We start from the raw sequence: 72089 nt of genomic DNA, 5'->3' as shown, positions 1-72089 counted from the left end.
ATTTAGAGGGCTTCGGGGGGAGGAGAGGGGGACTCTTGAATTGTTCGGCCTTTATCATGGTGTTCTTGCAAACTTGTTTACAGAAATAAGGATGGATAGCTGAAGTCAAAAACAAAATTAGGTTATTAAATTTAAAGAGGGTCCATTAGTTTGATTGGCAAATAAGCTATGTTTTTAGATACAAATTTTTGTATATCAGCTTTAAAAAAAAAACTTTTACAAGCTACCAAAAATATTTTTTTTGTATTTTAAGATTATAGAGTAACTTTTTTATTTAATTGTCTACTTGGTTGGGTTAGGTTAAATATAGGTTAGAGACACCACAAGGGGCTATAAATAGTATTGTTTTTCATAAATGAGAGGGGTTGTCATAAGTTGCTAATTTCAAAAAATGTACATTTTTCTGAAATGTTGGAACATTCTTTTTTCATGTGTGCTTGGCAGTGGGGGAAAGGGGGAAATTTTGAAAGAAAGAAAGAAAGAGAATATGCGTACTTTGACTACTTCTGTAAAAAGGGGAAAGAGATCCTGTGTTGCATAAAGTTTATAATAAGAACACAGAGAGAGAGAGAGAGGGAGAGAGAGAGAGAGAGAGAGAGAGAGAGAGAGAGAGAGAGAGAGAGAGAGAGAGAGGGAGTGAGAGAGAGAGAGAGAGATAGAGAGAAACAAACAAAGAGAGAGGTGGGTTGGGACCTGCGGATAAAGGGTATGGGATTGTTGAATTGAGAAAGAGAGTGAATCAGAATTTATTTTCAGTCATTACTCTACAAGACTACGGATTGTGAACATACCTAATCCCACAAAAAATCACGTGAACTTCTAGTCTTTGTAGAGTAGACAATAACTTATATAATATAAATCAATAACATTAACTTAAAACAGTTATAAATACTACTATTTGCTGTTATATATATAGAAAAAAAACATTTAAAGTTATAAAAATAACACACAAGTAAAAAGTACCTTTTACCTCCTACAGTATATATACAATAATAATAAATTACAAGAATGGCGTTATTAGTAGCGGATAGCCGGAGTGAAAGTTTCGACAAGCCGCCGCCACCCAAAAAGAAATGGATCCAGAACTATCTTGTGGACCGGGACAGTGAACCTGATTCGGACGGCGGCAGCTCGAGTCCCAACCCTGTAGATGACAAGCTAGAGGCGCCTTCGGCGGCTGAAGCTGCTGTCCTAACCGCCGCCGCGGCCGTAGCCGCCGCTAGTGATAAACAAGCGGCCAGCGGCGCCATTGTTCAGTCTGTGATCAACCAATTCCAAGAGTATATTCATCAGCAAACCAATCGCAACCTGCATCACCAGACTGTGAGCCGCCCCTCCACCAATCAGCCACCGGCAGCTGCTGATGTTCACCAACAGCAACATGCGGCTTTGCTGCGGCCGCGGCCGTTGTTATCCGCCGGCCAGTTGGCCGCCCAGTTATTAGATCCTCTTAGCCGGGGTGGTGATAAATTTAATGATAGCTTACAAAAGATCTCTACCAAATCTTTGCTAGTAGTGCCAGTTTCTGCGCCAAGGCATTCTCTTTCATCAGCTGCTGCCGCTGCAAGCAGCAGCAGCCGTCTTGCAGCCAATGATTCTCCCAGCAGTGATGTTAATAGTCCTTCACCCAGTGATTCTTTGGGCGGGTTGTCCCAAAAAGAAATTGGCGGTGTTGTCCAGGGAGTGATCAGCCAATTTCTGACCGGCAGTTTGGCCGACGTGCAGTTTGGCAGCCGGTCTGGTTCATCCAGCTCGCGCAAGCGCTGCCGCCGCGGCCATGAAAAGTGTCCCAGCCGGTCACACCGGTCATCACGCGGCAGTGACAGTTCCCGCCATAATCATCACCATCATTCTAGTAGCGGTCATCATAGACATAGCGGTCATAGTGACCGAGGGGAAGGAGTACTGGTTGACAATACTAACACCAGTCACAATGTTGCTGAAGACTATTCCGGCCCCCAGGCCAAGTATCGCAAGAGCAGTCATGAAGAGTTTGAGACAGATGCTGGTGGTGTTCTGAACCTGAGCCTGCCCAAGACTGGAGCTAGAACAGCTCAGGAGGAATCCTTCAACTTTAATCCAAATTCTAGGGTCACCTTCGCGGCTGAGGACAGCTGCTACTCGGCTGAGGACAGCCAACGGTCCATGGAGATCAGCAAGTCGCAGCAGATGTACAATGCGGACGAGGCGTTGGATCTTGACATTAAGTCGACAACAGCAGCTGCCAGTGCAGCTGCCGCAATCACTACTGCATCATTGTCCATGTCAGCGGCGGCTATATCAACCTCAGCCGCTGCTCTGTTGCGCCGTCAGTCACAGAACAGCTACCATTCAGCATTTTATCCGCCGGGGGCGGCCGGTTTCCAGCGTCCCCAGAGCAGCAGTGTAGCTGGCGGTTACATCAAGCCTGTGCCACTATCCACACTGATCAAGGCTCCGGCCAGTCTTTCACCTCAAGGATCTCCCTCCCCCTCACCGCCAGCCGTTTCAATCTCCGCTGCCCCGGTCAACCTAATTGTCAAACCTGTTATTTCTGAGCCCACAGCTGTTATTCAAAACCCTCAGCCTAGCAGCAGCATCCGGTACAGCCAGCAGTTGGCAGTTGAAAAATATTCCACCAAATTCCTGACCACCCCAGCAGCAGTCAAACAGTATTCATCCCCCTCACCCCCAGAGCTGATTGCTTCTGTCGCCACCAAACGAGCATCCCCAGTCACAACCATCAGTCAGTCCACGGCAGCTGTCAAGAAAGAAACTTTCCCAGTAGCGAAAGCCAGCCCATCTGCTACCTCAAACCGCCGCGGCAGCAAAAACGCCGTCACTGACAAAACTCCCACTGATAAACCTGCAGAAAAATCCGACAAACCATCTGCCGATAATTCTAGCGGCAAAGTTGCCACCTCTACCCGGGAGCTGCACAACCAGCTGGAGAAGAACCGCCGTGCCCAGCTGAAGCTGTGCTTTGAGGAGCTCGCCGGCGAATGCCAGATCGACCCGAAGACCAAAGCCAGCAACCTGACGGTCATCCGCACCGCCTACAAGGTGGTGATGGGCCTGCGCCGGGACGAGCGCGAGAACGAGAAGGAGATCGCCAACCTGGCCGAGGAGAAGATCAAGCTGACCCAGCGGCTAGAGGAGCTACGCCGCCAGCTACCTGGTGTTAAATTGGCAGAGGATTAATTTTTTTCTCTGCGCCAAAAAAATATGAAAATTTTCACTGTGTGCAGATCAATCAAAAAAAAGTTTCTCTTAAAGACTTATAGAAAAAGACTGATCAATTAAAGAGTTATTCAAAAATAAATTCATGCTGTTCAAATGTTATAAACAAGAAGATAACTATAAAAAATTTATGTTTAATGTATTTTTTGTAGTAAAAAAAATTATGCATTAAAAAATATCTGTGTTCAATTTTAAAGTTGTTGTCAAACAAAAAATCTTTCATAAAAAACATGTCCGACTTCTAACTTAAAAAAGCATGTTTTATAAATTTTTAGAGAATATAAAAATATGCCATTTTTATTATTAAATTATTAATGTATTAATTGTAGAAATGATTGTGATACAAAATATGTTTAAATTGAGAAAAAAATCTATGTTGAAAATAAAGAAAATTAAAATTATTTTTTTTGTTTGATTGGAGCAATGCTTCTCTATAACTAGGTCTGAACGTCTAAATTCAACTATCTAAAAAATTTAAGTCCATTTAGGTTGCTAACATGGACATCACTTGTTGGTCAGTTCGTTCATGTAGAAGGGAATAGGTGGAGTGATATTTAGCTAGCTAAATGTTAGAGTAAATGATAATCTGGAGTAAGATGAAAGTAATGATAAATCCATTATACTTAAACTTAATTAACAGGATGTGTGTTTGTGTGTCTGTACCGAAGGATCTCGCTAACCGCTGAACCGATCGGCGTAGATTCTCATGGGTCCCGGGAAGGTTTATAACTATTTTTGGGAGGGTACCACCACCCTCCCAAGAGAAATGACAAAAAAATCAAATTTTTTTAAAAATATTTGAGAGACTTCAAAGTAACACACAAAATTATCGTAGAGACTTTAACAAACAAAAACATTTAAAGTGCCACTAGAGGCCTCTAGGGGCGTAGCCGCTAGTTTAGAATATCTTATCCGTATTAGAAAGCGTAGCAACTCTAATCGTTACAAAAAGTCTGTATGTCAATTTTTACATTTTAATGCCTGTTACAAAAACATATTTATTGAACATTTTGTGTAATGGTCTTAAGGTTCTCTAAAACAATGTTCTTCAAAAATTTTGCGTTGCTTAGCCGATTTCCATTGGACTTGAGATTGTTTTTGGTTGAAAATATCTTTTATAATACAAGGTAGAACGATGTTTGTCTGTTAGTTTGTAGCGAAGGATCTCGCTATCCGCTGAACCGATCGGGTTCTCCTTTACAGGGTGGCTTCTCATAGGTCCCGGGAAGGTTTATAACTATTTTCTTGGAGGTTTGATAAAACCTCTTGGGGCAAAGCCCCTAGAGGCGAAGCTGCTAGTTATAAATTATTGGATGGGACAATTTACCGGTAATTGTATGAGTCCCCAAAGTTTTAATGTAACGTTTTCTTATTCATTTGCATAGCAACTTGTGGACTTTCTTTTAGAATTTGATTGTTTCATTCATTAAGTTGTGTGTTCAAACGTTTCAACCACTAATTATAATCTACTGACAGGGTAATTTTGTCAGTCCATCCGTAATTCTGATTTGCCTGTTCTATCAGTCATGCTAAAAAAAGGAATAATATATTCTTATTAAAAGTTAAGCTTTTCTATATTTAGGGTCGGTTCGTCCGTCCGAGACGGATAGCTTTTTCCGTCAATTTAGGCATGTTAGAATTGTCCTATCGATTTCAAACTTTGCATGGTGATTCCTGTAGTAGTTTGGTTCGATTTAGATAGCGTAGCAACTCTATAATCATTACAAGAATTTCCGTGCATTCAAACATTTCTACTTTTTTAACATTAAATTTTTATGTGATCTAATTATCCGATTATCTGTTTTTTGGTATATTGATTCCTGGGACAACAAAGTATAATATTATACCCGAAGCAACTCTATAAAAAAGTCCTAAAAATGTATGTATCTCTATAAACATTATCCTGTATCAAGCAGTTTTTCTCAATTTTGCTTTGACTCATATTCATTTATATTCTGATTATTCAGTTGTTGTCATTATAAAGGTTTAGTGAAACTTTATTATATCTTTATCTTACTCTAGATACAGAATGCGCGGTTATATTGACAGGCAAAAATTTGTCAATTAATGTTGCCAATATTGATCTCTTTTATTAGTAAATTTGTTGATCCAGTAGGAGAATTTTGGGTAAATGAGGTGGGTATAGTTCTTTTACTTTTTTACATATTGTTAGGGGGACCAAGAAAATCTTGATTCATAATTTTTTATTGTCTTAGAAAGTACTCTTTTTAAGCTAAAACAATCTTATCCAAAGATCTTAAAAATATGAGCTTCTAGAGTAAAGTTAGCGATCTAAATGGATAAGACAATGGCCGATAAATTGATATACAAAATTACCCCTTCTGTAGACTACAATCAGTAGTTGAAACGTTTGGACACTCAACCAATCAAAATTAAATTAAGTTCCCCAAAGTTGTTGAGCCAACAAATAAGAAAATGTTATTATGAAACTTTAAGGACTGGTGTAATAAAAAACCAAATGTCCCTGCCTGAATAAAAATAACCTAAAACCTTAAGACACATATGAAAATTACACTGGTCCCCAAAGTTTTATAAACACGATAGCCCATTCGTCGGCTTAAAAACTTGTTGGGTTTTACAAACATCCAATGTCATAATTTTTCCACCAAATTTTTAAATTTAAAGGGTTAATTTTGTTTATTGTAATTGGAGCAATTTTTAAAATATTAGATTATGTAGTTTGCTTTATTGTTGAAATAAAAACGTATAGATCTAAATCAAAAAGTACCATTTTATTGTTTTCTAATTCAAACAGGGAGGGAGGGGTCATTGGATTCTAAATTACACTGGTACCCAAAGTTTTATAAATATTATTCTTTAAAACTTTGGGTACTTTAATGGAATTTAAATTGGTTGGTTGAATCTAGCAGTGTTTAAAACGTTTAACCAATAATATTAATCGGATATAGTCCCTTTCGTGACATCGCACCTTAAGGGGCGATTCTTCGTATTTTTCACAGTAGGCTTTCTCCTATTTCTAGCCCCTGCGAGGGGCTCTAACCCTGCGGGGCCAATTACTTAACCCTGTGGGTCAATCACCTAACTCAATATAACCCAACCTAACCTAAAATAATCTGTAAAAAAGCAATTTTAAAACTACGACAAATCGCCCCTTAAGGTGCTATGTCACGAAAGGGACTATTCCCTATTAATCTACAGTAGGGATAACTTACACTATCTCAATTCGGGTTGTTATTCAATTTACCATCCATTGTCTTATCCCCTAAGATCCCTGAATTAAAAGGCATTGAAAATTTGGAGGGTGCTTTCACCTCCACTGAATAATATTGTCGGATGTACTGAATTTTAGTTTCCGAAAGTGTACCTAACTTCCGCGTCCTATCTCAATATTTACTACTAGCTAAAAAAGCTTCAATGTGTAATGTATAAATCGTTTACACATTAAATCGCTTTTCCCTTTGACCGGAGTAGCTGAAAATAGCGTTTGCAATAATTGGGTTATCTGCTGTACAACTTTGGAAATTAGGGAAGAAAAAGGCAATCCATTTTCAGCACATCTTTTGTCGCATAGACCCGGGATCTTAAGGGATAAGACAATGGATGAAAAGTTGATATACATTATACATCTCCAATACTGATAATCAAAATTACCCGTTTTGTAGATAAGATCTATTTATTGAAATGTTAAGCCACTGCTAGTTGGGGAACCAACCAATAAAAATTCAATAAATGAATTAGGGTTGGGCCGGATACTTTTTTAACCAGATACCGGATATCCGGCTGATTTCTAATGCCAGATATCCGGTTCTGGACAGATATCTGGTTCCGGCCAGATATCTGGACAACGTTCGATATCCGGCAAATTACCGGATATACGTTCAGATAACCGGATATCCGGCATTAAAAAGCAGTCGGATATCCGGTATCCGGATAGTTTCAATATCCATAATCCGACCGGATATTTTCAATATCCGGTATCCGGCTAGATATTGAAAATTGCCGGATATCCGGCCTTACCCTAAAAAGAACCCAAAGCTTTTGAGCCAACAAATGTGAAAACATAGATATAAAACTTCGGGTACCAGTGTAACTTACAGTAATTCAATTTACTCCGGAAAATTTATTTGATATTACTCTTTTTGCATGTTTATTTCATTGTTTTACTAAATAAACAAATTACGTTGACAACATCTATTATAAAAGCGAAGCACTGAAACGGTAGGACAAACTAACATTATAACACTTGTATAGTGTCAGAACTAAATAATCAGAACATAAATGTATAAAAGTCAAACAAAATTGAAAGTAAATTTGTTGAAAAACTCAATAAATACAGAATAATGTTTAAGGACATACTTACATTTTTAGGACTTGATTGTAGAGATGCTTAGCTTATGATATTGTACTTTGTTGTCCTTGTAATCAGTATTCCAAAAATCAGATTAATCGGATAATTATATCATATAAAAATTTAATGTTTTGAAAAGTTAAAAATGGTCATGTTTAAAATGGACGTACGGACATTCTTATGATTATTTAAAAGAAACTACGTTTACTAAATCATACCTAACTACTACAGGAATCACCAAGCAAAGTTTTAAATCGACAGGACAATTCTAACATGTCTAAATTAACGAGAAAAGCGACTGACCGACCCTTATGATAGAAAAGCTTTGCTTTTAAAAATAGTTTAAAAGGTACTCTAATTATGTTGCTAGTACAAAATTCATTCTGTATTTTGATGACAAAGCTTCTATATATTCTTTTTTTTTGGGGGGGGGGGGATTTTTCATTTTTTTTGGGGGGGAGTGTCCCACTCCCCCAGGAAATTAGCTTATAACCATCACAGGACCAGTAGGTATATTCCCTGAAGAGTAGAGCCCAATCGGTTGTTGGTTACTGAGATCTTAAGCTTCAGACAGACAATCAGACAGACAGACATCGCACTACTTTGTATTATAGATTTGCACAAGATATCCAGGGAGGAAATTGCAGGATTGTAAATTATAATGTTACCCAAAGTTTTCTTAAAACTTTTGGGTACTTTGATTGCATCGTCAGTGGCTGGTATAAGTTATAAGTGTACGAACATTTCAACAAATAATTGTAAGGAAAGATATTTTTTTTAATTTTGTAAATGAACATAAATTTATTGTCTCATCACTTAATATTCCTGTATAATTTCATATGTTTGTTGATAGTTCAAAAACAAGGATGACAACATTTATAATTGAAAAGATTCCAAAATCAGAAGGAAGGACAAACGAACAATAACTCTTGTAGAGTGTCGGAACTTGATACTCAGAACATTATTTTGAAAATTTAAACATACTTTCATTTTTAGGGTTTATTTATAAAGATGATACGCACTCCAAATTGTACCTAACTGTTATGGAAATCAGCATGCAAAATTGATAGGACAATTCTAACAAGTCTAAACTAAACTAAAAGAGCTAACCATTACGGCCTACCCTGATTATAGAAAACTTCGCTTGTAATATCATATATGAATGCATGTTGATAGTACAAAATAAAACGTAGTATTGTTTGAGCAATTTTGCAACAAACTTATTTTATTTAAACTTATAAACTAATATTTTGTTTAATAAAGTTCTGACACTCTACAAATTTTATGTTCGCTTGACCTAACTTAATAATCTAGAGCTTTGCTTTCATGGATGTTGTCAACCCTTTAAAATCGAAGCTTTTCTATCTATAATAAGGGTCGGTTCGTACGTCTGTGCGTGACGGATAGCTCTTTTCGTTAATTTAGGCAAGTTATAATAGTCCTATTGATTTCAAACTTTTCATGGTGATTCCTGTAGTGGCTAGGTACGATTTAGAAAGCATAGCAACTATATAATCATTACCATAATGTCCGTACGTTCATTTTAAACATGCTCATTTTTTACTTTTTTGACAACACATTTTTTATCTTAGAATTATCCGATTTATCTGATTTTTGGTATACTGATTCCTATAACAAGGTACAGTTTTGTAAGCAAAGCATCTCTATAATCAAGTCCTAAAAAGTAAGTATGTCCTAAAAAGTATCATGTATTTAAGGTGTTTTGCAACAAATTTACTTACAATTTTGTTTAGACTTTTGCATTGATATCCTGCTTATTCAGTTCTGACACACTACAAGTCTTAATGTCTTTGTCCTTTCATTTCAGAGCTTCGCTTTTATGAATGTTGTCAACCTTATTTTAGTAGAATTCTTCATGAGTATACAACATATAAAATTTGATTACTTTAAACATAACAAGAATTTCAACATCCATAAAAGCGAAGCTTATCAAATTAGAAAGTCAAACAATCAATTATTCCCAATAAATTACAAGATGCTTTGAAATGGACATACTTACATTTAAGATTTTATTATAAATGATTCGCTTATAACATTATACCAAATGTTTGAAAACAACAGGACAATTCTAACATGCCGAAATATCTATTTAAGTTATCCGTTACGGACGGACAGACAGACGGACAGTTCCTAATTGTATATTAGCTTCGCTCTTAATGAAATTGTTATAATAAGGTTAAATTCACATGTAATTTCTCCATGTGTCTTTATTTAGAAATATTTTATATAATTCAAGAAATTAAGAAATTCAATTAAAATATCAAATATTTTATTTCATTAAGAAATTTGTACGAAGATCATATTAGGGTTTATTACATTATTATGCTTCCATAAGGATCTAAAGGGATAAGACCATGAAAAATAAACCAGTTTTGCTAGACCAGAGGGACCTTAGGCCCGGGCTAACAAAACTTGTATAGATCTAAGGATTTTTAATTTAATATTTGTGGAAAATTGTCTGTAAAAGATACTATGCATGATTTTTCAGTATGACCAAGAACCGGTTCTAATCCTGCGGATTTTAATTGCTTTCAAAGCCATACTTGAAATTCTATTTAAATATCAAATATTTTATTTTATTCAGGAATTTGTACGAAGAGCATAATAGGGTTTATTACATTATTATGCTTCCATTAAATACAGTAGTAAGTTTTTTTTGTCTGTAGCTTAAGATTTCGATAACTACTGAACCGATTAAATTCTCCATTTTCGGGAAGGTTCACTTAGATAGTTTTAGGCTATTTTAATTGAGCTTTAAGTCTTAGAGTGCAGTCAGGGGCGTCCAAGCATTTTATTTTGGGGGGGGTAAAATTTTTTTAAGGGGGGGATAATTCGGTTTTGGGGGGGGTAAAATGGAGCGCGAAGCGCGCCGCAAATTTCCCCCCCCCAAAAAAAAATTTTTACCCTGGGGGTAAAATTTGCTTGGGGGGGGGGGTAATTACCCCCCCCTGAAATCTGTAGGCAGGGGTAAAATTTGTTTACCCCCCCAAAAATTTACCCCTGGGGTAAATACCCCCTCCTAAATGGTTAGGGGTGCCTACGGCACCCCCAGGGTAGGGGTAAATTTTAAATGGGGGGGGGGGGTAATCGTCCCATTACTTCCCCCCCTTGGACGTCTATGAGTGCAGTATAGCATAATACACAGATATTACAAGCGGGGCTTTTCTATAATTAGGGTCGGTTTGTCCGTCCGTTGTCCGTCCGAGACAGATAGATTTTTTCGTTAATTTGGGCATGTTAGAATTGTCCTATCGATTTCAAATTTTGCATGATGATTCCTTTAATAGTTAAGTATGATTTAGAAAGCGTAGCAACTCTATAATTATAACAAGAATGTCCGTACGTCCATTTTAAACATGTTGATTTTTAACTTTTTTAACAACAAATTTTTATGTGATCTAATCATCCGATTGATCTGATTTTTGGTATATTAATTCCTGTCCATATGTCCATAAACATTATCCTGTATCAAGCAGTTTTTCAACAAATTTACTTACTTTAATTTTGGTTCGACTCTTATACATTTATATTCTGGTTATTCAGTTCTGACACTATATAAGTGTTAATGTCCGTTTCAGTGCTTCGCTTTTATGGATGTTGTCATCCTTGTTACCTAATATCTAACGTACTTTTGAAAAAGGGTTCGTTTCACAACTATTTAAAAGCGAAGCTTTTCTATAATTAAGATATGTCAGTCCATCCGTCCGTCCGTTCGTAATGGTTAGCACTTTTTGCAATTTTTAGACATTTCAGAATTGTCTATTTCAAACTTCGCTTGATGATTCCTATTATAGACAAGTACGATTTAAAACATACTGAGGTGGGTTCTTAAAAAAATTTTACCCCACTAAAATCAGTTTGGAACATTTTAACCAGTGCAGTGGGGAAAAGTACAAAATTTGGTAATATTGATTCTTAAAAAACTTTTACCCCACTTATTATAATGTTCCAAAATGAGTTTTTGAGTGGGGATAAGATATCCTCATTGGAACATTATTTTGAAATTTGGAAGATTTATTAGGTTTTTGTCTTTGTTGATTTTTTTAAACATGTTTTTTATGCTTAATTTAACCCTTAACGGTCGGGGGGGGGGGCGTTGAACGCCCCCCCATCCGGTTTTTTCTATCTCATTTTCTGTGTGTGAAAGATAAAGAGCCCAAACTGCTTGACTTTTTAAGTATGGGTATGACACATAACTGAGAGTTGGAATTTTTTGAATATCTCCATCTTGGCGGGCACAGGATGCCAGCAAACCTGGCAGGGTCATCCAGGTAAATAACAAAAATTTGTTTTTGACTTAAACAAAGCATTTTATCTTACCAAAATACTAAAATATCCTCTAGTAGTATATCCTCATATTAAATACAGGTGTTCAAGTCAATTTCAGGTTCCAGGTATGATCCTGCAGGTCCTGATCCTCCAGGTCTCCAGAAATCTTTAAAATGCTCCTGTGGCCGCAATTTTTGACTTAGAGACTTCAAATTTAAAACTTAAGCTTTTCTTACATGTCTACATAACATATTAAAATTTCATAAAGATCCGCCGCCGTTTTTCCGCCGACCGCCGACTGCGGCGGCTGGCAGCTGCCAAGTACAGCTGCGACCGCTGAAACGTATGTTTTGATATTTCAAATATAAATTTTAATAAAAATAAACATTTTTTGCAAAAAAATTTTTCTTCTAGCTTTAAAAATAAAAAAATTACAGCCGTTTAAAATTTTTAAGTAAAAAAGGACCTAAAAACAAAGGTTGTTGAATAAAAGGGTGAAGGAAGCGAAAATTGACCTTGACTTACTTAAGGTCGGAAATTCACCATAACACAGGGGACTTGCACAAAAAATTTTAGCCCTCTAGCTCTAATAGGAACTGAGATAATGAGGGGGGGCGTTGAACGCCCCCACCCCCGACTGATTAAGGTGCGGCAAGGGGCCCGACTGTTAAGGGTTAAATATTTGAAAAATCTCTGAATTAAAAAAAAAATATTCCAAATTTAATTGTGACTACCCCACTCGGTCTTTTGGAACATTATTTTGGTACACTATTTTTTTCAATTAAATTTTTTTTTAAGAATGACATTCGCATTTACCCCATTTAATGTTCCAAAAAAATGGGAAAACAAGGGAGAAATTGAGTGCTCCAAACGAGTGTTCCAAAGTTCAGTGGGGTAAGGTTTTTTAAGAACCCACCTCTGATTTGAATTTTTTACCAAAAAAATTTATATGATTAAACTATCATATTAACCCAATTTTTGTGATAATGATTCCTTGTATAACAAAGTACAATGTTATAAGCGAGGCATCTCTATATTTAAATCCTTAAAATGAAAGTATGTCCTTTTTCATTATCCTGTATAAAAGCAATTTTGCAACAAATTTATGCACAAATTAATGTGCTACGTATTAAGTTCTGACACTCTACAAGAGTTATTGTTCGTTTGTCCTTCCTTCTGATTGTAGAGCTTAGCTTTTATGGATGTTATCATCCTTGTTTGAAAGCTAAAAATAACGTTTTATCTTTATAGCAAGCTAATTTAATATATTTTTCCCTTTATAATACTTTTTTACGTAAGAAGGGAATAATCATGAATATAAAAGATACAAAATGTAAAAGCGGCTAAAAGCAGCCAATGAGATTTCTTGATGCCAATACAGCTTATAAAAAAATCAGACCTTTATCTTTAATAGAAACTGAGAAAATAAATTTTTTGTTTTCAATCAAGATTCCATAAAAATCCCCGAAATTATTAAGCCAACGAATAAGAAAAGTTTTTTGAATTGTGTAATAAACAGCCCAATGCTCCACACTATCTTAGTTTTAGATTAGCTTGCGCGAATTACTAACTCTATGCTTTTGCCATTTAAGAGATCTTTTTTTCTGTTGGGTGAAAATTTATTGACAAAGTCTCTATGAAAACTGATCATTTATGAGATCTTAGCAAACAGACAGACATTATGTTATTTTTATAATAATTTTTATAAATTTTCATAAATTTATTTGTATAAAAAGGACGTCCAAGGGGGGGGGGGTAAAGTAGTGATTTACCCCTACCATTTAGGAGGGTGTATTTTTGCGCGCCATTTTACCCATCAACCCCCCCCCCAAAAAAAAAAAAAAAATTACCTCCCCCATTAAAATTTTTTTACCCCCCCCCCCCCTCCCCAAATAAAAAAGCTTTGACGCCCCTGTTTATATATATATATCAGATCAGGAATCATAAAGGATAAGACAATCAAAATTGATATATGTACACCCTGAATGATAATAAACACAACTACCCCTTCTGTAGATTAAAATAATTGGTTGAATAGTTTGGACACTAGATTTATAAAAGTACCCAACGTTTCAAAGCCAACTAATGAGAGAACGTCATTATAAAACTTTGGAGACCCGTATGATTTTCAGTCCAATGTCCCCTCCCTCTCTCTTTAATAATTATTTATATCCCTTTTTTCAAAGCACTTGAAAAATCGACCAAACTAAAGTTCTCTGTTCTTGGAAGCGAAGCTTTCTACATTTGTGTTCGATTCAGTCCGTCCTTATGGACATCCGTTACAGTTAGCTCCTTAATTTAGGCATGTTAGAATTTTCCTATAAATAGATATCAAACTTGTTATGTTGATTCCTGTAACATTTAGGTAGTTACAATTTAGATAGAGCACCAATTCAAAATCATTACCAGTATGTCTGTATGTCCATTCTTAACATGATAATCTTTTAGATTAGATACAATGTTATATAAGCAAAGCATTTCTATATTCGAGTCTTAAATGTTTAAGTATATCTTTATTAAGCACTAGCGGCTTTACTGCTAGAGGCCTCTAGGGGCACTTGAGGAGGGGGGGGGGTGGAATTTGATAACCCAATTTCTTATTTTAGATTTTAAAAGAAAAAGTACCAAAAAAATTTTTAGGAGGTGGAAATTTTTTTTTAGTGGGGGGAGTGATTTTTATTTTTAGTTAAAAAAATTAATTTTTTTTGGGTAGGGAGTTATTTTTCATTTTTTGGGGGTTGGGGTGTCCCACCCCCCAAGAAAATAGTTATAACCTTCCCGGGACCTATGAAAAGCTACCCTGTTAAGGAGAACCCGAACGGTTGAGCGGTTAGCGAGATCCTTTGGTACAAACAAACAAACAAAGACCTTTTTACTTTATTATTAGGATTTAGTATTTAAGTAATTTCGGTATACATTTATACATAATTTTCGTCTTTTATGGATGTTGTCAACCTTGTAAAATTATATATTTACTGCAAGAATCAACCCTTATGAATATATAGAATTTTCCTTCTTTACTTTAGTAAATGGATTTATTATTACATCAGATTATCATGTACTCTAATAAAGTAAAACTTGTAGCTGGCTAAACTAACAATTAACAACCCCCATTACACCATCCTCTCCCCTCAAAGAATTGACCAATAAGTGATGTCCATTTTAGGAACCTAAATTGAAGACAATATTTCCCCTGTCATAATATCCACGTATATTCTATATCCAGTACAAGAATCAATCTGTATAAATATATAGAATTTCCCTTCTTATACTTTAGTATTACCTTATATTTCTAAGTGTTATATGAATGGCTTTAATGTGTTTCTGTTATGTCAATCATATGAATCGATATTTAAAAGTAACAGGATGTCTGTTTGTCTGTGTGTTTGTACCGAAGGATCTCGCTAACCACTGCACCGAGCGGGTTCTCCCTAACAGGCTAGCTTCTCATAGGTCCCGGGAAGGTTTATTTATAACTCTTTGGGGGGAGGGTACCACCACCCTCCCAAGAGAAATCGCCCCTAGAAAGAAATCCCCCCTCAAAATTTTTTTTAACTAAAATAAAAAAAGGGGGGAGGCGCCCCCCCCCCCAAAAAAAAATTCCCAATCCCAAATTTTTTTTACTTTTTCTTTTAAAATCTAAAATAATAAATTGGGTTATAAAGTTCGACTCTCCTCAAGTGCCCCTAGAGGCCTCTAGGGGCGTAGCCGCTAGTCAATATAAAAGTTACAGAATGTCTAAATGTCGTTCGGCTGACCGATATGATTCTAAATTTTTTTTATACATAAATATAGGCTTAACTTGTTTTCCAGTATGGCTTCAAAACCGATTAGTATTATCTGCTGGATTAGAACCGGTTCTCGGCCATACTGAAAAATTATGTATAGCATCGTATTACAGACAATTTTCCAAGAATACTAAAATAAAATTAACACCTGGTCTTAAGTCTATAACAAGATGCAATAAATAACTATTTCTCGTATTTATTCGAATCCGGTGGATAGGAACCGGTTCTCATCCATACGAAAAAACTATGTCTAGCATCGTATTATATCCAGCTTTCTACGAATATAAAAATGTACAATCATATCCTATATTCTATATCCGCGAAAAGCCGTTTATAATACGATGCGAGAAATAACTATTAATTTTTGAATAATCACCTAAAAAATAAGTAGTTCATCTTTTAAAAATATAATGAATGTTACTTATATAACAAGAACAGTAATACGTAGCGCAACCAAAAAAAAGTCAAATATTTATTCATTATTAAAATCAAACTAGATGAATAGTGTATCTTTTAAAATCAATCTATAAAGAAGGAACATTAAATTAGTTTCTAAATAACGTACGTACGTACATTGCATAGTAATAGACAGAGTAGCTTCGCTTCTAAATAAAAGTGCAAGTTTGCTTTCAAAAAAATATTTTTTTAACAATTTATAATATTTACAAGTGTTAAGTACAAAGCAAGCAGTTTTATAAATGTAGGGACATTTTTTCAACTAAATTATTTTTCCAGTATGGCTCCATAACCGATTAAAATCCGCTGGATTAGAACCGGTCTCATCCATACTAAAAAACCACGTCTAGTAACCCTCTACGGAAAGCTGTCTATAATACGACGCGATAAAAAAAATTATCATATGTGCTATCTGGTCCTCATACATACTTAAAAATCATGTATAGTATCGCATTTGTAAATAAAAATGCAAGCTGTATTTTTAACAATCTATGTATAATATTTACAAGTGTTAAGTACACAGTAAGCAGTTTAACATTTAAGCAATAAGAATAGGGACATTTTTTCAAAAATTTATTTTTAACATGGTATGATTATACTAGCGCTATGCCTCTAGAGACATCTCGTGAGGGAGGTCGGGGAGATTTCCCTCTCAAAAAAATTAGCAAACTATGAAAAGCTGAGACAGCATACAGTGGCACCAAAATAAATGATGTTATACACTAAAGTTGACCAATGAGAGGTCAGTATAAACTTTAGTTGACCAATTGTAAAATTTATACTGGCCTCTCATTGGTTATTTTATCGTATAAAGTCATTTTTTTGTTGCCACTTTACGGTGTCCCAAAAGGCTTAATTCTAAAGGTCCAGCGAGATCCTAAAAATCATACAAATATACTATTTTCGACATAATTTTTTTTTATAGATAATGTATCGCTGTGCAACTTTATTACCAGGCAGTATTATTTACGTAAATATTCAGGAAAAAACCGTTTGTTTGTTTGTAGAAAAAGGATCTAACTTTGGGGAGGGTATCTCCAACCTCCCAATGAAAAATTAATCCCACAAACCCCCCCCCCCATTTTTTAAAACTAAAAATTAAAAATTAAAAGTTTAAAGTTGTCTTTGTCAGATTATGTAATTTTTTCATTGTAGTATTTCTCTTTTGTCTTGTCTTTCCAGTATGGCCGTGAAATCATTTAAAACCAACCTATTTCCTCAGGATTAGAACCGGTTCATAGCTACACCGAAAAATCATGTATAGCATCGTATTACATACAATTTTCCACGAAAATGAAATTAAAAATCATAAAATCAATAACAGTTTTGTTAGTGCCTTTGTCCCTAAGGGTCTAACAAAACTGGTTTAGATCTTTTAATCATTTTAAAATCCGTGGAAAGCTGTCTGTTATACAATGCGATAAATAACTATTCACAACTTATGTAATTTTTTCCTTTTTCTTTGTAGTATTACTCTTTTGTTTCATTCTCTTTTTAAAACATTTTTTTTAATAGCGATGCTACATTGTACTTTATATGTTTATACGTCCACCAGTCCGTCCATTTTTTCGGCTGCTATTTAAGCTAGAGACTGCTGATAGTACGTTAGTCTGTCAGCCATTTTCTTTCTGTTTATTTTTAACCCATACAGATTGGACCCCAATTCCCACCTTAATAGATCGGGCTGGGGGGGGGGGGGGGGGGCTCAAAGAGCCCCCCCTTCTATCTCGGCTCCTGGTACAGATAAAGACGTAAAATTTTTTTCTGGTGGTTCATGTGTATTTTTAGAGAAAATTACTTTTTCTAGTCATAGCAGTCAGACCGCTCCTTAGCCGCTTTTTAGCGGCCAGCCGCTAAATTTTAAAACAGCTGTAGAGCGGCCAATTTTGCAGCTAGGATGACCAAATTTTAGGACGAATTTTTATTTTTCATAACAAAAAAATTACTTTTTCTGATCATCGCCGAAAAACGGCAAATAACGGAAACCGCCATTTTCGGCGGTTACGGCGGTAAAACGGCGGTTGGCGGCGCAAATTAATATTTTTATCTGTTTATTATCGCTCAAGGATTTACCAAAAAAAAATATAGGTCTCTAGCTGTAATAGAAGCCACGATATTCATGATATATGTCTGTAGTAAAAGCCGGACAAAAATCGGTCATAAAGTCGGTCAGGGAGCGGTCAAACGGTCATAACACCACTTTTCTCAGATGGTCATTAATATCTAAGTATTCACCAAGAAAAAAATAGGTTTCTACCTTAAAAGTCATAATGTAGAAATTAAGATTTATTTAGAATTTTTTCAAATTTTTTTTGCTACCCAACCGACTTTGACCGGACACCACGACCGACACAGACCAGATATCCTAATAAAATCAACTCTTGCCGACGTATAATTACTAAACTTAAAAAGTCATGAAGTTACAGCTCTCCATCTTACCTACAAAAAAAATGAGATTGAAAAAACTAGAGGGGGGGGGGCTCTTTGAGCCCCCCCCCCCCGATCTGTAAGGGTTAAACCACTGACCATTCATGATTAATATTTTTTGAGCTTTGCTACTTATGGATGTTACAATACATGTTTTATCCTTTATTAAAATTCTTTTTTTATAGATATGATAATATCCTTTTTTTATTTAATTATATAATCCTTAAATAATTCTTTATTGTCCTTGAATTTTAAAAAAAATATTTGATCAAATTTAAAGTGATGGGAAAAACCACTTATAAAACAACCTCACCCAACCTCATTCCAGGGACGTCTAAGCTTTTTATTTTAAGGGTGGCAAAGCTTTGGGTTTTTTAATTGAGGGGGTATAATTAGTGGTTTCTAGAGGCCTCTGGGGGGAGTATCTGCAAAGTAATCAATAAACCAATATATGATATTTTACTTTTAGAAAATCTAGATAATAATGGAGTACATAAACAAGGCATTGGTTAACCCCTCACCTCATTATAAAAGGTACAAATTTGCTGAAGACATACACCTAACATACCGAGAATGTACAGTGTACACAAGCTTTAATATAATGGAGTACATTAACAAGGCATTGGTTAACCCCTCTCCTCATTATAAAAGGTACAAATTTGCTAAAGATATCCACCTAATATACCGAGAATGTACACAAGTTTTAATATAATGGAGTACATTAACAAGGCATTGGTCATGGACAACCCCTCACCTCATTATAAAGGTATAAATTTGCTAATGACAGGCAACTAATATACAGAGAATGTAAGTTTTAAAAGTATAGGGTAAGTAATATGGTTGGCAATTAGGATGAATTTGAAATTCAGCGGCTAAGGCTTTGAGAAGCATATCATTTATTTTTAGTAAAAAATCTATTGATAAAACTTTATATATTCTTATGAATTTTGCAAGATAAGCGGATAAATGTGCTGTTTTTACCTTACTTTTTAAAAGCGAAGCTTTTCTATAATTAGGGTCGGTCCGTACGTCCGTAACGGATAGCTTTTTTCGTTAATTTAAACAGGTTAGAATGGTCCTATAGATTCCAAACTTTGCATGGTGATTCCTGTAGTAGTTAGGTACAATTTAGAAAGCGTAGCAACTCTATAATCAATACCAGAATGTCCGTATGTCCATTTTAAACATGTTGATTTTTTTACTTTTTTAATAACAATTTTTTATGTGATAAAATCATCCGATTGATCTGATTTTTTGATTATTACAATAAGATACAATATTATGAGCCAAGCATCTCTATAATCAAGTATTAAAATGTCAGTATGTCCTTAAACAGAATTCTGTATTTAAGAAGTTTTGCAACAAATTTACGTATAATTTTGTCAAACCTTATTTACTAAGAATATTTGCGATTACTTTTATATAATGAAATCTTCCAATTTTTAACATTTACAAAACAGCCTGCTTTATTGCATCAAGATCCATGACATATCTACATAGGAAATAATTTATATAAATGAGCTCGAGTCTTCCAATGGTAAAGTGTTTAAAACTCATTGTGCTCCAATAATCCTCATTAAACTCTCATTGACCAAAGCGATAAGACCTTTATCCTATTTGTTTATGGAATGAATTAAGTTTTTTACTTCATGTAGATATTTGAATTACTTTGAAGTATTTAATCCTTATTTCATAAATAAAAAATATACATTCGTAATAGAGTAAATCTAGCTAAGAAAACTGTATTTTAAACGAATTCGATTGTGGCGACACTTCCTTTGTGTTAAAATATTAAAACTAAAATTTTAATCATATTAACCCTTTGGTGATGGTAATGTGAAAAAAATATAATTGAAAAAATCTTTTTAAAATCATTTAAATTAATAAATATTTACTTCTTTCTTTTAGACTAGTGGCTACGCCCCTAGAAACCTCTAGGGGCACTTAAGGTTGGAAGGGGAAAAATCAACATCTTCCCATTTTTAATTTGAGTTTCAGAAGAGTAAAAATATTTTTTGGGGGAGGGGGGTGAAGACACCCTCCCCAAAAATAGTTTAAAACCTTCCCAGGACCTATAAGAAGCTTCACTTTAAAGGAGAACAATATTGGTGTAGCGGTTAGCGAGATCCTTCAGGACAGACAAAAAACGCTTACTACTTTATATAATAGGATAGTAATGGCGGGGGAGGAAAATTGATTTATTGAGAAATAGATAAATAGATATGTACTTATAGAAAACTAGCCAATAGCGATATAGTTATATTGAGCCAACTCTAGTATTTTCATATTTTGTATATTCAGTTCTGACACTCAACAAAAGTTAATGTTCGTCTGTTATACCGTTTCAGAGCTTTGCTTTTATGGATGTTGTCATCCTTGTTTTATGTATGTTTTTATCATTTTAAATAATTGTCATGAGTTTTAAACAAACATTGTTTTAATTGGAATAAATTTTGTCTAAATTTTCCTTATGTTTTATAAGTAAACACTGGCACAATACGTCCCCAGTTAGTAGCGAAGCTTTTCAATAATCAAAAAGAAAGAAAAAAAAGAGGGAGAAAAAGAAATAGGATGAGATAGAGAAAAAAGAAAGAGATTAAAGAGAAAGAACAAGAATGAAAGTGGGAAAAGTAGAGAGAGAGAGATAGAGAGATAGAGGGAGGGGGGGAGGAAGAGATTAAGAGATAGCTTTAAAAAATAGAAAAAGAATAAACATGTCAACAACAAAAAACTTTTTGGAGTAGCTTCGCTATAAAAGATAAGTTTAGATGAAAAGCTAGAAAATGTGCAATTCCATTTGTATTTTTTTACTTACAGTTGTAAAAAAAAATATGATTGATTTATCTTTATATGTACGTATTAAGATAATTGTATATCGCTCCAGGTGCTTCTAGAGGCCTTGACGCTAGTTAGATAAAAAACAAAAATTAAACATACATAAACATACTTATTTCATGTTTGCGAAATTGAGTTACAATATGTGCAAATTTCTTGTGCTTTTTTATCTTTTTTTGTGTGTAAAAATACAAATGATTTACCATTATATAAAAGTAATAGGATTCGAATTTGCTAGTATATAATTATACATAAGGATGATACCATTGCATTGTATTAAATAAAAAATTTTGTATACAAGGTTGCGTGATTATCTGTCGTCAGAAAAATATACAAACTAATAAAATATGCAAGTTGGTTCTAACAATAGTGGCGCGCGGTTTCTTTTTGGAGCAAAGCTACTCAACACGTTTTTTATTGTGTTTTAACACTTTTTTGCGAACTAAATCCTTATAATGAAGTAACAGGATCTCTGTGTGTCTATTTGTACCGCTGAAACTATATGGTTCTCCTTTACAATGTAGCTTCTCATGGGTCCTGGGAAGGTTTATAACTATTTTGGGGAAGGGTACCACTATCTTCCCAAGCGAAAACGCCCCACCAAAAAAATAGATTTTTATTCTCAAGAATACCGTTGTATATCCTAAAGTAATGGGATGTTTATCTCTATTTATATTTATCCGTTAAGAACCATAAATGGACAAACTGATTAATTCTTAATTATATTGCCAAGAAATACATTTAAAAAATCATTTTAAATGAAAATCCTTTTTAGAGCGTAACCTATATAGGGTAGAGGCGAAGCAACCAAAATTAGTTGAAAATCTATACCAGCTTTTGGAAATATTTTTTCTTGTATTTTTTTGTGTTACGTTTACAACTATAAACGGTTATTTACACAAAAACAAGGATGACAACATCCATAAAAGCGAAGCACTGAAACGGTAGGACAAACGGACATCAACACTTATAGTATAGTATCTGAACTGAAAAATCGGAACATAATGTATAAATGTCGAATCAAAATTGTAGGTAAATTTGTTGAAAAACTGCTTAAAAACAGGATAATGTTTATGGACATACTTACATTTTTGGACTTGATTATAGAGTTGCTTCGCTTATAATATTGTTCTTTGTTGTCCCAGGAATCAATATACCAAAAATCAGATCAAACGGATAATTAAAACACTTGAAAATTTGTTGTAGAAAATCAACATGTTTAAAATGGACGTACGGACATTCTGGTAATGATTATAGAGTTGCTACGCTTTCTAAATCGTACCCAACTACTACAGGAATCATCATGCAAAGTTTGAAATCGATAGGACAATTCTAACATGCCTAAATTAACGAATAAAAGCTATCCATCTCGGACGGACGGACGGACGTACGGACGGACGGACGGACGGACCGACCCTAATTATAGAAAAGCTTCGCTTTTAAAAAGGCGTAATAAAAAAGGGAGGATAAATGAACGTGGGTAGGGTATATTTTTAGTAAGGGGGGATAGATCATCTTAAAAAAATCCTTTTTCCCCTACCATTAGTAAGATGCGTTTTTATGTGTCAGTCTAAAGCAAAAAGTCCCCAAAGTAGTTTTGAAAATGATGTCTTATTTTTGCTAAAAACTTTTAATTGGGTTGAATAAAACAAATTTGGGGGTTCATATTAATTTACTGTTGATTGTCCTATCCCTGAACACGAAAGGGTTAAGTGAGTGAATGGGGATATTTTCAGGGAGTAAGGGAGGGGACAATGGATCGAATATTCAATTTTTAGGAGTCTTAGACTTTTGGTACTGGCTTAAAGGCAATGTGCAAAAATTTGGGGTTGAAAGGGTTCCAATAGATTTAATTACATAATGGTTACGTCAGTCTGATGTGCTAGTAATCTAATTTTCAAATGAATGTTTTTTTCTTTTCTTTTTTATAGTTTTCTGAATTTTATTAACACACCCTTTAAAATTTCCTTACTATTTTCTGGATAAATCTGAATTAATTACCCATTGTCCCCTCCCTTAATCCCTGGGATATTTTAGTGAATTTTAGTGCCAAGCCAATTTTACAACTTTAAATGATCTATAAAAAGTCATACTTTGGTGCTTCCCCGGAAAGTGCCGAGCGAACACAAAATTAAACCATCCCATTATTTTTGAAACTCCCTATACTAAAGTAACAGGATGTCTACGTGTCTTTGTGTTTGTGTGTTTGTTTGTACCGAAGGATCTCGCTAACCGCTGAAATGATCGGGTTCTCCTTAACAGGATAGCTTCTCATAGGTCCCGGGAAGGTTTACAACTATTTTCTTGGAGGGTGGGACACCCTCAACCCCCCCCCCAAAAAATACTTACTTTAGATCAGGTTAGGTTATATTGGGTTCTAGTTAGCACCGCAGGGTTAGGACCTCTCGAGGGGTTCAGTCATCATCATCATCGCCATTTATCTCTTCTTTTCAGAGCATAGGCCACGCACAATGGTTCTCCATTTATCTTTGAATTGGGCCTCAGTAGAGGCATCATTGAAAAAGGATAGATTCTCATCTTTCAGTTCATCCAGGATTACCCTTCTCCAGCTTGTTTTTGGTCTACCTGGAGGGTTTAGTGCTTCAAATCAACTTTAAGGGAAATATTATAGATTTCTGTATTGACGACTTTTACTGCATGATATTATTATTTCAGGGATGTTCAAGTTTGGAGAAAAGAAGAAAATAGGCACAGGTACCAAAAGTTTTATAACTTATTCGTTGGCTAATAAGCTGTGAATACTTTTATATACTTTAATTGGTTGGTTCCAAAATTTTCAATCAATTTTGTCTTGATATGTCTGAGTAAACTAAAAAACGAAGCTTTTCTATAATTAGGGTCTGTCCGTCCGTAACGGATAGCTTTTTGCGTTAATTAAGGCTTGTTAGAATTGTCCTATCGATTTCAATCTTTGCATGGTAATTCCTGTAGTAGTTAGGTACTATTTAGAAAGCGTAGCAACTCTATAAATATTACAAGAATGTCCGTACGTCCATTTTAAATATGTTGTTTTTTTTGCTTTGTTTACAACGAATTTTTATGTGATCTAATAATCCGATTGATCTGATTTTTTGTATATTGATTCCTGGGACAACAAAGTACAATATTATAAGCAAAGCAACACTATAATCAAGTCCTAAAAATGTAAGTATGTCCATAAACTTTATTCTGTATCAGCAGTTTTTCAACAAATGTTGTGTCGACTCTTATACATTTATATTCTGATTATTCAGTTCTGACACTATACAAGTGTTAATGTCCGTTTGTCCTACCGTTTCAGTGCTTCGCTTTTATGGATGTTGTTATCTTTGTTGTAATGATTAGTTAACCTTTCAATGGAAGATTCAAATTAGTCTAACGATGATTTTAAACTAATTTAATTTTAGATTTAAGCCTTGGAATAGCTTTAGGCTATTTTTCTGCGTTTCTATACTCTTTGAATAAAGAGCACCTAGATGCTAGAGGCGCAACCGTTGGTAAAATGTAAAGTATTACCATGATTTTTTGTCTTTATTTTTAAAGGAATAGAGACCTCTAGGGGCACTTAAGTAGGGGGAGTTGAATTCTAAAACCCACATTTTAAAATTTAATTTAAAAAAGTGGTGGTACCCTTCCTCATAATGGTTATAAACCTTCTCATGACCTACCCTACTAAGAAGCTACCCTGTTAATGAGAACCCGATCGGTTCAGCGGTTAGAGAAATCCTTCGGTACAAACACACAAAAAATAAAAACCTATCACTTTATTATAAGGATTTTTAATCAAATCTTTATATTTATTTGTGGTTATATAGTTTTAATTGACAAACAGACATTCAAAAACTATATTAGTCTATTTTTTATAGGGGTCTTAACGAATTCGCAGAGAAAAAGAAACCTCTACGAGAAACTCATTATCTACGTAGCACAATTTTTCAACCTGGAGGTATCTATCTATTTGAGTGTCTATCTATATATCTATCTATCTAACAATCTACCTATTTATCTATTTATCTTTGAGGGAAACCCATTATCTACGCAGCACAATTTTTCAACCCGGAGGTATCTATCTATCTATTTATGTATCTATCTATCTATCTACCTATATGTATGTCTATCTTTGAAAGAAAATCATTATCTACGCAGCACAATTTTTCAACCTGGAGGTATCTATCTATCTATTTATGTATCTATCTATCTATTTATGTATCTATCTATCTATTTATGTATCTATCTATCTATTTATGTATCTATCTATCTATTTGTGTATCTATCTATCTATTTATGTATCTATCTATCTATTTATGTATCTATCTATCTATTTATGTATCTATCTATCTATATATCTAATATCTATCTATCAACCTATATATCTGTCTATCTTTGAGAGAAACCCATTATCTACGCAGCACAATTTTTCAACCCGGAGGTATCTATCTATCTATCTGTGTGTCTATCTATCTATCTGTGTGTCTATCTATCTATCTGTGTGTCTATCTATCTATCATTGTGTCTATCTACATATTTTTGTTTATCTCCATGCCTTTCTATATTTATCTCTCTACCTAGATAAATATTTTCAATCTGTATATCTATGCCTATCTATCAATCTAGTTCTAGAGGTGTGTCTATCTATTAATCTGTAGGTCTATCTCTCTATCTTGTATCAATCTATTATATATCTATCAATCTGGTTGCCTACCTGTGTCTATATATCTTTTTATCAATTCATCATATATATTAAAATATGATTTATATTTTTTAATCTTTTTGTCTATCTATCTATCTATCTATCTACCTATCTATCTATCTATCTATCTATCTATCTATCTATCTATCTATCTATCTATCTATCTATCTATCTATCTATCTATCTATCTATCTATCTATCTATCTATCTATCTATCTATCTATCTATCTATCTATCTATCTATCTATCTATCTATCTATCTATCTATCTATCTATCTATCTATCTATCTATCTATCTATCTATCTATCTATCTATCTATCTATCTATCTATCTATCTATCTATCTATCTATCTATCTATCTATCTATCTATCTATCTATCTATCTATCTATCTATCTATCTATCTATCTATCTATCTATCTATCTATCTATCTATCTATCTATCTATCTATCTATCCCTCTATCTATCTATCTATCTATCTATCTATCTATCTATCTATCTATCTATCTATCTATCTATCTATCTATCTATCTACCTATCTATCTATCTACCAATATATCTATCTATCGCACATTTAGAAAAAAGGAACTTTCAAGATAACGTAACTTTTGTAAAAAATTTGAAAACTGAAACTATCTATCTATCTATTAAGCTAATTATCTATCTGTTTTATCTATCTATCTATATCTATCTATTAAGATAAAATTACGCTTTAAAAAATATGAATTCTCAAGATAACGTAACATGTTCTAAAAAACGGATAATACAAGAACAAATCCAAATACAGCACAGTTTTTTACTTTCACTAGAGGTTTTTAGGGGTACTTGAGGGAAAAGAGGGGGGGGGGGGATGACGACACATCACTTAAAAGAAAAAGCTTTAAAAAGAAATTTTTGAGTTTTTTTTTGCTAGGGGCAATTTCTCTTAAGAACCAACCTTCCCCAAAATAGTTTGTCTGAAAGCTTCACTGTAAAGGAGAATCATATCAGCTTAATGTGGTTAGCAAGATTCCTTGCCACCTACTACCCACAGTCTTACAAACAAACACACAGACAAACATCTTGTTACTTTTTATTTATAATAGCTAATAAATACCAAACCTAGTAATTTGTCTCTAAATCAAATCATTTTAGGAACCGAAAAACATGCATGAGTATAGAGTACCTTCGCTACTATAAATTAAATATTGCTGTCTTTGAAAATTTTGCACAATTTTTCGGCGGTTTTCTTAATCATTAGATATCTTATAATTACAGTAGAATAGTATCTTCATATAGAATGGAAATTTACTGTTTTACTTCTGTAATTAATGGACTTTAGGAGTAACATCTCAATGATAAAATGGAAAGTTGATTTTTTTGCTTTAAGTTAAAGAAATTGTAACTTTCAAACGTACAAAATATGGTTGTTTGAAGCTAAAGATCTCAGAAATAGTTGGTCCAAATGAGTTTTTATATTTTGAAAAACCTTTAAAAATTATTTTGCTTAATTTTATTATCTATCTTACCATCAAATATATATCTATTAATTTCTGTCTATCCATTATTTATCTGTCATTACATAAAAAACATATCTATCCATCAAATATATATCTTGATCTATTCATTATCATTATCTATCTCTCTATCTATGGTATCTATCTAGGAGAGAATACGAAAATTGGAACGGGTCGCCTGCCGTGTTCTCTAGGTAAATATTCTTTGGAATGGTGTCAAGAAAATCGATATATTAATTTGACGTTGTACCAGATTTTCATGTGCTCATATAAAGTGATGCTCGCAGCTGGCCAAAATAACGATATCCCCCCCCCCCTTTATACCAACCCTCCCCCCCCTACTGTATAAACGAACTGACCAATAATGTGTCGGTATGTAATTCTTGTATTCCCCGGCAAGTTCGAACCCATTAATCCCTTTTTTCCTTACACCAGAATTCCCCAGAGAATGAGTGTGTTATGCGGCATTCCTAACTATCTCCGCGCGTGGCTTGTAAACGAACAAAAGAGACGCGCACTTTTCCTTTGATAAGTCCCACGTGAGGAGCTACGTGAATGAAAATAATGTATTGCTTGAATATACATGAGCTCTGATGTGTGGAATATCTCAAATAAGCCTTCCTGCTTAGTTTGACATCATATGTGACTTACTGTTTTCATGGTAATAAATACACATTCGTAAACTTCACTATGTTGGTCATTCGGAGGGCTTCGAGATAAGATTTCGAGAACGGCTAGGCATTGCGTTCCGAAACAAATAAATTAGGTCCAAATTAGCAAGCAGAATCGACAACAAATTTTCCCCTGTCAATATATTCACCACGTATATCCTATATCTATTGTCAAGAGGATGGATGGATCTTAAGAAAAAGGGAAAACAATAGGATAGATTTAAGTACATCCCCAAGGATGATCGACAAAATTAATCCTTCTGTAAAGTGAATAAAAAGTTTGAACACTATTAGTTCTTTTCTAATGAACTCATTTATTTCAGCTGAACGACCGGTGACCCCACCAAAACCGAAACCCTGGCTGAACTCAGAACAATCCTGGAATCAGGAAAAAATATATCAAAATGATTCAGGAACCTTAAGGGATAAGACATTGGACACACATATAGACTGATGGTCAGACAAAAGTAACCCCACCAAAACCGAAACCCTGGTTTAACAATCCTGGAATCAGAAAAAAATATCAAAATAACTAACGAAAGTGTCATGTTTGACGTCATAAAAATACGTCAAAAAAGGGAAGGATGATAGGAGAAATGGAAAAAAATTAGAGTGGGAGAGGGTTGGGATTATTCAGCTTTACATCAGATAGAGAGATAGACAGACATAAGGACAAACAAACATACATTCAGACAGACATATAGACAGACAGACAAACATACATACAGACATATAAACAGACGGACAGACAAACATACATACAGACAGACGGACTGACAAACATACATACATACAGAGAAACCTACAGACAGACAAACATAATGACTGACTGACAGACAAACAAGACAGACAAACATACATACATACAGACAAACATAATGACTGAATGACAGACAAACAAGACAGACGGACAGACAGACAAACGTACAGACAGATATATATACAGTCAGACAGACAAACATACATACACACAGACAGACAGACATATAGACAGACAAACATACATACTGACAGACAAAAAGACAGACGGAAAGACAAATAAACATACAGACTGACAGATATATAGACAGACAGACAGACAAACATACATACAGACAGACAAATAGACAGACGAAGAGACAAATAAACATACAGACTGACAGATATATAGACAGACAGACAGACAAACATACATACAGACAGACAAATAGACAGACGGAGAGACAAATAAACATACAGACTGACAGATATATAGACAGACAGACAGACAAACATACATACAGACAGACAAATAGACAGACGGAAAGACAAATTAACATACAGACTGACAGATATATAGACAGACAGACAGACAAACATACATTCAGACAGACAAATAGACAGACGGAAAGACAAATAAACATACAGACTGACAGATATATAGACAAACATACAGACAAACAGACAAAGAGTGTTAAGACTCCAAATATAAGATTGATATTTACCATATGTACCAGGATTTATCACAAATTTCGTAGTAACTTTAATCATTCAAAAGGACCGCTGTAGATTCCCTAATAATAATAGACAAAATTACCCCTTTTGTAAGTTAAAATTGTTTGCTGAAAATGACAATGAATTATAATTGGATGTACATCCTCCCAATAAGAATGAACAAAATTAACCCATATTTAGATTTAAATTATCAATTGAAACGTTTAGAGAATACTAGTTTAAACCAACCAATCAAGATTTGATAAAAGTTCCCAAGGTTTTAAAGCCAACAAATTAGAAAAAAAACATCGGGAACCGGTCAATGTCCCAAAAGTATATAATAAAATTTTGATATATTTATAATTATTCAGGCCAAAGCAGTGATCAGTCAATATAGGTAAAATATAAAAGTATCCGCTGTATTAGAACCGGGGATCAAGTCAAGCTGAGTGTGCCAATGGCAACAATTAAAACAGAGCGTGCCAATATTCCCCCTAGTCAAGTAGAGTATGCTAATATTCCTCCAAGTAAAACATAGCATGCCAATATTTCATCAAGTAAAGCATAGTATGCCAATAGTTTATCCTTGTTATTGTTATAAATATATTTATGTCTTAAAAGGGGCGGAGATAAAAATTATTTAAGGGGGATTAGGGTATTAATGTTTTCCGTAATTGAATAATTAAAAAAGGCCGAAAAATTATGGTTAAGGAAATGAAAATTTAGAAATTCTCTTATATAACATATTGAAATTTATTACAAAGGATTATATTAAACAGAAACAAGAATGATAATATTTATAGAACTTCTGTCTAAAGTCAAGTAACAACATGTAATATTGTCATATTTAAAGGTATTAAATTGAAAGTACATTTATTTAACATACGAAAATTGGCTACTTATTTGACTGACTCTAAATGTTGGGAAAAAAGTTTAAAATGACTGCACGGTCAGAAAAAGTTAACTATAGAGTAGCTTCGCTACTTATATGATAATGACTCAGGATTTAAGAATATTCATTTAAGTCTAATATTTATTATATAGGTTTCATTACCTTTTAATGTCCTCTAATTCAATCTACAAATTTACTACTTTATGTACGTAAAATATATTAACTAGCAGTTGCGTCCCTAGCTTCTAGGAGCTCTCTATTCCAAATAGTAGAAAAATTACGAAAATTAGCCTAAAACCATCAAAATTTCAAAAGAAAAGATCTCACTAATCGATGGACTGTTATGGTTCTTCTTTCAATGAAGCTTCTTATTGGTCCTTCAAAATACCATGATTTTATTACAATAGTTTTTCTTTTCAAAACTTAAATGTAAAGGAGATTTTCAGCTATCTCCTTCCCTCAAATGCTCCTAGAGACATCGAGGGGGGGGGGGGAGGGGTCAGGGGTGGAGCCGTTAGTATATATACATGAATTATTCCAAAATTTTAGAAAAAGCATATCTTGACAAGTAAAGCAGAGTATGCCAATAATCCCCCTAGTCAAGTAGAGTTTGCCAATATTCCCCCTAGTCAAGTAGAGTATGCCAATATTCCCCCAAGTCAAGTAGCGTGTGCCAAAACAGGCTATTGGCATACTCAGCTTGAATTGATCCAGAACCGGTTATCATGGCCATACGGAAAAATTATGTATAGCATCGAATTACAGACAATTTTTCTCGTATATAAAAATGAAAATCATAAAATTTTTCATTTTTTATTTTAGTATCTGCGGGAAGCTCTTTATAATATACTAGCGGCTTCACTCCTAGCCTCTAGGGGCTTTGCCCCAAGAGGTAATTAAACAAATTTTATGTGAACTAACTTCCCCATAAGAAAAAAAAATTGTGGAGAAATAGGTACCTACGCAAGAAGAAAGAAAAAAATTGGGGGGGATTTTTTATTTTTGGGGGGGTTGGGGGTGTCCCACCCCCCAAGAAAATAGCCTAAAACCACCACACGACCAGTAGGTATATTCCCTGAAGAGTAGAATTCGATCGGTTCAGTGGATACTGAGATCTTAATGGACGGACAGACGGACAAACAGACATCGTTCTACTTTGTATTATAGATGATGCGAGAAATGTCTTCGAAACCGATAAATATCCGCTGGATTACAACCAATTCTGAGCAGTAATGAAAAATCATGTATTGTATCGTATTATATTATCCCCACTAAAGCTCACAACCCCCTCGATTTTAGACCAAGGGGGTGTCAAAAATTGTAAAAATATTGTCAAAAGTTTTTAAGTGCGCTTCGCGCACCCAATAAAAAGACCTTACTCAAGCCACTACAGAAAATCGTTTTACCTAAAGAAGTACATTAAAAGCAGTTTACTTACAAAACGTTTGCTGCAAAAGAAAAAAACAAAATCTATGATTAAAACCAAATTTAAAGTGTAACGATAAAGTATAATTTGATTGATGAGTTTCATATTTGAGTAATCTTAAAAATTTCTAGATTATTTTTCCTATAGCAAGGATGACAATATCCTTAAAAGCGAAGTTCAGCAAATATGATAGATAAACTAAAATTGGCATTCCTATAAAGTAGTAAGAATCTTTTTTTAAAGCTTAATATCTCAGAAATTACTGGGATAAATGGGTTGTACTTTTCATTAAAGTTTTAAGAATGTCTTGAGCGGTTTTATGCTATTTTTCAGACCTTCTCAACCCTCCCTTAGGAGGCTATGGGCGAATATATAAATTGACAATGGATTTAAAAGTCCACAATTTCTAGAGTTCCGTGAAAATCTGTATCAAAAGTATTTTACGAAAAATCAAATGGACATATTTACATTTTAAGTCTTGATTTTAAAGTAATGCTTCGCCCATACAATAGTTCCCAATCGCCATAGAAATCTAATCATGTGTGAACTTTTGTTGTATGAGACAATGGAAGAAAAATTCATGTACATCCTCAATTTAAACAAATAGGGGCTTCGCCCCTAGCCTCTAGGGGCTGTGCCCTAAGAGGAAATTAATGAGAAAAATAATTAAAAACCTGGTGAGAAGCCCCCACTCCACCACTAATTTTAAATAACAAAAAAAAAATATTGGGGGGGATTTTTTTATTTTTAGGGGGTTGGGGGTGTCCCATCCCCCAAGAAAATAGCTTAAAACCACCACAGGACCAATAGGAATATACCCTGAAGAGTAGAATCCGATCGGTTCAGTGGTTACCGAGATCTTAACTTTTTACAGTCGGGACCCTTGCCGCACCTTAATCGGTCGGGGGGGGGGGGGGCATTCAACGCCCCCCTTATTATCTCAGTTCCTATTAGAGCTAGAGGGCTAAATTTTTTTGTGCAAGTCCCCTGTTTGATAATGAATTTTATAGTGTAGGTCAATTTTCGTTTCCTTCACCCTTTTATTTAACAACTTTTGTTTTTAGGTCTTTTTTTACTTAAAAATTTCAAACGGCTGTAATTTTCTTATTTTTTAAGCTAAAAGAAAATTTTTTCCTAGAAAATGTTTATCTTTTTGTAAATTTTACATTAAAAATATCAAAATATAAATTTCAGCAACCGCAGCTGTACTTGGCAGCTGTCAGCCGCCGCAGTCGGCGGTCGGTGGGGACAGACGGACAGACAGACAGAGATACATCGTTCTACTTTGTATTATAGATATATCTACTGCAGATTAGGATTGTTGTATCAACCAATAAAGCCAACAAATAAGAGAAAGTGTCTTTTATACCTAGGGTACAATTTTAATTTTCAGCCCAATGTCCCCTCCATTTTTGAATATTTGTAACAAACATTACTCATTTATTTGAAAACTAGCGGCCATGTCCTTAGAGGCATCTAGAAGCCCTTGAGGCGTGGAGGGGGAAAGTCGAATTTAAACTTTCAATAGTAATTTTTTTTTAAATTAAATCTTTTTTATTTTTTCTGTGGGTGATTTATCTTGGGAGGTTGGCGGTATTATAAATGCTGTAAAGAAGAACCATGACGGTTCTGCCGTTACAGAGTTCCTTATATACAGACAGACACAGATCCTGTTACTTTTATTCAAGGAAAAGCAATAAGAAGTACTTTGATTTTATCAAAACGTTTGATGAACCAAACAGAAAAATATCCAAAACGATTTTGGGGAAATAAAAAAAACTTTAGATGTCAAGAAATTATAGATTTGATTGGTGATTTTCATATTTTTGTAATCTCACATTATTTTCCCTATTAGAATTGAGTCATTTGTAGGTTTCAGGCTGTTTTCTAACAAAAAACGGGTTTAGTACCTACTACAGAAATCATAAAATCGTAAATCAGCCCCGCCCCCTCTAGCTTTTTCAATGTCATTTTTTTTGTAGGTAAGATAGAGACCTGTGACTTCATGACATTTTAAGTTTAGTAATTATACGTCGGCTAGAGTTGATTTTATAAGGATATCTGGTCTGTGTCGGTTGTATTGTTCGGTCAAAGTTGGTGGCACAAAAATTAGAAAAAATCTAAATAAAACTTAATTTCTACATATTGACTTTTGTGTATAAGGTAAATACCTAAATTTTTTTTTTGGCGATTACTTAGATATTAATGAACATCTGAGAAAAGTGGTGTTATGACCGTTTGACTGATTTTATGACCGATTTTTTGTCCAGCTTTTTTTATTGGCATATATAAAAGCAAAAAATTAGCCCCCCCCCCCCCCGAACTAATAAAGGTGCGAATTGGGGCCTGATCTGTAATGGTAAAGCTTGTACATCCTTGACTGCATGGTTTGTGTTCTAAATGAAAACGAGACGACAACGTGATATAAATTTTGTCATCAAAATTTTAAATTAAAATTGTAATTCGATTATTTGCAGGTTATTATTTAGTGTTTTCCCCAAAAGTTCCTAGCGAGCATTGAACCCCCCTCTTACCAATAAAAAAAAATGAAATAAGTGAGGGGGGGAGGGGAGTTCCTAACCCTGTGGGGGGTTATACCTGCGGTGCCTTAATCTTGCGGGGCTATCTTGTACACAATATAACCTTACCTAACCAGACATAAAGTTAAACACAAACACGTAAAAAACGTACTCCCTTTTTAAAAGCGAAGCTATTCTATAATTAGGGTCGGTCCGTCCGTACGTCCGTCCGTCCGTAACGGATAGCTTTTTTCGTTAATTTAGGCATGTTAGAATTGTCCTATTGATTTCAAACTTTGCATGGTGATTCCTGTAGTAGTTAGGAACGATTTAGAAAGCGTAGCAACTCTATAATCATTACCAGAATGTCCGTACGTCCATTTTAAACATGTTGATTTTTTTTACTTTCTTAACAACAAATACAATATTATAAGCGAAGCATTTCTATAATCAAGTCCTAAAAATGTAAGTATGTCCATAAACATTATTCTGTATGTAGCAGTTTTTCAAAAAAACTTATTTACAATTTTGCTTCGACTCTTATGCCTTTATATTCTGATTATTCAGTTCTGACACTATACAAGTGTTAATGTCCGTTTGTCTTACTATTTTAGTGCTTCGCTTTTATGGATGTTGTCATCCTTGTTTATATTTTCTCAAAGTAGGGGGGGGGGCTTTTGTGCTTTAACCGGCTCTTTAAGGAAAACCACCGATCTTTTACACCCTCAAAGAAAAAAGCTTTAATGTCTATGGGTTATAATAGGGTCATTGATTGTTTATTTTTTGATCTTACAACAGATTATCATGTACTCTAACAAAAGGAAACTTTACACTGTCCCCTCCAATCCTACTTGGTGAACGAACTGACCAATAAATGATGTCCATGTTAGCAATCTAAATTGACGACAATTTTTCCCTATATATCTACGTATATTTTATATTCATTGATGATGGGGCTATTTCTTAAACTGGTGATTTGGTAAATTTTTCCAGATTAATTTGATTATCAATTTTTGATTATAATCATAACTTTGCGTATTAATATCTCGATCAGGGACGAGGGAAATATTATGATATTTATTTATAGCATCGTATTATAGACAGCTTTCCGTGGATATTAAAATGAAAATTATAAGATCTGAACCAGTTTTATTTGCACACAGGGGTGGAAGACCAGGCTAACAAAACTGGCATCAATATTATGATTTTTATTTAATACCGTGGAAAATTGCCTGTAATACGATGCTATTTTAATTTTAGTATGGCTGAGAACCGGTTCTAATCCTGCGGTTTAAATAGAGACATAAATAATAAGCTTAGAATTGACATATGATAATAATAACATATCGATAATTTGTCAGTTATTACCATACTTATATAATGATTGAGACTGAAATTCGACTGTAAATTACACTGGTACCCAAAGTTTTATAAACACGTTAAATTTATTCGTTGGCTATAAAACTTTTATTGAATTTTGATTCGCTTGTTCAAACTATCAATATGAATCAATTATTTTAATCTAGAGAACATTAATGTATATCAATTTATCATCTATTGTCTTATCCCTTAAGATCCCTGAGATTGCAGTCACATGTTTGTTTATTAAGGAAAATTTAAGGACACATGTGAAGAAAATATAAAGATTAACAACAAACGATTCAGCATTTTTTTTAAAATATGTATTCTTTCAACTTTGGTAAAAAGGGGATAGATGGTAAATAGATAGATATGATAAAATAAAAATAGATAGATAGATAAAAGATGGATAAATAGATAGGTATATAGAAATGTAGATGGAAAGATTGATGCTAATACATTGTTTTGTAGAAAGACAATGAGATAGATAGCTTTAAATTATTTCTGCATAATTTCAGCCAACAATTATTTTTTTCATTATTGTTTCTCATCTTATCACTTAACCCTTACAGATCGGGCCCCAATTCCCACCTTATCAGATCGGGGGGGGGGGGGGTGCTCAAAGAGCCCCCCCCCCCCTCTATCTCAGCTCCTGGTACAGATAAAGGCGTAAATTTTTTTTCTGGTGGTTCATGTGTATTTTTAGAGAAAATTACTTTTTTTAGTCATAGCGGTTAGACCGTTAAATTTTAAAACAGCTGTAGAGCGGCCAATTTTGCAGCTAGGATGACCAAATTTTAGGACGAACTTTTATTTTTCATAACAAAAATATTACTTTTTCTGATCATCGCCGAAAAACGGCAAATAACGGAAACTGCCATTTTCGGCGGTTATGGCGGTAAAACGGCGGTTGGCGGCGCCAATTAATATCTTATCTAATTATTGTTGCTCAAGGATTTACCAAAAAATTTATAGGTCTCTAGCTGTACTAGAAGCCACGATATTCATAATATATGTCTGTAGTAAAAGCCGGACAAAAATCGGTCATAAAATCGGTCAGGGAGCGGTCAAACGGTCATAACATCACTTTTCTCAGAAGGTCATTGATATCTAAGTATTCACCAAAAAAAAAAAAATTTCTACTTTATACACAAAAGTCATAATGTAGAAATTAAGATTTATTTAGAATTTTTTATAATTTTGGTGCTACTCAACCGACTTTGACCGGACACCACGACCGACACAGACCAGGTATCCTAATAAAATCAACTTTTGCCGACGTATGTAACAGCTCTCCATCTTACCTACAAAAAAAATGAGATTGAGCCCCCCCTTCCCCCCGATCTGTAAGGGTTAAGTATTACGATTCCTGAAAATATAGGTCTCTGTGTCTTTTATAAAAGCAGCAAAAAATCCGTAAATATATAAAATAACCAGAAAACTACATGGATACCCCTGTTGGAGACCTTATTCGTCTACTAGCAAATTGTTTTCTGCTCTTTTGTAGCGACTTGGTTGTGTTTATATTAACCGACGCTAATGGTTGATTTTCAAAGACTCATTTGATATTCGGCACAGAGTCTATGGGGTGAGACATACAGTTATTAAACCCCTTACCCCTCTATTGTTAAAAGCTAAGCTTTTTTATAATTAGGATCGGTCAGTCAGTCCGTAACGGATAGCTTTTTTCGTTAATTTAGGCATGTCCTATCGATTTCAAACTTTGCATGATGATTCCTGTAGTAGTTAGGTAGAAAGTGTAGCAACTCTATAATCGTTACCAGAATGTCTGTACATCCATTTTTTTACTTTTTTAACAACATTTTTTTATGTGATAAATCATTCGATTGATCTGAATTTTGGATTACTGATTCCTATTACAATAAGGTACAATATTTTGAGCGAAGCATCTCTATAATCAAGCCCTGACACTCTACACGAGTTAATGTTCGTCTGTCCTATGTTCAGAGCTTTGCTGTTATGGATGTTGTCATTTATGTTTTACTTTAATGAAATAGCACTGTAAATGTCAGCATTATATCTGCACGTGCAAAATATTGCACAAATTTTAACATACCGGACTTGCAAATCTTATTACGTAGGCAATATTTGAAAAATTATGAATACCTCATGAGAAAGGAAAGGGATATTGGACTGTAAATCATTATGGTACCCAATGTTTTATACTCACATTATATCGTTCGCTAAATTCAACCTTTGGGTCCCTTTTCTAAAACATCCGGCCTAAAAGACAATCCTATTTTGTGCCAAGGTATTCCACCTACTCAAAAGAATAAGACAAAGAAGTTAAGATTAATTTAATTGCAAGGAATAATCTACTATTTTGGCCACATAAAAGATTTTTCTACAAGTGTAATATCCCCAAAGATTAAATGTACTAAAACACTAAAACACATGAGATATCTGATGTGCAGATCCCAAAGTTCTATAGTTAATAAATACCAGATTATAACAGTAGAATCATAACCTTATTACGTCCTACTTTGTATTGTTAAAATGCTGTAGATAATATTTCATGGAAACAGCCTGTAAGTTTTGCAAAATTATGTAACATCTCTATATGGCTAGAATCAGGAAGGGAGTGGACATTGGGCTGTTTATTATTCTAGTACCCAAATAATTGGCGTAACAACTTTGGGGACTTTTGATTGGTTGATTCATTAAGTTGAGTGTCCTAATAATTGTAACCTACAGCAGGGGTAATGTTGGGGATATACATCAATTTATCGGCCATTGTCTTATCCCTTTAGATCCCTGAGCTAGGATGGGCAGGTGGCAATTTCATGTTGGTTTCATTTGATATCAAATGCCCCACCCACATTTCTTATATACAATTTTTAGTAGCGAAGCTACTCTATAATTAAAAAATTATGTCATTCCTTCTGTCTGTTATCTAAGAATAGTGTACTAAACATGATTTTTAGTAGCGAAGCTACTCTATAATTCACTTTGTCTGTCCATTCGACAGTCAGTCAGTCAGTAACGCTATGGGGGAAACGTGATTTTCTCGGCTCCTGTTCAAGATAGACAGCTGAAATTTTTAGTAAACATTCTCATGACATATGCCCATCTAATCTATACATTGTTTTGTCCATCTGTCTGTTATTTGGGGTGCTAGATTGACTCGTAGATTTTCAAGTTTTCGTGATTTTTTCAACTCTCTTTTAAGATGCAGGGCCGAACTTTTGAGGGAATAATTAATTTTCCTAAAGTTTTAATAAGATTTATCTGTTAATTGGGGTGCTAGATCGATTCCTATATTTTTAGGTTTTCATGGTTTTCTCGATTCCTATTTAAGATTGACGGCTGTAATTATCAAATATTGAATATGCTCATGTTCTAAATGCTTCCATTAAGTTTCATTAAGATTCTTTTATTAATTGCGGTGCTAGATCGATTCATAGATATTTAAGTTTGAATGATTATAAGGTTGCGTGATTTTAAAGGTTTGATGATTTCCCTATTTTACCAAGATTAATATTTATTATATGACACTGCTTTATAGTAGTTGTTTCCCGATTTCCATTCATAATTTTGAGCTTCGCTACTTATGGATGTTGTCATCCTTGTTTTGACTTCTTTTCAATATAGACGGCTGACTTTTATGTGAAAATATTCTTTACCAACGAGCATCACGTAAACGTTTAAGTGTAGGGTAAGATACCCCTCATTTAACCCCCCTCAAAATAAAAAAAATTTGCCGTCCCTGGAGCGTTAAGTATATTTCAATTCATGAGAGGGGTCTTAAAATTAAAAAAAACACAATTTCATAGAGATATTACATTATCGCAATCTTTTGAATTTTTTTGCGTTCTTTTTATTTGAGTTTCTCGAAGCATGGCTTTTCATGTGCATTGTATATGGAAGCGTGCAGTTTTTAAAAGCAAAGCTACTCTATAATTCAATATATCTGTCCGTCGTTTAGTTTGTAACGCAATAAGAGAAAGATTTTCTCGTCTGCTATTGAAGCTTTATTGCAAAAATTGAGAAAGACTAACCTTTTGTGTCACTTTTGAGGAAGACGATTCCTATATGACGTCATATAAAGGGGAAAAAAAGGGAAGAAGGGGGGGAGAAAATCTCTTCAAAAGAGATGGGAGAATAGGAAAACGTCTGCCTCAAAAGTGACACAAAAGTTGTGTAGTTTAGTCTTTCTCCAAACTTTGTTTTAAAAGTAATAGAAAGTTTTTTTTTGTAAAAAGTTAAAGATACATGCGTGAAAAAAATTGTAATACAAGAACTACATAATTTTAAATTTTGCAAGCCAGGGTTTAAAAGATTGGATACTGGCATACTCTTTATTTCCTTTAACAAGTAACAAGATCCATTAAGATCTCGTAAACAGCTTGACAGATCGTTACACTACAAATTTCAGAGAAATACTATTATCTATAATACAAAGTAGAACGATGTCTGTCTGTTTGTTTGTTTGTTTGTTTGTCTGTTTGTTTGTAGCGAAGGATCTCGCTAACCACTGAACCGATCGGGTTCTCCTTTACAGGGTAGCTTCTCATAGCGGGAAGGTTTATAACTATTTTCTTGGGGGTGGGACAACCCCAACCCCCCAAAAAATGAAAATAACCACCCCCCCCAAAAAAAAAAAAATTATTTTCTTTAAAATCTAGTTTGAGAAAATCTCTTGAGGCAAAGCCCCTAGAGGCTAGGGGCGAATCCGCTAGTACAATACAAAGTAGTAAAAGTTTTTTTGTCTGTAGCTTTATATTTTACCCTAACAATATTTATCTGTACACTACAGAAGGGGTAATTCTAATCATCATAATTGGAGATGTACATCAATTTTAAAAATGTCTTATCCCTTGTGATCCCTGATACCTCTACATGTGCAGTGGCATGATTAATTGCGTTTTTATGTCTGAAGGGATAAGACAATGGCTGATAAATTGATGTACATCCCAAATGATGATACACAAATTATATATAATAATTATACCCCTTTTAAAGATTTACAATAAATAGTTGAAAAGCTTGGTCACTCAACTTAATGAACCAACTAATAAAAATCAAATAACAGTCCCCAAAGTTGTTCAGCAAATGTATAAAAAAAGGGTATTATAAAACTTTGGGGATTATTCTAACAAACAGCCGTTTGTTCTTAACACCCTGGCTTTTCTACATTAAAAGTGGCATGATTAATTGCGTTTCTATGTGAAGCACTCACGTGAATGTAGTTTTTAAAAGCGAAGCTTTTCTATAATTAGGGCCGGTCCGTCCGTCCGTCCGTAACGGATAGCTTTTTTCATTAATTTAGGCATGTTAGAATTGTCCTATCGATTTTAAATTTTGCATGGTGATTCCTTTAGTAGTTAGGTACGATTTAGAAAGCGTAGCAACTCTAAAATTTCCATACGTCCATTTTAAACATGTTGATTTTTTACTTTTTTAACAAGAAATTTTTATGTGATCTAATCATCCGATTGGTCGGATTTTTGGTATATTGATTTCTGGGACAACAAAGTATAATGTTATAAGCGAAGCAACTCTTAATCAAGTCCTAAATATGTGTGTCCATAATCATTATCCTGTATAAAGCAGTTTTTCAACAAATTTACTTACAATTTTGCTTCGACTCTTATACATTTATATTCTGATTATTCAGTTCTGACATTATATAAGTGTTCATGTCCGTTTGTCCTACCGTTTCAGTGCTTCGCTTTTATGGATGTTGTCATTCTTGTTTTATAGAGTAGCGAAGCTACTCTATAATTTGCTTTTTCTGTCTGTCCGTCTGTCTGATTTTTTTGCGGCTGACATTAAATTTTTTTATCTCCATGAGTATCTAGTTCATAATTTACTCTGTCCGTCGGTCTGTCAGTCTTATTACAAAAATATAAACCCTAAATATGCATATGAAAGGTTTTGTGATTTTTTTTACAATACATTTATGCTTGATTTATAAGAACTGAACGTCTGCTCTATTAACCACTTTGTTCGTATTTCCATCCATGCTTCGCTACTTATGGATGTTTAAGTTGTCATCCTTGTTAAAAACGAAGCTTTTCTATAATTAGGGTCGGTCCATACGTCCGTCCGTCACAAACGGAGAGCTTTTTTCATCAATTTAGGCATGTTAGAATTGCCCTATCGATTTCAAACTTTGCATGATGATGCCTATAGGAGTTAGGTACGAGTTAGAAAGCAAAGCAACTCTATAATCGTTACCAGAAAGTCCGTACGTCCATTTTAAACATGTTGATTTTCAACTTTTTATCATCAAATTTTTATGTGATAAAATTATACGATTGGTCTGAGTTTTGGAATACTGATTCCTAGGACAACAAAGTACTTTTTTATGCGAATCATCTCTATAATCAAGTCATAAAAATGTATGTATGTCCTTAAACAATATCCTGTATTTAAGCAGTTTTTCATCAGATTTACTTACAATTTTGTTTCGTACGACTTTTTATACATTTATAGCCTGATTATTCAGTTCTGACACTGTACAAGCGTTAATGTTTGTTTGTCCTAACGTTTTAGAGCTTCGCTTTTATGGATGTTGTCATCCTTCTTTTCTAACAATTTAGCAACTTAACAAAAAAGGCCAATGAAATTGAACAAGGACAAACCGTAACAAAGTAAATAATTTAGCAGATAGTGTCAATAAATTACTAGGAATGAAATGCATGTACACGTTAATTTAATCCCCACCCCTTGATTTTGCGGGGTCGGAATGGTGGGGGGGGGGGTTGTTAAAATAAAAAAAAAATATCTATCTAAAAAAGTTATTCAACTTGTAAACTTACACTAACATATACATTTCATAGAGTAGTATTCTGGTAACGATTATAGAGTTGCTACACTATCTAAATCGTACCTAACTACTGCAAGAACCACCAAGCAAAGTTTAGAATCGAGAGGACAACTCTAACATACTTAAATTAACGAAAGGAGCTATCCGTTACGAACGGACGGACTAACCCTAAATATATAAAAGCTTTGATTTTAATAAATTTATGCATAGTTTGCTGATTTACAAAAAAAATGCTCTTCCACTTAAAATGCTTACATTCATTCCTCTTTAATACATTCCCTTATACAAATAACAGGATGTCGATCTGTGTATGTTTCGAGAAGGATCTAAATATAATTGTCCTTTACGTTGAAACTTCATATAGGTCCAGAAAAGGTTTAGAACTTTTTTAGGGAATGGGACCTTCACAGTGTAGAGTCCATACTTCACCGGCCAAAAAAAGCTTTGAACCTATAAGGAACAAAGTAAAAGTTACTTTTTTAAAAACAAATTCAACATTTTACAGACAACAGTTTGGTTGCAATTCTAAGTGGCATATGTTTGTAAGTCATTTCTGGTATGGCTCCGAAACCGATTAATATCCGCTGGACTAGAATTGGTTCTACCATACCGGAAAGTTGTCTATAATACGATGCGATAAATCATTTCATTATCAAAAATTGCTTAGGGATAAAAAGCAACGAGAGGAAAAAGAAAAAGCAGAAGAACTTAGGAAAAGAAGAGAACAAACAGGTGAAAAATAGATAGATAGAGAAATAGATAGATTGAGAGTTAAATAGATAGATAGATAGATAGATAGATAGATAGATATATAGATAGATAGATTGATAGATAGATAGATAGATAGATAGATAGATAGATAGATAGATAGATAGATAGATAGATAGATAGATAGATATATTGATAGATAGATAGATAGATAGATAGATAGATAGATAGATAGATAGATAGATAGATAGATAGATAGATAGATAGATAGATAGATAGATAGATAGATAGATAGATAGATAGATAGATAGATAGATAGATAGATAGATAGATAGATAGATAGATAGATAGATAGATAGATAGATAGATAGATAGATAGATAGATATAGATAGATAGATAGATAGATAGATAGATAGATAGATAGATAGATAGATAGATAGATAGATAGATAGATAGATAGTTAGATAGATATATAGATAGATAGATAGATAGATAGATAAATAGATAGATAGATAGATAGATAGATAGATAGATAGATAGATAGATAGATAGATAGATAGATAGATAGATAAATAGATATAAATAGATAGATAGCGGAGAAAAAGAAAAAGTAGTAGAACTTAGGAAAAGAAGAGAACAAACAGGTGAAAAAATAGATAGTTAGATAGATAGATAGATAGATAGATAGATAGTGAGAAAAAAAGAAAAGGCAGAAGAACTTAGGAAAAGAAGAGAACAAACAGGTGAAAGAATAGATAGATAGATAGATGGATAGATACTTTAATACTCCAAAACTCCAGGTGTTTTATATGGGAGCTGTAAATTTTTGATACCATTTTAAGGAGGAAAGGAAATTCCCCCTTTGAATATATGGCTCAAAACCCTACCCCTTATGGTTTAATGCCATTAAAAAAAATTTTATCATAAACTTTATAAATAAATTAGCACAAAAATGTTTTATTTCATCTTAGAATCAGAGAGGAAAGAAGCACAAAAGCAACAAAGCATGGTATTTATTTTAAAATATCAAAACCACTCTATAACCAAAGAGATACGTCAGTACGTCTATATTTGATACTAGCGGCTACGCACTAGAGGCCTCCACGGGCACCTTAAGTGGGGGGAGTTGAATCCCTAAACCTATTTTTTTAAAATTTATAAGAAAAGAAAAATCTAAATTAATTTTTTTTTTTTGGGGTGGGGAGTATTTTTTTTCTAGGGCGATTTCTCTTAGGAGGGTGGTGGTACCCTCCCTTTAAATAGATATAAACTTTCCCGGGACCTATGAGAAGCTACCTTGTTTAGGAGAACCCGATCGGTTCAGCGGTTAGCGAGATCCTTAGGTACAAACAAACAAACAAACACACAAACAGAATCCTGTTACTTTAGTATAATGACTAGCGGCTACGCCCCCTAGAAGCCTCTAGGGGCACTTAAGGGGGGAAAAGTCGAACTCATCCCATTTTAAATTTGAGTTTCAAAAGAGTAAAAAAATATTTTTTGGGGGGAGGGGGGTGAAGACACCCTCCCCAAAAATAGTTTAAAACCTTCCCAGGACCTATACGAAGCTTCACTGTAAAGGAGAACAATTTAAAAATGTTTACTACTTTATATAATAGGATAACCGAGAGAGGGAGAGGGGGATTGTAAAATGCCATATCTAAAGGTTTTGCTTCTCATTTTAATTAATGTTCTGACAAAAGTTTTGAACTGACTTAAAAACAACCCAATCCGCTGGATATGAACCGGTTATCGCCCATACTGAAAAAAATCGTGTATTGCATCATACGTATAATAGACAATTTCTACGAATATTAAAATAAAAATCATAAAATTAATACAAGTTTTGTTTTTGTGGAACTTTAGCCACTCTGGACTAACAAAACTGGTTTTAATCTCATTTTTTTATTTTAATATCAACGGAAAGCTGTCTATAATACGCGATGCGATAAATTATCTAAAATCTAATTAAGGAATTATGTTTAAATTGGGACTATCAACTGCGCTTGAAAGAAAATGAGACGAAAGCTGAAAAAGATTTGGATACTAGCCTAGCAAGGGCTTGTAATTTTAGGTATATAGTTAGATAGATATATGGACAGTTAGATAGATAGATAGAACAAGGATGACAACATCCATAAAAGCGAAGCACTGAAATGGAAGGACAAACGGACATTAACGCTTGTATAGTGTCTGAACTGAATAGGTAATAAGAATATAAATGTAAAAGAGTCAAAGCAAAATTTTAAGATAAGAAAAACGGCTTGATACAGGATAATGTTAAAGGACACACTTACATTTTTGGGACTTGATTATAGAGTTGCTTTGTTTATGATATTGTACTTTGTTGTCCCAGGAATCAGTATACCAAAAATCAGACCAATCAGATAATTAGATCACACAAAAGTTTGTTGTAAAAAAAGTAAAAAAAATCAGCATGTTTAAAATGGACGGACGGACATTCTGGTAGTGATTATAGAGTGGCTACTATTTCTAAATCGTACCTAACTACTACAGAAATCACCATTCAAAGTTTGAAATCAACATTCCTAATTTAACGAAAAAAGCTATCCGTTTATGAGGTACGGACGGACCGACCCTAATTATAGAAAAGCTTCGTTTTTAAAAAGATTTGGACACTAGTCTAGCTATTTAGATAAATTTTAGGTAAATAGATATAGATAGATAGAAAAAAGAAAAGATAGAAAAAAGACTTGGACATGATAATGATAAATTTATTTATAGATATATAGACCACTAGCGGCTACGCCCCTAGAAGCCTCTAGGGGCACTTAAGGTAGGAGGGGGGAGAAAGTCGACCTCATCCCATTTTAAATTTTAGTTTCAAAAAGTAAATTTTTTTTTTTTTTTGGGGGGGGGGGAGGAGGGCGAAGACACCCTCCCAAAAAATATTTTAAAACCTTCTCAGGACCTATAAGAAGCTTCACTGTAAAGGAGACCAATATCGGTTCAGTGGTTAGCGAGATCCTTCGGGACAGACAAAAAACGTTTACTACTTTATATAATAGGATAGATAGATTTATAGATAGTTATGTAAGTAAGCAAAGGCTTGCAATTTAGGAATATGAGTTGATAAATAAGCCACGGTAAATGGTAAGCTACCTACTTATTTTAAAGTGAACAAGAATGACAACATCCATAAAAGCGAAGCTCTGAAACGGTAGGACAAACAAACATTAAAACTTGTAGAGTGTCAGAACTGAATAATCAGAATAAATTGTACCTAAATACTATAGGAATCACAACGCAAAGTTTGAAATCGATAGGACAAATCTAACATAGTTATATTAAGGGAAAAAGCTATCCGTTCCGAACGGACTGACCCTATTATGGAAAAGCTTAGCTTTTAAAATTAGATAGATAAGCAACGGTTGAGGGTAAAATACTTACTGATGATCGAAATATAGGAGTAGCACTCCCAAAGAAATAATCTGTTTCTTTAAAAGATCGTATGAAGTTACAATTAACTGATTAGAGCTAATAATTTATATAATAATGAAAAAAATATAGTTAACATTGCTCAAGTGAAAGCGCACTAAAAAATGAAACATTAAATCAATAATAATTTTTTTTGTGTAATCAAATACATATAAATAATTTTAAAAGATTTAAATAGATTATACAATACAAAATTGTTATTTAAAACTAAATTTTGAGAAATCTAGCGGGAAAAAATAAAACTACATATTTATAATATTTGTAGAAAGAAAACCTAAATATGAGGTGAAAGAGCAAAAGATAGATTGATAGAGATGGAGAGAAAGAGAGATAGTTAGACAGATAAATAGATAGATTGATAGATAGATAGCTAGATAGATTAACATAAAAAGGGCCTTTTCTCCTTTTTTTATTAAAATATATTGAATAAAAAGGGGGCTAATTTTTAATTTAATAGTGATTTACTTTTGGTTAGGTTAGGTTAAGTGCAGGTTAGCCCTGCAGGGAATAAACATAATGATACAAATATATAATCATCCCCTTTTAAGTTATAAGGGGATTATAAGGGGCGTCCAAGCTTTTTTATTTGGGGTTGTAAAAATTTTTAAGGGGGGGGGGTGGTAATTTTTTTTTTTTGGGGGGGGGGGTTATGGTAACGTCAAATTCGTTTGGGGGGAGGGTTAATCACCACCTTAAACCCCCCCTCCCCCTTGGACGTCCTTAAAGGGGAGGTCATCATCATCATCGCCATTTATCTCTTCTTTCCAGAGCATAGGCCACGCACAATGGTTCTCCATTTATCTTTGTAGAGGCTTCACTGAAAGATGAAAAATTCTTCTTTCTCAGTTCCTCAAGGAATTCCCTCCTCCAGGTTGTTTTTGGTCTGCCTGATTTCCTTTTTCCTGTGAAGGGGTCCCAAGTCAAGGCTTGATTGGTTAGTTTGGTTTGAAGGGGAGGTGGTGAAGGTTTAATTGATCGCTAGTCACTTGTAGGAAAAGCACCAAAAAGTAACACTATACAAAAATCACAATGATTCTTTTTTTAGTTTGACGAACAAGGAAGAGGTGAACAAAAAGTAAGTTTCAAAAACATGTAAAAAGCACATAATCAGGGCTCAGCAGCTGCGCGTCAGCCGCCTGTAAGCCTCAGGGAAAGTAGCTTGAAGTCTAAACCTGGCCCAAATATGGCAAACACTCTTAAAAAAAAAAACTTTCAAGGCACCCAGGTCCCAAACAGGTTTAAGTTTGATGCTTACTCGCTGCTGCTGCCGAGCCCCTGAACATAATATAACAAGGCAATTAAATAACAAAGCAGAGGTAGCGGGACAAAGTGTCTCAGAAATTAGCCATGTGACGTCATAAAAATAAGGGATTATCCATTTTTTAGGGAGTTTTTTCCCACTCATCTTCCTCATTTTTATGACGTCACATGGCGGATTTTTGATACACTTTGTCCCGCCACAAAGTAGAGCTGCATTAGAAGTTAAAAATTGCTTGGATTAAAAAATGTTTTTTTAAAAAGATACTTTCATTTAAATTATAGTCATTTCTTTAGTAGAATGCTTCTCTATAATTCACTTTGTCTGTCTGACTGTCATTTAATCAATATCGCTCTGAGGGCTATGAGGACCTTATCTTAGCTGTTATTTAAGATACACTGCTGATCCGTCAGTATGTCGGTTATGCTACAAATGGCTGCAAATGGCAAATTTATTTTTTTGAAAGGTTTTGTAATTTTATACTTACTATATTACAAAGTAGCTTGATGTCTGTCCGTCTGTCCCTTACGATCTCGGTAACCACTGAACCGATTGGATTTTATTCTTTAGGGAATATACCTGCTGGTCCTGTGGTGGTTTTAAGCTATTTTCTTGGGTGGTGGGACACCCACAACCCCTACAAAAAACAAAAAATCCCTCCACCATTTTTTTTGTTTTTAGGCGGCAGTTATTTAAAAAAAAATGTGTTATATACAATTATCACATATTATATCTCTTTTTTTAATGACCAATGCTTTTTAACTCGCCTTGTCCGTTTGTAAATCAATGATTTTTTCTAGAGAAGAAAAGAAAGAGCCAATTGATTACAGACATCTTCATGTAGAGAGGTAATAGATAGATAGATAGATAGATAGATAGATAGATAGATAGATAGATAGATAGATAGATAGATAGATAGATAGATAGATAGATAGATAGATAGATAGATAGATAGATAGATAGATAGATAGATAGATAGATAGATAGATAGATAGATAGATAGATAGATAGATAGATAGATAGATAGATAGATAGATAGATAGATAGATAGATAGATAGATAGATAGATAGATAGATAAATAGATAGATAGATAGATAGATAGATAGATAGATAGATAGATAGATAGATAGATAGATAGATAGATAGATAGATAGATAGATAGATAGATAGATAGATAGATAGATAGTGAAAAGTTGGCTCACCCCGATCTGGCTCACCACTAAAATGATTTAAAGATCCAGCTCTGATAAAACGACATAAACTTTCATTTGAAACAGTAAGAGGGGGAAGATTCTAGTTCAAAATAATGTTATACTGGTCCTCAAAGTTTATAAGTTTTATCCCTAAAACCCCTGATAGACAAGAATAAATATGTAAGATATATGATTAGTTATTTATCGCATCGTAAAATGGACAGCGCTCCGTGGAAAATTGTCTATAATACGGTGATATACATGATTTTGAATGATATAAATAAGAAACGATTCTAATCTAGTGGAAATTAATCGAAGCCCTGGATTGCCCTGAATGGCTGTTACGGAACCGACATGTGTTTTTTACATGTGATTTAATGGTGCTTTACCTCAAACTGTCTAGTGAATGGCGAACACCCTTCCCCCTATTCAAAAATATGAAAATATAAGGGGGAATTGTTTTTTTATCTTTCTGCCTAACCCCTGTGGGTGGGGAGGGGGCTAAAATTGGCCTATTTTTCAATGGTGCCAAAATTCTGCGTGACCTAAGTGTTTTTTACACTAGTCCTCAAAGATTTATAATAACGTTTTCTATTCGTTGGCTTATCAGTTTTAGGGACTTTTGACATTTTAGTTTACAAACATTTCTTATTGTAATCTACTGAAGAAGGAATTTTGTGTATCATCATTGGATATGTACATCAACATATCGCCCATTGTCTTATCCCTTTAGATCCCTGATATAACAAATGTTAATTTTAGGTAAAACACAAAATATGTTTTTAAAAGGGGGGTTTAAATGCTCGCTAGGCCCTTTTAGGGAAAGCGCCTTATTAATTGATATACAAATTACACAATCTTTTCCAACCAAAAAAACGTGCCAGCTTCTTACAAACAGAAGACCTAAAAAAATACAAATTTTATTCCTTTGAAAATCTTATTTTAAAGAAAACAAAGATGACATCATCCATAAAAGCGAAGTTCTGAATCGATATGAGAGACGAGCATTAACTCTTGTAAAACTAAATATACAAAATATAAATATATAAGTTTTGACAAAATTATACGTAAATTTGTTGCAAAATTTCTTTAATACAGAATACTGTTTAAGGACATACTGACAGTTTTAGGACTTGATTATAGAGATGCTTCGCTTATATTATTGTACCGTATTGTAAAAGGAATCAGTTCTCCAAAAGTCAGATTATATCACATAGAAAAATTGTTGTTAAAAAGTAAAAAATTAGTTTCTTAAAAATGAACGTACGGACATTCTAGTAACGATTATAGAGTAGCTACGCTTTCTAAATCGTTAGTAACTACTACAGGAATCATCATGCAAAGTTTGGAATCGATAGGACAATTTTAACATGCCTAAATTAACGAAAATAGCTATCCGTTACGGACTGACGGACTGACGGACTGATCCTAATTATAGAAAAGCTTCGCTTTTAAAAAACGTACAAGCTTTTTACAAACAGAAGACATAAAAAAATACAAATTTGGTTCTTTGAAAAATCTTATTTTAAAGAATTAAAAAGTATCGAAGTTCATTAAGTTTAGTTTACTAACGTTTAAAGCTTTTATTGCAATCTATTGAAGTGTTAATTTTGTGTATCATCATTATGAAGGTACATTTACTATCGGCTATTGTCTTATCCTTTTAGATCCTTGAGTGAAAAACCTTAAAAGATATGAATTTTCTCGGACAAAAAAAGTATTCTCTGATTTACAATATTACCCATTCTGAAGATAAAAATATTTGGTTAAAAAGTTTAGACAGTTACACATTCCTCAAAGTGAATAGTCAAGCACCTTACAGTTAGGTTAAGGTAGTTTATATTTGTAGTCCCGCAGAGTTAGGCCTTTATACCATACTAGCGGCTTCGCCCCTAGCCTCTAGGGGCTTTGCCCCAAGAGGTATAATTACATCTCTTATTACCTACCTAATTAATAGCGAATTCGCAAAATTCGTAAAAATTCTTTTTAAAAAAAATTGAGGGGGGGATTTTTTTGTTTTTGGGTGGGTTGAGGGTTTCCACCCCCCAAGAAAATGGCCTAAAACCACCACAGGACCAGTAGGTATATTTCCTGAAGAGTAGAATCCGATCAGAATCAGTTCAGTGGTTACCGAGATCTTAAGGAACAGATAGACATCAAGCTACTTTGTATTATAGATAGTTCTAGTGATTATCAAACTGACAGACAGACAGACAGACAGACAGATAAAATGATCCCATATTTAATTTTCTCAGTGTAGCCTCAAACTGATTTAACCGATTAAAACCGATTTTAAACAATACTGAAAAATCATGTATAGCTTCATATTAAAGAAAATTTTCACGAACTTTAGATTAAAATCATAGAATTAATACATTACAGGGTTAACAAAACTGGTTAAATCTTTATTTTTTTTATTTTGTTATCTGCGGATAGTTGTCTATAAAAATGACCCAATAATTTATATTTCTAGAGGATTTAAGAAGAAGTCAGAACCGGCTCCTCAAGTCAGCATCTTTGATGAAGAGGTAACTATCTATCTATCTACATATTTATCTCTCTCTCTCTATCTATCTATTTATCTACCTATAAAGAAGGCAGAACGACATCCTTAAGTCAGCATCTTTCTATCTATCTATTTATCTATCTAATTACATATTTCTATTCTTTTATTATCAACTTATTTATCTATGTATCTCCCTAACTCTATTTCTCTCTCTCTCTCTCTCTCTCTCTCTCTCTCTCTCTCTCTCCCTCTCTCTCTATCTCTCTCTCTCTCTCTCTCTCTCTCTCTCTATCTATCTATCTATCTATCTATCTATCTAAGATATATCTATTTGTATATCTTCTAATCAAGATTCATATTTTTGCTACCCTTTACGGACTTACAGACTTTCCGAATATTATTATAGAAAAGCTTAACTTTTAAAATCTATTAAATGTTCTAATTTCTTGAATTTTAGGCACTGAAGAAAGAAGAAGAGTTGAAAAACAAGGAAAAGGCAAAAGCAAATGGTAGGAATTTAATTTCCAGTGTGGCTTCCAAACCGTTTAATATCTGCTAGATTAGAACCACTTTTGAGCTATACTAAAACAAGGATGACAACATCCATAAAAGCGAAGCACTGAAACGGTAGGACAAACGGACATTAACACTTGTATAGTGTCAGAACTGAATAATCATAATATAAATGTATAAGAGTCAAAGCAAAAATGTAAGTAGATTTGTAGGAAAACTGCTTGATACAGAATAATGTTGATGGACATACTTACATTTTCAGAACTTGATTATAGAGTTGAATCTCCTATTTCATTATACTTTGTTGTCCCAGGAATCAATATACCAAACTTCAGATCAATCCGATGATTAGATCACATAAAAATTTGTTGTTAAAAAAGTAAAAAAATCAACATGTTTAAAATGGACGCACGGACATTTTGGTAATGATAATAGAGTTGCTACGCTTTCTAAATTGTACCTTACTACTAAAGGAATCACCATACAAAATTTGAAATCGAAAGGACAATTCTAACATGCCTAAATTAACAAAAAAAAGCAATCCGTTACGGACGGACCGACCCTAATTATAGAAAAGCTTTGCTTTTAATATAGAAAAGCTTCGCTTTTAAAAAAGAAGAACCTTTATTTATTTTATATTATGTTAATCGGAAAAATGAGGGGATAATTTTTCTATTTCTAGGGGTGAGGTCCTCAAAGTAGTCAAAAACCTTACCTGGATCTTTAAGAAACTTTATTGTTTATTACGATGATAACAAGACTAGTTTTAATCTTATAATTTTTCATTTTAATATCCGCGGAAAGTTGTTTATAATACGATGCGATAATAGTTATTTCTCGCATCGTATTATAAACAGCTTTCCGCGGATATAGAATGTACAATTATAAGTTTAAAACCAGTTAAATATAATTGTACATTTTTATATTCGTAGAAAACTGGATATAATATGATGCTAGACATAGTTTTTTCGTATGGATGAGAACCGGTTCCTATCCACCGGATTCGCATGAATACGAGAAAAAACTATAATTGAATCAATTGATAACATTAAAAGGCAATTTTCCGCAAATAGTAAACTTTTATAACTTTTTCTTTTTACTATCTGCGGAAAACTGTCTATACTGATATACATCCCCAATAATAAGAAACAAAATTACCCTTTTTGGTAGATGAAAACTATTGAAGAGTAAAAATTGGAATTGACTAATCAAAGTTTAATAATAGTAACCAAGGTTTTTAAGCCAACTAGGTGTAAAAACTTTGGGTACCTGTGTATTTTGGGTACGTATTTTTCAGTGAGTTTTCTGCAGAGACAAATCGAGCAGAAGAAAGAAAGTGAATACAGAGCTCATAGAAATAGTTTAGATAAAGGTAAATATATATCTATCTATTTATCTATCTATCTATCTATCTATCTATCTATCTATCTATCTATCTATCTATCTATCTATCTATCTATCTATCTATCTATCTATCTATCTATCTATCTATCTATCTATCTATCTATCTATCTATCTATCTATCTATCTATCTATCTATCTATCTATCTATCTATCTATCTATCTATCTATCTATCTATCTATCTATCTATCTATCTATCTATCTATCTATCTATCTATCTATCTATCTATCTATCTATCTATCTATCTATCTATCTATCTATCTATCTATCTATCTATCTATCTATCTATCTATCTATCTATATATCTATCTATCTATCTATCTATCTATCTATCTATCTATCTATCTATCTATCTATCTATCTATCTATCTATCTATCTATCTATCTATCTATCTATCTATCTATCTATCTATCTATCTATCTATCTATCTATCTATCTATCTATCTATCTATCTATCTATCTATCTATCTATCTATCTATCTATCTATCTATCTATCCATCTATCTATCTATCTATCTATCTATCTATCTATCTATCTATCTATCTATCTATCTATCTATCTATCTATCTATCCATCTATCTATCTATCTATCTATCCTAGGTTTTTTTGAACGAGAACGTTCGACCAAGGTGAACGCAGCTATCGAATATGCGCGTGAAATTGACCAGCACCTAACCCATGTTCATAATGAACAATACAAGTTAGTTATGTTTAAAACCAAAGCTTCTCTATAATTACGGTCAGTCCGTTCATACGTCTGTCAGTAACGGTTAGCTCTTTTCGTTAATTTGTGCATGTTAGAATTATCTTATTGATTTAAACCTTGCTTGAGGATTCCTATAACAGTAAAGTACAAATTAGAAAGCGTAGCAAATCAAAGTCCGTATGTCAATTTAAAGTGTGCTGATTTTTTACTTTTTTGAAAACATTTTTTTTACTGTATCCTTATTACACAAGGATAACAAATATATGTACAATTTTGTTAAAACTTAGAAATTACTGTTCTTCTGATTAAGTTCGGACACGAGTTATTGTTCGTTTGTCCTTCCATCCGATTATAGAGCTCCGTCTTTATGGATGTTGTCATCCTTGATTTTTAAGGGATCTTGAGGTATATGGGATAATGGATGATGAAATAAGTGTTTAGAATTGAAGTTCACTGTAAAAATTAACTAAGAGTGCCCTGGGAAAAAATACTAGAACCTCGAGTTTCCAGTAAATTGTTCAACTTCATGATAGATAGATAGTTATAAAGATCAGGAATAAGACAATCTCCTATAAATTGAACTTTTATTGAATCTTTATTGGTTGTTTCATTATATTAAGTTTCTAAACATACCAACAAATAATTGTAAAGAAGGTGTCTTAACTTTTATTTTTATAGCTAGTCGGTGCTTTTAGTAAGTAGTAGATGTAAAATTTTCCATAGAATTCAGATATGCAATCGTTTTTTCGTTTTTTGTAGACCTCCTTTTTTTAAAGTAATTTAAGTTTTTAAAAAATTAAGTTTGTTTTAAGGTACTAAAACGCAATAGAAAAAAGAAGAAAATGGCCATTATGAACAAAAATAGTAAGATCTTTAATTTAACACCTTACTTTTCAAATTCTGTCTGGTAATTATTGAAAAATCAATTTCTTTAAACATCGGTTTAATCAAAACTTTCAACATAAATATATCCAAAAATAGGCATAAAAAATTAAGGTTCATATATACTTTTAGAATAAGAAAAATATTACGAATCCATTGTAAGCAAAATTGAAAAAAGTAAAAAAAAAAAAAAAAAAATGGCCTAACATATTATTTTGTACAGGCAACACTTACTTAACCACCTCTTTACCCCCTCTTTACCCCCTTCCCATTTTTACTCTCAATGATTTTACTCTTAACCCTTAACGGTCGGGGGGGGGGGCCTTGAACGCCCCCCCATCCGGTTTTTTCTATCTCATTTTCTGTGTGTGAAAAATAAAGAGCCCAAACTGCTTGACTTTTTTAGTAAGTATTTATGACACATAACTGAGAGTTGGAATTTTTTGAATATCTCCATCCTGGCGGGCACAGGATGCCAACAAACCTGGCAGGGTCATCCAGGTAAAGAGCAAAAATATTTTTTTTGACTAAAACAAAGCATTTTATCATACAAAAATACTAAAAAATCCTCTAGTAGTACATCCTTATATGAAATACAGGTGTTCAAGTCACTTTCAGGTTCCAGGTATGATCCTGCAGGTCCTGATCCTCCAGGTCTCCAGAAATCTTTAAAAGGCTCCTGTGGCCGCAATTTTTGACTTAGAGACTTCAAATTTTAAACTTAAGCTTTTCTTACATGTCTACATAACGTATTAAAATTTCATGAAGATCCGCTGCCGTTTTCCCGCCGACCGCCGACTGCGGCGGCTGGCAGCTGTGAAGTACAGCTGCGGCCGCTGAAATTAATATTTTGATATTTCTAATGTAAAATTTACATAAAAATAAACATTTTCTGGGAAAAAATTACAGCTGTTTGAAATTTTTAAATAAAAAAAGACCTAAAAACAAAGGTTGTTAAATAAAAGGGTGAAGGAAGCGAAAATTGACTTAGACTTATAAAAGGTCGGAAATTCATTATCAAACAGGGGACTTGTACAAAAAAATTTAGCCCTCTAGCTCTAATAGGAACTGAGATAATTAGGGGGGCGTTGAACGCCCCCCCCCCCCCGACCGATTAAGGTGCGGCAAGGGGCCCGACTGTAAAGGGTTAAAGATTTAAGATGGTTGCCTGTATAATATAATATAATATTTTCATATAATTTCTTTTATCGTAGTTTATTTACTATTTTGTAAACTTTTTATTTCAATTTTGCTTAGAATGGATTTGTAATATTTTTCTCATTCTAAAAGTATATATAATGCCTATTTCTTATGCCTCTGTAATGATATATTTAAGTTGAAAGTTTTTATTCTCGTGGGTTAAAAAAAAATAGATTTTTTCAATAATTACTCAACGGAATTAAAAAAGTAAAGTGTCAAATTAAAGATCTCACTATTTTTGTTCATAATGTCAATTTTCTTTTTTGTACCTTTTTTAGTACCTTAAAACCTACTTATTTTTTTTTACAAAAAAACGTAAATTACTTTAAAAATAAGAGGTCTACAAAAAAAAACAATTGCAAATCTGAATTCTATGGTAAATTTTACATCTACTACATACTAAAAACACCGACTAGCTATAAAAATAAAAGTTAAGACGCCTTCTTTACAATTATTTGTTGGTATGTTTGGAAATATAATGAAGCAACCATAAAGATTCAATAAAAGTTGTTAAGCCAACGAATAAGAAAACTTCATTAAAAAACTTTGGGGACTATTGTAATAAACAGCCCAATGTCCCCTCATCCCTGTTAGGTAGAAAGATAAATATAAAGATAGATAGATAGAAAGAAAGACAGATGAACATCCAACTACTTTAGCAAAAAAAATTGCAATTTATTTGCAAATTGTGTACAGTTCTTAAACATATTCATAGCTAATAAATGTATAGGCCTTGATAAAGTTTGTTTATTTTGTTATCAAGATACTATTTTAAAAATATACACGCATTTGGACAGTTTTTGTAGTAGCGAAGCTACTCTATGTCTAGTGTGTACGTCTGTATATTTATAGTTTTGTCAGATTTTCATCAGTCTTACAAATTCAGAATAAAAATGGAAAAATAGTTATTTGTCCCGTGATATCATAGACAGCTTTCCGCGGGGCTAACAAAATTGGTATTAATTTCATGACTTTTATTTTAATATTCGAGGAATATTAACTGTAATATGATGCTTTTCTATAATTAGGGTCGGCCCGTCCGTACGTCGGTCCGTCCGTAACGGATAGCTTTTTCGTTAATTTGGCCATGTTAGATTTCTCCTATCGATTTTAAACTTTGCATGGTGATTTCTGTAGTAGTTAGGTTCGATTTAGAAAGAGTAACAACTCTATAATCATTACCAGAATGTCCGTGCGTCCATTTTAAACATGTTATTTTTTAACAACAAATTTTTATGTGATCTATATTCGATGTATCTGATTTTTGGTATACTAATTCTTGGGACAACAAAGTATAATATTATAAGCGAAGCAACTCTATAATAAATTCCTAAAAGTATGTCCTTAAACATTATTCTGTATCAAGCAGTTTTTCAACAAATTTGATTACAATTTTGCTTCGACTCTTAAATATTTATATAGGTGTTAATGTCCGTTTGTCCTACCGTTTCAGTGCTTCGCTTTTATGGATGTAGTCATCCTTGTTTTGATAAAAACTACTACGTATAAATTGCGTATATGTTTCTTAATCCTGTTTTGAAAATAGTGATAAGAATAAAACAGTTAAAAAGTATTATTACAAGGATAACATTAGACATAACTAAACGAATTTAATAGGCACTGGTAAAAAAGTATTATAGTAAAAAATAGAGGACAATTTAAATAGTATTGTAGCAAAAATATTGTTATAATTAAACCATTAAGCTCAAAAAATACACCATAAATCAATAAATTAAATAGGTTATTTACCAAAACAAAATGTAACATTGATCGATCATTTAATAATATTCATTTCATTTCATTCTGACACTCTATTTATTAGAGTTATTGTTCGTCTCTTCTACTTTGCTTATATGGATGTTGTCATCTATTAAGGAGGTACAAGAAATCTGTTGAAAACCGAGACAAAGAAACTGACGACAAAGACTTAAACAAAACATTAGATCAACAGGTACATCTATCTATCTGTCTATCTATCTCTTTATTTATCTATATATCTATCTGTCTATATATCTATCTGTCTATATATCTATCTATCTATCTATCTATCTATCTATCTATCTATCTATCTATCTATCTATCTATCTATCTATCTATCTATCTATCTATCTATCTATCTATCTATCTATCTATCTATCTATCTATCTATCTATCTATCTATCTATCTATCTATCTATCTATCTATCTATCTATCTATCTATCTATCTATCTATCTATCTATATATATATCTATCTATCTATCTCTATATCTATCTATCTATTTATTCAACTATCTATCGATCTATCTATCAATCTATCTATCTACCTATCTATATATCTATCAATCTAATTATCTTTCTATCTACAAGTGCAGTAATTTAAAGGGCTAAGGCAATTGCCGCTACATTGATGTATATCCCCAATTAGGATACAACAAATTAAACCTTCCTTATATTTCAATTTAAACTTTTAGACACTCAACATTCAATAAAAGTCCCCAAACGAATAAGATAACGTTATTATAAAACTTTAGGGACTAGTGTAATAAACAGCCCAATGTCCCCTTCCTCTCTCATAAAGGTGTGCTTTTTGTACTAAATATTTTTTGTGTAAAAAAAAGCCTAATTTGTGATGACTACATAATGACCTAACTAATTTTGATATGATCACTTAGTTCACGTGTCTTTGCTATCTATCTATTTATCTCACTATCCATCTATCTATCCATTTTTCTATAATTTTGATATAATCACTTAGTTCACGTGTCTTTGATATCTATCTATTTATCCATATATAATGACCTAACTAATTTTAATATGATCACTTAGTTCACGTGTCTTGGCTCGTGAGTGACGTTACCAGAGATCTAAAGGGATAAGACATTGACAGTTAAATTGATGTACATACCCCAATGATGATACATAAAATCACCCTTCCTTTAGATTACTATTGGTGGTTGAAACGTTTGGACACTCAACTAAATGAAGCAACTAATCAAAATTAAATAAAAGTCCCCAAAGTTGTAAAGCCAACGAATAAGAAACGTTATTATAAAGCTTTAGGAACAAAGGTAATCAAGCGAAGCCATTCTATAAATCACTTTGTCTGTTTGTCCGTAAGTCCCACCTTCCGTAACTTGATTTTGTCGACTGTTATTTAGGGTGGTCTGATGATTTTTTGGATATAGTCCTTTTCGTGGCAACGCCCCTTCAGAGGCGATTCGTCGTATTTTCAAAATGGCTTTTCATAGGTTATTTTAGGTTAGGTTAGGTTATACTGAACCCAGTAAAAGTGTCTGACTATGACGTCAGAAAAAATTTACAATTAACCAATGAGAAGCCAGTATTCACTGTAATTGACCAATGGTAAAATATATAGCGGTCTCTCATTGGTTAATTGTTATTTTTTTCTGACGTCATAGTCAGACACTTTTACTGGGTTCGGTTATACTGGGTTAGGTGATTGCCTTGCAGGGTTAGGCAATTAGTTCCGCAGGGTTAGAGCCCCCCTCAGGGGCTAAAAATAGGAGAAAAGCTACTGTGAAAACACAAAGAAAGGGGCGTTGCCACGAAAGGGACTATACCCGATTTTTTTCTAAATACCATCGATAAATATTTTTTTATATTTTCTGTTACTTTAAAAGGGGTAATTTTGTGTATCATCATCCCTTTTATCTGTGTGTAAATATCACGTGATGAACACAAACAAATTATTGACATCATTTTTTTCATACACTTATTCACATGGATAAAGAAACAAGGATGACATCATCCATAAAAGTGATCCTTAATAAATCAGTCAGTTAGACAAACGGACATTACCAGATATAGAGTGATTTATGTAGGACGTTGACCTAACCTAGAAAAAAAACTTTGCTTTGACGTTAAGCGTTAAAAATTCTTCAGAAATTTAAAGATTACAATTACAATTACAAGGTAAAAATTTAATTTATCATAGAAAAGATTTGTTTAAAAACATATACATAGTTTTCAGGAATACATACTTTTATTCACATGTTAACGCTTTTTTTATCACATGTAGACACGCTTTTTTTGCCCTTTCATCATTAAACATTTAAATTTTATAAAAGTATATCATTCTATCAAGTGGCGTGAGTCTTCTATCTATCTATAAATTTATCTATCTACCTAACTATATACTAATTTATCTATCTATCTATCAATTCTATCTATATATTCTATCTAACTATATATCTATCTATCAATCTATCTATCTATCTATCTATCTATCTATCTATCTATCTATCTATCTATCTATCTATCTATCTATCTATCTATCTATCTATCTATCTATCTATCTATCTATCTATCTATCTATCTATCTATCTATCTATCTATCTATCTATCTATCTATCTATCTATCTATCTATCTATCTATCTATCTATCTATCTATCTATCTATCTATCTATCTATCTATCTATCTATCTATCTATCTATCTATCTATCTATCTATCTATCTATCTATCTATCTATCTATCTATCTATCTATCTATCTATCTATCTATCTAACTATCCAGCTAACTATCTATCTATCTATCTATCTATCTATCTAGCTAGCTATCTATCTATCTATCTATTCTAGAAAGAGCTGCATGCTAGCCTGGACAAAGTACTGCACAAGAACGCATATGACCACTACTATCTATCTATCTATCTATATATCTATCTATATATCTATCTATCTATTCTAGAAAGAGCTGCATGCTAGCCTGGACAAAGTACTGCACAAGGACGCATATGACCACTACTATCTATCTATCTATCTATCTATATATCTATCTATCTATCTATCTATCTATCCTAGAAAGAGCTGCATGCTAGCCTGGACAAAGTACTGAACAAGGACGCATATGACCACTACTATCTATCTATCTATTTATCCTAGAAAGAGCTACACGCTAGCCTGGACAAAGTACTACACAAGGACGCATATGACCACTATATGAAAACCAAGGATTGCTATGGCACCATGAAAACACAAATGGACCGCAAACACGAGATAAAGTAAGATATTTTCTCGTATTCATTCGATTACGGTTGATAGGAACCAGTTCTCATCCATACGAAAAAACTATGTCTAGCATCGTATTATAAACGGCTTTCTACGAATATAAAAATGTACAATCATAAGATGAAAACCAGTTTTTTAGCCCGTGCCTTCGGCCCTTGCAGCTAAAAAACTGGTTTTAATCTTATAATTGTACATTCTATATCCGCGGAAAGCCGTTTATAATACGATGAAAGAAATAACTATTAAAAGTCAAATTACATTTTTAAAAACGAAGCATCTGTATAGTTGAGTCCTAAAATGTAAGTACCTCCTTAAACAGTATCCTGTATATAAGTAGTTTTGTGACAATTTTGTTTTCACTTTTACATTAATTTTTTTATCTTTTTCATTTTGATATTCGTACAAAGCTGTCTGTAATACGATGCGATGAATAACTATTCTCCCAAATATTATATAACTTTATATTTAATCCTTAAATCATGATTATAAATATCACTTAATAATAGAAATAACAAGGATGACAACATCCATAAAAGCGAAGCACTGAAACGGTAGGACAAACGGACATTGACACTTATATAGTGTCTAAACTGAATAATCAGAATATAAAAGTATAAGATTCGAAGCAAAATTGTAAGTAAACTTGTTGAAAAACTGCTTGATACAGGATAATGTTTATGAACGTACTTACATTTTTAAGACTTGATTATAGAGTTGCTTCTCTTAAATATTCGCAAAAATCAGATAAAACGGATAAATAGATCACATAAAAATTTGTTTTTTAAAAAATAGAAAAATCAACATGTTGAAAATTGACGTACGGACATTCTGGTAATGATTGTAGAGTTGCTACGCTTTCTAAATCGTACCTACAGGAATCACCATGCAAAGTTTGAAATCGATAGGACATGTCTAAATTAACCAATAAAAGCTAATTATCTCGGACGGACGGACGGACGTATGGACGGACGTACCTACCTTAATTATAGAAAAGCTTCGCTTTTAAAAATGTAAGTATGTCCTTAAACAGTATCCTGTATATAAGTAGTTTTGCGACAATTTTGTTTTTACTTTTACATTAATGTTCTACATATTCAGTTCCGACACTCTACAGGTTTGTTTTCTATTTGTCCTACAGTTTAACGGAATGTCTGATCAGTGAATCTTAAGGGATAAGACAATGGACGAGTAATTGATGACACCTCCTAAATGATGATAAACAAAAATTAATTAATATAATTAATTGTTGAAAAGTTTTTACATTACTGGTTTAGAATCAACCAATCAAATTCAATGTAGCCAAAGTTTTGAACCAAGAAAAGATTAGTGTTTTAAAATATTCTGATTCTTTAATATCAAATATGTTTGTTAATGTTTTTTTGTCGACTGATTCTCTTTTATGGATATTGTCATCCTTGTTTTCAAATAAAAATATCAAGTTTATATTATAATTTTATAATTATGCAGCTATAATTTCTTTTCGGTATAGCTTAGAAGCCGAACAATATCCGCTGGATTGATCCGGTTCGGGATTATACTGAAAAAAATGTATAGTATTGTATTACTGACAATTTTCCACGAATATTAAAATAAAATCACAAAATTAATACCAGTTTTGCCAGCATGGACGTTCGACTAACAAAACTGGTTTTGATCTTTTTCATTTTGATATTCGTATAATGCTGTCTGTAATACGATGCGATGAATAACTTTTCTCTCAATTATTATATAACTTTATATTTAATTCTTAATTCATTATTATAAATATTACTTAATAATAGAAATAATAAGATTGTTATATAATTTTTAAAAACTGAAGCAATAATGGCATGACTTTAATACATAATCTATCTATCTATCCATCTTTCTATACATTTATCTATTTATCTATCCATCTATCCATCTATCTGTCTATCTATCTATCTATTTAGAACTAAAGATAAAGAAGAAAAAACTGAGTCAATAATGGCAAGACTTGAATACATTATCTATCCAATTATCTATCTATCTATCTATCTATTTATTTAGAACTAAAGATAAAGAAGAAAAAACTGAGTCAATAATGGCAAGACTTGAATACATTATCTATCCAATTATCTATCTATCTATCTATCTATCTATTTATTTAGAACTAAAGATAAAGAAGAAAAAACTGAGTCAATAATGGCAAGACTTGAATGGGAAAAGGTATTGCAAAATTTTTACTCTAAATTTTTACTGGTACCCAAAGTTTTATTTTTCTTAACCCTTACAGATCGGGCCCCAATTCCAACCTTAATAGATCGGGGGGGGGGGGAATGAAATGGAATGAAATGAAATGAAATGAAATGAAATGAAATATTTATTTTATGACACATAGTAAAATAGGCATACATATATACATGACATAAATAATCACAAACAAGCAGTAAAATTGATCATGATTAATTAATTACAGTATAATAACAAGGTTAATAATATCCACATAAGACAAAAAAGTTAATATACGTGTCAAAGGACTAAATAATCTCTCTCGAGGTGATATTAGATAGCCTTTGCAAATATCATAGAAAAATAAGCTAAAAGGTAGTGTGAATCTTTTTATTAAAACGAGAAAGTAAACATTTTATAAGGGTATATTACAGGGATATGAATAGAGAAAGGATTTGCAGACGGAAATGGTAGGATGATTGTGTGAGTGTGTGTGAGTTCATATTAATGATTAAAATACTTATAATTAAGTAAAGAATGGAGAATTGATTAATCTAAGGCTTGTAAAACAGACAACATAGAGGTTTTACATTCTTAGGTGGCAAGAACGACAAAGTAGTCTATTACATGTTATATCTATTCTTGAGAGAATACATTTTTTAAGCTGCTTCTTAAATTGAAATAGGTTTAAGGCATTTTTTATATTGTCACGGTCATTAAAACTATTCCATGTATTAGGTAGAGAACAAAGAGGAAGCCTCTCTACTAAGTTGATTCTGGAAAAAGGAACAGTGAGATTATTATTGTTCCTCAAATTATAGTTACCATTTAATTCCCCCCTTCTTGGCCACATATTATTAAAAGACCTGGGCAACAAGTTATTTATGTACTCATAAATAAATTTTAATTTAAAATAAAGTGATAAAGATTCAAAGGGTAAAATATTGAGCTCTTTAAATAAAGGTCGAGAATGACTATAATAAGTTGCTTGCTTAATACATCTTACAGCCATTTTTTGTTTTGTTATGATACCAGTAAGATTTGAATGTGATGCACACGAATAAATAAGGATTCCATAAACCAAATGACAATGAAAAATAGAGAAATACAGAGCCTTGAGGGCTTTTTCAGTAAGTAGACTTTGGCATTTTCGTAGACAAAATAATGATTTAGAGAGTTTTTTGTTCAACTCATTTATATGAACTTTGAAATTCAAGGCTGGGTCCAGAAAAATACCTAAAAATTTTATAGCTGGAATATCACTTTCATGGTTGACAAAGTCAATTCTATGTCTAAGTAAAGGGTTAGGGTAAAGGGTATTTGGTTCATTATCATCAAAATAGAGATTGATTTCATTCCAAGGAATAAGAGAGGGGGTAGGATAAAATATAGTGAATTTTGTTTTGTTGGGATGTAATGACATTTGATTAGCCCTAAACCACTGGGAAATATTTTTGAGTTCTGCATTAACAAAATCAACAAGCTCATTCAGGTTTTTACCAGATGCTAATATAGTGGTGTCATCACAGAAGAGAAGGACTTTTAAAAGTGTTGTTTTAGGCAAGTCATTAAAAAATATAAGAAACAAAATAGGACCTAATATGCTACCTTGGGGCACTCCACTATCTATCTCTAATGGATCAGAATCAAAAAGGCCAAATTTAACAAATTGATTTCTACCTGTTAAATATGATTCAAACCAATTGAGCATATTGCCATGGATGCCAAATTTACGTAACTTCATCAGAAGAGTATTTTTGGGAACACAGTCAAAGGCTTTACGAATGTCACAAAAGATTCCAATTGTATACTCCTTGTTATTCATAGCTTTACTAACGTGATTAAGTAGGTGAATCATGGGATGAAATGTTGAGTTATTTGGCTGGAATCCAAATTGTAGTTCATCAATAAGATTATTTTCAGAAAGATATGCTTGCAAGTTAATAGTAATAAACTTTTCTAGAATTTTTGAAAATATAAGAAGTAGAGAAATTGGCCTGTAATCATTAAGATTAAAAGGGTCTCCGCCCTTTTTGAAGACAGCAGTTACTTTTGCAATTTTAAATTGGTCAGGTACCGAACCAAGTTCAATTGATTTATTGAAAATATGGCATAAAGGATCTAAAATATAATGGACAACTTTTTTTAATAAGAATGATGAGATTCCAAGGTTGTCACAAGATTTTTTTATCTCAAAGTTATTAACAATTTCGGTTATATTTGCAGGTGTGATTGGGGGAATATTAAAAAGATTGCCAGATTCTTCAAGATAAGAATCAGGTGGTCTGTCAGTAGGTGGTATAGTCTGTCGAATATTAAGAGCAATACTAGAGAAATGCCTATTAAATGCCTGTCCTATGTTCTTTTCACCAAGAATGTCATTACCTTCAACAATAATTTTATCAGTTGTAAATTTTCTTTTTGAGTTCAAACCAGCTGCATCTTTAATAATTTGCCAACTCTTTTTAAGATTGTTTTGGTTGGAGACAAGAAGATTACTGTAATATAACTTTTTTGCAGTTTTTAAAACTTTGTTATAAATATTTTTATATTTAGTATACAATTCCTTATTCTCAGTTGTTGGAACTTTTGCTAATCTAGATTGTAATTCAAATTTCTTATTCCTAGACCTTAATATACCGTTGGTCATCCATTTTTGAATGAAGTGGTAATTTTTATTAAATCTGATTTCTTTAACAGGAAAGTTTTTCTCAAAAGAAGATTGAAATAAGTTTTGGAAAATAGCATAGCTTTCTGTAGGGTTATTTTTTTCAAAGACTTCATTAAAAGACAAATTACTTAAGTCATCTTTAAAGCTTTCAATATTATTGTCAGAAAAGACTCTGGTGGAAATTACTTTTGGGCTTGGCTTGTGTTTATTAGTGCTAATAAAATGAAAAGTTGAAAAGTGATCACTCAAATAAGTGGTTATTATTCCAGCAACCATTTGATCCTTAATATCATTTGTCCATATGTGGTCAATAAGTGTAGCTGTATTATTTTGGGCTGACACTCTAGTAGGATTAGAGATCAGCTGCAGGAAGCCAGCGCTGAAGAGCATGCTGACAAAATCAGCTGTATAGTTATGTACATTGTAAGATAATAAATCTAGATTAAAATCTCCACAGAGAATAGCTTTACATTTTCTCTCATTAATAGAATCTAAAATACCTTGAAAATGTTCCAAAAAAAGCTCAATTTGCATATTAGGTGTGAGATTGTTTACACCAGTGCTAGGAGATCTGTAAAAATTACCAATAACAAGTTTTTTCTTGTTGTTAAATTCTAATTCAATAAATAAGCTTTCAATAATTTTTTCATGAAAAATGGAGTACTCATTTAGAACAGAGAAATTTAAAGATTTGTTAATATAATATGCTACCCCTCCACCAACGAAAGTTGATCTTGTTTTAAATACAATCGGATGATACAAAGATATTTCAAAAATGGATGGAATGACAATGGAGTAACATTCTTGCATACAAATGATGTCAAAAATAACCCCTTTTTCTTTCCAAAAATAAATTAAATCAGAAAGGCTAGAAAATTTAGCATTTATGGATTGTAAATTTATACTTAAAATAGAAATGTTTTTAGAGTTATTAAATTTTTCACAAAATTGATCAGGAGAATAATATGAACTATCTAAGTCAATTTCTTTATAAATATCAAAATCTTCGTTGTCATCATATAACAATCTATGAAAATTGTTGTTACTTAAATTGTCTGTTCCAAGCCTATGGAATGTTTCATTCATTTATATTAGATCTAATAGTAGGAGAGAATAATAATCCCACACACACACATACGTGGTAAAGTATACAGGTAAAATGAAGGGGGAAAGAGTAATCAAAAGGGAAAAGGGGCGGGAGAAGGAGGGAGGAAGGAAATAATATATACATGTGAGAGAAAAAAAGGGTTGAATTTATCATTTACGGCTAAGAAATTATAGAAGTTTAGGGTGTCCGACAATTTTTTAAAATAAGTGATAAGGTTAAGTTATCAAATCAGATTTACTTTAATTGAAGAATGTAGAGGAATTAAATTGTTACATGAAAAAAAAGTAAAATTAAAAACTACATGAGGTGGAATTTTAAGATTAAAATGAAATTAATTCTTTCTATGAATCAGCATTAAAACGAGAACGAGCAAGATCATTATCATTTGGCAATAAACCTGTAGTTTTCACAACTTCACCTTTAGGAGCTCCATTAATCACATCTTGCCAGCCCTGATTTTCATTTAGAGAATTGATGCTGGCAGCTCCAGGACAATCTGAAGACTTCTGACTCCCATGGGCTCCACGACCTTTCCCAGCAGGCTGACCACCACGTCCACCAAGCTGCCCCCCACGTCCACCAGGCTGCCCCCCACGTCCAACAGGCTGCCCCCCACGTCCACCAGGCTGCCCCCCACGGCCATCAATCTGACTGCCACGCCCTCCAGATTCTCTACCTTCTCTGCCTGGACCTTTTGATCTCAATTGGCGATTGTTAGAGGGAAGATCTGCTCGGCTTTTTCTACTAGCTGCTGGATCATGAAGTGCAGCTACAGCCTTATCAACAACAGCTGATGGCTCAATCCTTATATCATCTACAAAAAATACCTCAGAGTGCTCAGCTTCAGTAGTGCCATCTCTAGAGGCTGCCTGTCCTTTGCTATCAGCCAGGGAGAACCTAATGTTACCATCAAAAGCCCAAGCAGCCTTGACTCTAGCGTCTTCTTTCAAAGCTAAGAGATACTTGTGATTTCTAGCAGTTAGGTCAGGATAGGCAGAGTAATATTTTACCCCCATAGTGGCCTCAGCAGCAGTTGGATTCGGCATATATTGCCTCTTATATCTAAGGAAAAGATTTCTCATATACCTGGAAACAAATCTTATAATTATGGTTCTAGGTTGATTATTCTGTTTCCTACCAACAAAGTGACCATTTGAGAGAAGGTCAAAGCATTTGGGAACGCAGTCAAGCTTTTCAGGACCCCATTTAGTGTTCACATCAAGGACTTCAGGCTTAGGGGTAAGCTTTCTCAACACAGGTTCTATGACAGCATTATAAGCTGTTGTCATACAAGCTTCATCAGCTCCAGCTTTTTTGACTAGATCAGAAGGCACAGATAGCCCATGTATCCTGACTGCCCAATTTCTTGCATACTGTTCGTTGCTATTGCAATATAGCTCTAGCTTAGAAACATTAGGTGGAGCTTTTTTTTCACTATCTTTAGCTTGGCATATAAGTTCAATGAGTTTTTCTGCTGTCACATTATGCTCAGTGAGAATCTTTGATAAATTCTCAATATTTTTATCACTTTGAATTTCACTGTTATTAGTCGCCATTTTAAAAATAGAAAATTGTTGGACACCCTAACACCAATAATTTCTATTTATAAGTCATACAGGATATGTAGAAATATACGTCCGGTCAGTTCAGCGGTCAACTATCAACCCCCCCCCCCCCCTCTATCTTGGCTCCTGTTACAGTTAGTGAAATAAAAATTTTTTCTGGCGGTTCATGTGCATTTTTAGAGAAAATTACTTTTTCTAGTCATAGCGGTCAGACCGCTCCTTAGCCGCTTTTTAGCGGCCAGCTGCTAAATATTAAAACAGCTGTAGAGCGGCCAATTTTGCATCTAGGATGACCAAATTTTAGGACGAACTTTTATTTTTCATAGCAAAAAAATACTTTTTTTTTATCATCGCCGAAAAACGGCAAATAACGGAAACCGCCATTTTCAGCGGTTACGGCAGTAAAACGGCAGTTGGCGGCGCCAATTAATATTTTTATCTGTTTATTGTTGCTGAAAGATTTACCAAAAAAAATTTAGGTCTCTAGCTGTAATAGAAGCCACAATATTCATGATATGTGTATATGTGTCTGTAGTAAAGCCGGACAAAAATCGGTCATAAATTCGGTCAGGGAGCGGTCAAACGGTCATAACACCACTTTTCTCAGAAGGTCATTGATATCTAAATATTCACCAAAAAAAAAATTAGGTTTCTACCTTATACACAAAAGTCATAATGTAGAAATTAAGATTTATTTAGAATTTTTTCTAAATTTGGTGCCACCTAACCGACTTTGACCGGACGCCACAACCGACACAGACCAGATATCCTTATAAGATCAACTCTTGCCGACGTATAATTACTAAACTTAAAAAGTCATGAAGTCACAACTTTCTATCTTTCCTACAAAAAAAATGACATTGAAAAAACTAGAGGGGGGGGGGGTCAATATGACCCCCCCCCCCCCCGATCTGTAAGGGTTAAGAACTTATATTAAATCTTGATTAGTTGCTTCAAACTTTAAAACTATAGTTACAATCTACAGAAGAAATAATTTTGTTTAGCATCATTGGGGATGTAATCTAATTATCATCCATTGCATTGTCTTACCCCTTAAGATCTTAATTTTTTCATTTATAATGGATGTAGCATATACGTGGATAATATAGCAGGGGAAAGTTTTTGTCAATTTAGGTTGCTAACGTGGAACTCATTTATTAGTCAGTTTGTACATTTATTAAAAGGGGAGGGAATTGGGTAAAGCCCACTGCGAATCTAACTTTATTGGAGAACATGAAATTTTGGTGCATCATCCAAGTAATAATATATCCAAGTAATAATATATTCATTTTTAGAATCTTGCTGACCTAATCAAGACAGAAAAAGAAGATACAAAAAGGAGAAAGAGAGAATATAGAGAACAGCTTATCAATATGATGTTAAAATAGATATTTTCTATCGTGTTTTCTATCCAATATCTATCTAATTTCTATCTATATACCATATAAGAAAGAGATAGAAAGAATATAGAGAACAGCTTATCAATATGATGTTAAAATAGATATTTTCTATCTTGTTTTCTATCCAATATCTATCTAATTTCTATCTATATACCATATAAGAAAGAGATAGAAAGAATATAGAGAACAGCTTATCAATATGATGTTGAAATAAATAATTTCTATCCAATATCTATCTTATTTTCTATCCATTATCTATCTAATTTCTATCTATAAAATATAAAAAGGCAGAGAGATTTTAGAGAACATCTTATCAAAATGATGTTGAAATAGATATTTTCTATTCAATATCTATGTTATTTTCTATCCATTATCTATCTAATTTGTATCTATAAAATATAAAAAGACAAAGAGAATTTAGAGAACAACTTATCAATATGATGTTGAAATAAATATTTTCTATCCAATATCTATCTTATTTTCTATCCATTATCTATAAAATATAAGAAAAAGACAGATAGAATATAGAAAACAGCTTAACAAATATTTTCTATCTAATGTATATCTTATTTTCTATCCAATTTCTATCTAATTTGTATATAAAACACTATATAGAAGAAAAAAGAGATAATTTAGAAACAGCTTATCAATATTTTATATCCAATATCTATTAATTTCCTATCCAATTTATATCTTGTTTTCTTTCCAATATCTATCTTATTTTCTTTCCAATTTCTATCTTAATTTGATTTATAAAAACTATCTTATTAAATTGTATGTTTTTTTAAGGATTTAAAATAAAAATGATGATGAAACAAAATAGTTTTTATAGTTTTTTTGATACTTTATAACCATTTGATATAGTTTTTTTTATATTACACTAATATAAAATGAAACAATATTGTCCTATCGACTTCAAACTTTGTTTGAGAGTCCTATAACAGGTAGGTGTACAATTTAGGAAGAGTAACAACTTTATATAAACGTCGTTACTAAAAAGTCCATGCGACCATTTTGAACATGGTGATTTTTTAAAACTCTTTGTATAATTACCCTATCCATCTAAAATTGTAATCATAGAGAAAAAAATAAAAGAGAGGAATCGAAGCAACTAGAAGACGAAAATAGGCAGTGGGCCTAGAGGCCTACTCAGCTCTGTTGCCGCGCTAAAATTTATTGCTATTCCACTACTTTTCAAATTGGAGGATTAAAAATTATTAAAAAAAAATATTTTTTTACTTTTTATTATTTCCATATTTAGATTATTAGAATATTAGATTAGATATTTTTGTTTTAATGTTTTAATTAAAAATTACATAGAATTTTATTTTTATTTTAAAAAAATTGTTCATGAAAGAAGAATCCTTCTATTTATAAAAAGGGGGAATTTTTTTTCATAATGAATATTCAGCTGATTCTGACCGCCCACGGCTGTTTGCTAAATATCGCTTTTCTTTTTATTCACATTATTATTTATGATTGACTTACAAAAAGCCCTGAGCGGCTTTGGATTTTCGTCTGCTTCTAAATTTAGGGATGGGGAAGTAGTATTTTACCATGAAAAAGGGGTGAGTAGTCATCGTCTTATCCTTTTTCCTTATGATTGTAATAAAGATTTCTATTGCAACAAGGTGCACTATTATAGGCGAAGCATCTATCTGATCAAAT

General features: G+C 33.1%; 3 protein-coding genes across 3 annotated transcripts; all 3 read left to right on the top strand.

The window, feature by feature from the left end:
- The first annotated feature begins 756 nt into the window (after positions 1–756).
- On the top strand, positions 757–3615 carry LOC145325601 (uncharacterized). The gene has a single exon (XM_080168598.1). The coding sequence runs from the start codon at positions 1009–1011 to the stop codon at positions 3178–3180; it is 2172 nt and encodes a 723-aa protein (XP_080024724.1). The 5' UTR covers positions 757–1008; the 3' UTR covers positions 3181–3615.
- Positions 3616–18992: 15377 nt separating this feature from the next.
- LOC145318805 (uncharacterized) lies at positions 18993–28657 on the top strand. Its single transcript, XM_080160436.1, has 5 exons — positions 18993–19044; positions 24022–24060; positions 25212–25291; positions 27682–27726; positions 28527–28657. The coding sequence occupies exons 1-5, from the start codon at positions 18995–18997 to the stop codon at positions 28655–28657; spliced, it is 345 nt and encodes a 114-aa protein (XP_080016562.1). The 5' UTR covers positions 18993–18994.
- Positions 28658–30028: 1371 nt separating this feature from the next.
- Positions 30029–70755, top strand: LOC145331798 (uncharacterized). Its single transcript, XM_080176642.1, has 14 exons — positions 30029–30052; positions 43312–43376; positions 44325–44362; positions 45327–45427; positions 47858–47887; positions 48871–48918; positions 51738–51792; positions 52228–52279; positions 53581–53655; positions 54289–54388; positions 58352–58427; positions 61362–61480; positions 63617–63674; positions 70317–70755. Exons 3-14 carry the CDS (start codon positions 44360–44362, stop codon positions 70407–70409), a joined length of 810 nt encoding a protein of 269 aa, XP_080032768.1. The 5' UTR covers positions 30029–30052; positions 43312–43376; positions 44325–44359; the 3' UTR covers positions 70410–70755.
- Positions 70756–72089: the final 1334 nt, after the last annotated feature.

Source organism: Acartia tonsa, chromosome 1, assembly GCF_053477335.1.
Source record: "Acartia tonsa isolate MP-2025a chromosome 1, ASM5347733v1, whole genome shotgun sequence".
Taxonomy (NCBI): Eukaryota; Metazoa; Arthropoda; class Copepoda; order Calanoida; family Acartiidae; genus Acartia; species Acartia tonsa.
Note: the sequence above shows the minus strand (reverse complement) of the source record. Positions and strands in the feature narration are given on the sequence as shown.

Bases quoted from the DNA above. Each gene is read 5' to 3' on its own strand.
- LOC145325601 (XM_080168598.1), top strand. From the start codon at position 1,009: ATGGCGTTATTAGTAGCGGATAGCCGGAGTGAAAGTTTCGACAAGCCG.
- LOC145318805 (XM_080160436.1), top strand. From the start codon at position 18,995: ATGGAGTACATAAACAAGGCATTGGTTAACCCCTCACCTCATTATAAA. The intron at 25,292-27,681 runs GTATCTATCTAT...GTATCTATCTAG, and splicing joins CACAATTTTTCAACCTGGAG to GAGAGAATACGAAAATTGGA. The intron at 27,727-28,526 runs GTAAATATTCTT...CATTTATTTCAG, and splicing joins TCGCCTGCCGTGTTCTCTAG to CTGAACGACCGGTGACCCCA.
- LOC145331798 (XM_080176642.1), top strand. The intron at 47,888-48,870 runs GTAAGTTTCAAA...GATTTTTTCTAG, and splicing joins AAGGAAGAGGTGAACAAAAA to AGAAGAAAAGAAAGAGCCAA. The intron at 53,656-54,288 runs GTAAATATATAT...TATCTATCCTAG, and splicing joins TAGAAATAGTTTAGATAAAG to GTTTTTTTGAACGAGAACGT.